Here is a 72,089-nt window from a genome sequence, read left to right on the forward strand (position 1 = left end):
GTAACATGCTGCAACCACAGGCAGCAGCTTCCTCCGATGTAAGAGCAGGGCTTTGAAACTCAGGCAGAGTCCTGGATCCAAATGAGGTTGCTACATTCTCGAAGCAATGCCGAGGGTATCTGTGCCGTGGATCTCCCCAGAAAACCGTCCTAGAGACCAAATTACAGGTAAAATGACAGGTAATCCTAACACAGGAAACAAGAAGACTGGCACAGTGGGTAAGTATCAGGCATAGCTAAATATGCCAGTTGCCAGGTCCAGCCCCACAAGTGTCCTGAAATGCCCTGGGGTGGCCTAAGACATACCCATGAGTGCCTCCTGAGCTAAGAAGGCGGCTAGGCCTTTCTGAAATAGGAGGAAAATAGCCCAGCTTCAAACCACTTTCACGGTCCTCTTAGCGTATCAGATGGTGAGTTCAAAAATAAAGACCATGGTCAAGGTTTAATGTACACAGTTTAGAATTTCTGCTTCGGAACATTAAGAGACTGTCTGGGTGAAGTTGTTTGAAATATCTGTTTTAAGTGTCTAAAGATCCAAAAGTCAGTTTTCAACAGGCACTGTAGAAAAGACCAAATATACAAGTATAGAGCTTCAGGGTTCCTAAAGCTTGCCAAAAGAACACACACACAATTAAGTTCTGCCTGCAGTTTGCATGTGGGCTGACAGTGCCCACCATCCAGATAGCATCACTCACTTTCTGTAGCTCATCTCAAGCCTTCTCAAATGATGATAACCAGTCTGGACAGGAAGAGGACAGGCAGCTTGGCCTCTTCCTACCCCTGTTGGTCTCATCTTTGGTTGAACAATCTTCATTCAGGCAAGCAAGGAGAAAGAGCCTAGGATGTCAGAGTGATCATTGACTTCAAAGTTGAATATTTTTTGTTCTACTCAGAAACCTTTAAAAATTAGTAAGCTGTGAGTATATTATAGAGTTTCTTATATTTTATTGTATAGATTGTATTTTTGAGTCTCTCATAAAGAATATTCTAGGCCAGTTGAGGCAGGTGAGTTATATAGTGAGATAAATAAATAAGTGCAAATAAGTGCCTGACTTGGAGTCAAGAGACCTAGGTACCAGTCCTAGGCACATGCCAGCCCAGCTAAGCGTCTTCAAACACAGCCTCACAGGATTGGACAAGGAAAGGATGCCACCTACATTCTAAGGGTGTGGTGTTCACCAGCAATAAACAAGAAAGCCACCTGGCACAGTGCCTGGCACATGTAAGCTCACAAAATTTACTGGAATCTGAATTACTCTTGCTCCCCCTTACAGTGCTGCTTTAATAAACTGTAGCCTATGTGCAGTGAGAAGTGGCATTTTAAAAAGAAAATATGGGGAATGGGCAGGGTTGGTCACAGTGAAAGAATTGACAGGCAGAGAGAAAGAAGGAAAGTAAATTGTTACAACCTCTCTGGAAGCCAAGAGAGGCAGATATGTTAAGATACATATTTGGCAACATGTGTAAAAGCTTTCAAAATGTTTATACCCATCGGACCAGTGAATACTTGTACAACTAGTAATTTATGCTGAAGAAAGATTAAGAGGGGCAAAGACTTCTGGGTACTGTTGAACATCCCAACTCCTCTTTCACTGGCGCTGTTCATAGTGCTATAAATACTCATTAATGGAGTGACTAAGTGACAGTATATTCCTATGATGGGATATTTAACAGTTGTAAAAACTGTTTTTTTCATTGAAAAAAATCAGGATACAAATATAGAGAAATTTTTCACTGGGGAAGGGGAGGAAATACAGTTGATTTGTGTAGAGAAAACTTGCAGAAAACTATACGAAAACGTTACTAGCACTTTTATCTAGATGGGATAAAGGGTGGTTTTAATTTTCATTATTACATTTTCCAGTTTTGCAAAATTTCTGTGATGTATATGCTCTGAAATCAGGAAAAAACATCAGTAGTTGGAAACTGGTCAAAATCTCTATGGGGTTTAATGTACCAATATGTAAACCCACATTTTTACAACATGAGTTTTGCTGTCTTTAAACTCTGCATTTCCCATGGAGGGAGCAAGCAGACGCCAATGGCCTTTCCCATCTTTGATCTCCCTCGCATATCAAGTCACATATTCATGGCATATCACAGCTGGAGGTCAGCGGACTACCCTGCAGATCAGGAAACTGAGGCCCAGGGTGCCTGGGTGACTCAGTCAGTTAAGCTTCTGCCTTTGGCTCAGGTCATGATCTTGGGGTCCTGGGATCGAGCCCCACATCGGGCTCCTTGCTAGGGGGAGAGCCTGCTTCTCCTTCTCCCTCTGCCTGCCGCTCCCCTGCTTGCGTGCTCTCTCTCTAATAAATAAAATCTTAAAAAAAAAAAAAAAAAGGAAAGGAAACTGAGGCCCAGAGAGCTTCGAAGAGGATGAAGATGTGTTGCTAGGTCTCCCTGAGAGATTTGAGCCCATTCTTCCCTCCCCGCTCTTGAACCACTCTCCTAGGTTTCCTTCTGCCACATTTGCTGTTTCCCCCCCCACACCACCACCCCTTCTTCACAAAACTGGGCACTGCACGCTCAGTCTTTGGAGCTCTTCTCTTGCACACTCCCCTGATCATCTCATCAAGTCTTGTGCTTTTAATACCATTTTTTTAAAAAATAGACGTTTTTTAGAGCAGTTTTAGGTTTACAGCAAAATTGAACAGAACATACAGAAGAGTTCCCATATGCTTCTTGCCCCCCAACATGCACAGCGCCCCCATACCCACCTCCCCCGCCAGAGGGGTATGTTTGTTACAACTGATGAACCTACGTGAAATGTCATAGTCACCCAAGCCCGTATGAAATCCCATCTTTATACCACAGAACTCCCACACTTCTCTCTTCAGCCTGGACTTGCCTGCTTGACATCTTCTCTTGGATGCCTAATGAGACCTCTCAAACTGAGTGTGTCCAGAATGGATCCTCCTCTTCTGGCCCACACCTGATCCACCTACAGCCTTCTCATCTCAATTAAGGGCAAATCTACCCTTCCCGTTGCTCAGACCAATTATCTGGGAGCCATCTCTGATCATTGTTTTTCTCACACCTCACATCTCATCCATCAAGTCATCCTGCAGGTTCGACCTCCCAAATGAACCCAGAAATCTATGCTTTCACCATTTCCATCTCCACTATAAGCACCATGTCCAAGGCACCACTCACTGCCTGGACTAGAGGCACGGCTTTCTACAGGTCTCCCTCCCTGCCTCTGCCTCGCAGCAGTCTGTTATAAACCCAGCACCTAGAGGGATCACTGAAACAAGGGAAGTCTCACCATATCAACCCTCTGCTCAGACTGTACTGGGGCCTCCCTGTTGCCCCGGGAGAAAGCCCAAGCCCCTTATAAAGACTGACAAGGCCCCATGTGACCAAGACTTCCATTCCCCTCTGACCTCCTTTCCAGGTCTTCCCTCTGCCCTCCAACTCATCTGCTCCCGCCCAACCTCCTTATCCCTCAAACACCTCCACACGCTCCCACCTCATGACCTTTGCACTGGCTATCCCCTCTGTCTGGAACACACCACACTGGGTGTGTGCATGGCACACTCCCTCAGTTGCTTCAGGTCTTCGGCCAGATGTTACCTCATCAGTGTTAAATGGCAACCCCACCTCCTGTACTTCATGCCTCCTTTCCTCCATCCCTGCCATGGGGCTCCGCATAGCACATAGCACCTTCTAGCATAGTGCATTTTACTTGTTATGTTTGCTGACTGTTTCTCCACATGGCCCCTACACCCCCCCCCCCGCCCCCACCTTCCATTCTCCCTGGAGTCCCAGCCCCTGGAGGAGGGCCTGTCACACAAGAAGCACTCAATAAAATGTGTTGATGACCCAAGACAGTCCTTATCTCTTCTCTCCCAAATCCCCAGTCAGATGACAGAGAAGCTGCTAAACACAAAGTATATTTTTATAGTAAGGTATAAATCCACCTGGACAAGGTGTATGGGAAAGGAGGCAATGACGGAAGAGAGATTTTAACCAATCTGAAAGCAGATGGGAATGCAGAAACTGTTAAGTCAGAAATTCTACTTCTTACATATCTACTCAAGAGAAATGAAAACAAATGTCCACACTAAAACTTGTACACAAATGTTCATAGCAACATTTTTTTTTTTTTTTTATTCAAGAGGAGAGATAGAGTGCACAGGGGGGAGAAGGGCAGAGGGAGAGGGAGAAGCAGGCTCCCCGAAGAGCAGGGAATCCAACTCGGGGCTCGATCCCAGGACCCTAAGATCATGACCTGAGCCGAAGGAAGACGCTCAACCGATTGAGCCACCCAGGCGCCCCCATAGCAACATGACTGATAATAGCCCCAAAGTGGAAACAACCCAAATGCACATCAACTGACAAATGGATAAACTGTGCCATATCCTTACAATAGAATATTATTTGTCAATAAAAAGGAATGAAGTCCTAATGCATGCTACAACACAGATGAACCTAAAAAAGTGTTGCACTGGGTAAAAAGAACCATCACAGAATAACATACATCATATAATCCCATTTATATAAAGTCCAAAATAGGCAAATTGGTAGCCACAGAAAGTTGATTAGTGGTTACCTAAACCCTAAGCAAGGAGAGAGTGGGCAGGGACTGTTGATAAGTACAAGCTTGCTTTGGGGGGATGATGAAAAAGTCCTAAAATTAGATTATGGTGATGGTTGCACAACTCTGTAAATATATCAAAAATCATTTAATTGTGTGTTCAAATAGGTGAATTCGATGGTATACAAATGGTATCTCAAAATTGTTTACTTTTTTTTTTAATTTACAAAGATCAAAAACAGATCACATACAAAGGTTCAGAACTCAAACTGTCATCGGACTCCTTGGAAAGGTACTGGAAGATACACTGCACCAAAAATGGGGGCACTTACTATGTGCTTGGCACATTCTAAATGCTGTTTGAAATACTCTTCTCATTTAACAACCCCTTACCGGGGGCTCAATTCTAGACCGCCTCTACAGACGACTAGATCACCAACTGCAGGTAAAATTGTGGCTCTTCATGGATTAAAAAGCACATTCACACATATTTTTATTCAATCTTCACTAACACGGTGATAGGGGAGTTTCTAGATGTAGAAACCATGTCCGAGAGGTCTGGAGAACAGCTCAATATCACAGGTATAGGTGGAAGAGGAGGGCTGGAGTTCAGGTCTCTTGGCTCCCGGTGCTCTTTGCACGACTGCCTCCCACCCAGGAAAGAAATCCCTGTTCCAGGTGTCCACTTTGTAACTCTGTACCCTGGTGTTATTTTTAAATGTTGAAGAATCCAAGATTCTTAGCCTGGACCTTCCTTCAAATCTAGATTCAAAAACGTCCTCTGAAAAGCAAACAACAGAAACAACAAAAAGTGCATGGGGCACACCTACACCTACACAGACGTATATAAGGTGTGGCCATTAACATACTACTGTTCTGGGGTTCCTGAACATCGCGCTACCAACACCCATGTCCCACGAAGTACTGCCCCATGCCGTGTAATCACAGACACCCCACAGAGGCGACTGGGGAGCCACCACTGCTGAGACCTTTTCAAAAACTTCTGCTTTGGGATGTCATATTCTCCTGGGTATTTCTCACAGTGAACGCTATCTTGTGGACCTATCCTGCGGTTTTGGGAAACCGCCAAGAGCTATTTGATAAAACCCGTGTACTGAGGTCCGTGAGATGGCAGGGAGGGTCTACAGCAGGGACAGAGGACACAGCTGTAAAATCCCTGAGCCAGCTGACCGGTGGGCCTTATAAACCAAGCCCCAAGTGACTTCAAAAGAACCAGCATTTGGGAAGAGAATTCCAGCTGACTCCTTTTAAAGACAAACACATATTTCACATCTTGGATATGTAAAATCTGGCATGGTTAAGAGAGATTCACTTTACAAAAGCAAAAAGTTACATTACTAAAGGTTATGGCCATCATATAATATACCCACAAGTGTTCCTTACGACTTAATAAAAACAATGGACACTTTGTGAACTAATCAGCCCCATAAGACAGAATTCAATCAAAAATTTTTTTTAAAAAATCATTTTTAACCCAAGCCTCATAGATATTAAAAAATGCAAAAGTTTTAATGATTTTTATTCAGTCTCTGGTTATTCATCTATGCTTATAATCTCTAAAACTCTTTAAAATGCTTTTTAAAATCCTAAAACCCAAGCAAGATACAGTTAGAAAGCAATCTTCAAAAGATAGATCACTTGTTAAACTATTCCCATTTATGATTTCCTAGTACCTTTTGCCCAGCCATCAAATTTCACCTAAAAGCTATTTGATAACTGCTTTACATGTGGTTGTAGAAAACATGTCAAAAAAGGTAGTAAACATATAAGAAAATCATCTGACAAAAACACAGGGACTGCAGATCATGTCATTCTCTCTTAAATTTTAGCCAGATGGAAACTTCCCTGAATCACTGCTTCCTAGAGATATGTTGACCAAGTTCTCAGGGAATGTTGACCATGTTCTCAGGCTCACAAGTTTGATATTTTTATCAGTGTTACAGAACATTACATGTAAATTTTTACACCGTGAAGAAAAAAAAGCTGAAATAATATACAAAGCCATAACTCAGATTTTTAATATACTTGGGGTGGAAAAATACATGTGTGTATATATAAATAGGTGTGTATACACATACGAACACATGTGTGCACATATATATATGCATATATACATATTTAAATGGGCGTGTAAGCAAGCTGAAAAGCAGTAAGGATTGTTGGCACAGTCACTAAATGCTGTTTTTTAAAGTTTATATTTTTTTTTAGCAATCTCTACACCCAAAGTGGGGCTTGAACTCATGACCCTGAGTTCAAGAATTTCATGCTCTTCCACCTGAGCCAGCCAGGCAACCAACAGCTAACTGCATTTTAGAGACAATCTGTACAGCTTACGTCTCTCAAGAGTAGGCATTAATTCCACCCAGAGATCTAGCATCATCAGATCCAAAGTTTAAGCCCAAAGATCTTTTCATAGGAAGGAGTTACCTGTATAGCGAGGCAAATACCACAAATTTCTGGTTATTAGTATCATTAGATGATCTCTATTGATAAAAGACAAGAGAACCCATTAACGGTACTTCGTTTTATATGCTTCCAGTCATAAATACCAAAACACTTTCTTTAATAATGGTAAATCCCACACATTTACATAATAGGCTATAAAGTGCCATTTTGGATCCAGTCCATATTTTGAAGGGATTTATAGATACAGGTAAAATTTGTTGCCAGGCACCATTTACAACTTCGAACAATCTTTTCCAGCTGAGGTCTTGGAAACCTCAACCTTTTTTAGTCATGGTCACCAGGGAGTTTTTTCACCTTTAACGTAAACAGCAGTAAATTCTCCAAGTGCAAACATACCATTTGTGACTTTATAGGCTAAACGGATACAGAGCAGTTGAAGAATAAAGACTGTCATCCGCTACATTTTGCAGGCATTTAGAACTTCCATGGTACTGGATCCACCTTCTTTCTTCAAGGTCTAATATTTTTATGCCATTAGATTAAAAAATGCCAGTAGATTAAAACCACCATAAAGCAAGTTAAGTCAAGAGGAAACCCACTAATAAGCTGGTGACTGAGATCTTAACTCTCCTAATGTCAAATAAAACGGACAAAAAGGCAAAGATGGGGGTGCCTGGGTGGCTCAGTCATTAAGCGTCTGCCTTCGGCTCAGGTGTTTCTCCCTCTCCCACTCCCTCTGCTCCACCCTCCCCCGCTGTGCTGTCTCTTTCTCTCTCGCTCGCTCCCACTCAAATAAAAAAAGGCAAAGATGTGTAAGAATAATGTTTCTCAAGAGGAAAAGTATCTAAGAAGAGTCATCTAACAAAAGGAAAGCTGAGTAAATTTGCACAGAGACCCAGATTTGGTGAGCAGGGGACGAAACTGAAAGGTAAGTAAGTAGCCCTGGGCAGGAGGGTTCTCCTGCTTATTACTTTTAAATGTGATCTATAAAATTTAGAAATCATATACTTTTACTGTGGTGAAAATACACAACATAAAATTTACCATCGTGGCCATTTTTAAGTATACAGTTCAGCATAATTGTATAGGCTGAACATCTCTCATGGTTGTGAAACAGATCTCCAGAACCTTTTCATCCTGCAAATCGGAAACTACACCCTCTTCCCTCTTCCCTTCAGCCCCTGGCAACCTCCATTCTATTATCTGTTTCTAGGAGTTTGACTACCTTAGAAACCTCGTGTAAGTGGTATCATTCAGCGTTCGTCTTTTTGTGACTGGCTTATTTCATTTAGCTAATGTCTTCAAGGTTCACCCAGGTTGTCGTGTGTGTTGGAAGTTCCTGCCATTCAAGGCTGAGTACTATCCCACTGTATAGATAGACATTCTGTGTCTCCATTCATCCACCGATGGACGTTTGAGTAACTTCTCCATCTTGGCTATTGTGAACAGTGCTGCTCTAAACACAGGTGTACAACTATCTCTTCGAAAATCTGCCCTTTTTTGGACATATACCCAGAACGCAGAATTGCTGGATCTTATGGTAATTCTGTTTAATTTTTTGACAACGTTCCATGCTACTTTCCTCAGTAGCTGCACCGTTGTTCGATCCCCTCCAACAGGGCACAAGTTTCTAATTTCTCTACAGCCTCGCCAACACCTGTTAGTTGGGGGGGGGGAGCTTCCCTTTAAAATAAAATACACATAGGGCGCCTGGGTGGCTCAGATGGTTAAGTGTCTGCCTTCGGCTCAGGTCATGGTCCCAGGGTCCTGGGATTGAGTCCTCCATCGGGCTCCCTGCTCCTTGGGAGCCTGCTTTTTTTTTTTGAAGATTTTATTTTTATTTATTTGACAGAGAGAGACACAGCAAGAGAAGGAACACAAGCAGCAGGGGTGGGAGAGGGAGAAGCAGGCTTCCCGCCAAGCAGGGAGCCCAATGCGGAGCTCGATCCCAGGACCCTGGGATCATGACCTGAGCCGAAGGCAGACGCTTAACAACTAAGCCACCCAGGCGCCCCTGGAAGCCTGCTTCTCCCTCTTCCTCTCTCTTTCTCTGTTTCTCATGAATAAATAAAATCTTTAAAAATAAAATAAAATACAATACACATATATATATACTTTTTACATCCATGGTAAAGTTTTCGGTTTAAGTTATTGAATGTGAAAAAACTTGGAAACAGTTGTCCAAAACGTTTCAAATATTTAAAAATGCACATCGCTAAGTCACTGTTCCCAGAACTTTTAAACATTTTAACTTCAAAATCTTTTTCTTAATTTTAGATTTCGCCGCCTTCTTTCTCTTGAACACACCTGCCTTATTCTAGTGCCCCGGGAAGATAAGGGCGGGCCCGTTGGACAGTAAGCACAGGATGGGCGGGGCAGCGGCAGAGCAGGGACGAGGCGGCGGGAGGGTCTTGCACCCACACTGGCTGCCCTCAGAGACGTCCTTTCCAGCCACTGCCACAAGCGCCGTCAGGAACACCAACGGGAGCTGTCAGGAAGAAGCGGACTTGCCCGCTCCCCAGAACAGCTAAGAACCGGGGCTCCCAGCACCAGCAGTAGCCCCGCTAGGCTGCCAGAGAAGGCTCTCAGTGGCCCCCTAGACTTTGGGAGATACCCAAGCAACACAGTGGGAGGCACAGGAACGGTCTTGGAAAATAGAACGGCCTGTACTGCTTCCTTTATTCTAAGCATCAGACTGCTACTCCAAATTTGTACACACGCATCTATTTCTCTCCTGTCCCAGTCCTACCTTATTACTTGCCATTAAGCCCTTTGTTATTAGTTTGCAAATTTACCTCCTATAAATCCATTTATTCACTCAATAACTATTCATTAAGCACATAGACACCATGAGTGGTAAATGAGACAAAATCCCTACTCCTGTGGAATTTATAATCTAGTAGAATATCATTAATCAAATAATCACATCAATCCATATCTAGAGTCTCAAGGATCATAAAAAATACAGGGATAATGAAAGCATAACTGAGGGATCCTTAAATTATGTGTAGAGCTGAGGCACAGTCAGACTTCTGAGAACAATGACAGGCTGATGTAAACAGCCAGGTAGGTGTTGTTAGAAGCAGCTTCTAGGTTAAGAAGGCATATGCAAGGGCCCTGAGGTGGGAGACCTCCATGAATAAAGTAAGTATATAGCACACACACACAATACTAAGATAGCCTGGGTGACTGGAGCTTGCTAACAGAGAGGAGGGTGGAGGGGTGGGGGAGGCTGGATGGGTAGGTAGGCACCTGGTCCTGCAGAGCTCTGAAGCCTGGAAAGCACTTGGGATTTCATGCTAAGTGCAATGGGAAGTTACTGAGGCATTTTCAAGTTACGTTAGTAGGTGTTTTAAAAAAATTAATGCAACTGTTATAATCTCTAAGATTTATTAAGTGAATAAAGAAAGGTGCAGAACAGTGTATACAAGATGCTATCATTTCTGGGGAAAGGGGAAAATAAACGTTGATATATAAATGGATATCTCTGGAAAAATACCAGAGACCGGTAACACTGGTGTCTCCTGAGATGGGAACTAGATGGTATGGCTAGGAGAGAGGAGTGGCAGGAACGGTTTTTACTGTATATCTTTTTTATCTTTTGAATTAGGTATCAGGTTTAATAATTACCTACATAACAGTAAGTTAATTAAAAATTAAAAAGTCACTCTGGCTGTGTCAAAAAGACTAGAAGGGTTAAAACTTAGGAAAGATACCAGAACAGTTAAAATGAAAAAGATATGGTACCTACTGTTGGCAACGTGGGGAGTAAGTGGAATTCTCATATGCTGCGTCCAAGTGCAAACCGATGCAACCATTTTGGGAGATTGTGGGGCATCATCTACCGAAACCCTTCAGACACACATGTAGAACCCCAAATTCCATCCCTACGTATATACTCAACAGAAATGAGTATGTTCCCCAAGACATTTATAAAAATTCATTACAGCACTGTATGTGAATCCCAAATGGAAAGCCCAGTGTTTAATGAAGAATAGAATGGGTAACTAGAGCACACACACACAATACTAACAGCACTGAGAACTTGGTGGCATGCAACAACACATAGCATTAAGTCAATCAGATACAGAAGGATATAAACTGCTTAATTCCGTATTTATAGAGTTTGAAAAAAAGCAAACTAATCTATGGTCACAGCAATCATCAGGCTACCAGTTATTCAGGGGAGGAGTGGAGCTAGCCAGAAGAGCAGGCAGGCTTCTGGGCGCTGGCAACATCCTTGCCTGGTCTCCTGCCACCTTGTGACTGTGTTCACCTTGTGCGAGTTTGGAGCTGTGCACATACGTGCACTCTTCTGTAGAATGCTCGGGCACTTATTATTATTTTAAGATTTTTATTTATTTATTTGAGAGAGAGAGACACAGCAAGAGAGGGAACACAAGCAGGGGGAGTGGGAGAGGGAGAAGCAGGCTCCCCGCAGAGCAGGGAGCCCGATGTGGGACTCGATCCCAGGACCCTGGGATCATGACCTGAGCCGAAGGCAGTCGCTTAACCGACTGAGCCACCCAGGCACCCTGCTCGGGCACTTACTAGGTCTACGTGGCAGGAGCTCTTGCAGGGGTGCAGATGGAGGACAGTAGTGGGACCGGGGGGGGGGGGGGGGGGGGCGGGTGGAGAACAGGGAGTGGGTGGGGACGGATCTATAAAGTGACAGGCTTTTGTTATTTCCGTTTTTGCATTTTGTCACCAGCCTAGTAAGTCTAACAAAACCATCAGCAAATTTAACGTCAAAACAGAGCATTTGCTTGAAAGAGGTAACAGATTGGAGTAAGGTTTTAAATACCTGTGAGTAAATGCAAGTAATTTCCAGGTATGAAAATTTAAAACCTTTCTCTTTGACAGCAGAGTTAGACTCAGGGCACATTTAAGACCCAACCAAACTAAGAATACAGAATAGAAGGTCTTCAATAAATACTTAACCTTCAGGATAGAAGGGCAAACCAAATTTTAAACAAGACACTATTTTAATTGGACACCGTGCCTTAAAGACCAACACCATTCAGATAACCTGTTTTCCAACACTGTACAAGTCTTTTATAAAAAAAAAAAGTTGTCTTCTCATCCTCACTTAAACAACTAAGAAACTGCCTTCTGCTCTAACCAATCAGTAAATACGCTGAAGCACAGACTTTAGATCTAGTCTATGTGCTATATATTTAATTGCCACTTTAAGAATCTCAACTGTGTTACTTCCCATGGCTATTTCCAGGTTGTCTGTTATACTCAGATGCTGCCTGTCCAGGAACCCAATTCCTGCCTTGCTGGTAGCCCCTCTTCCTAGAAAAGTAATCCTCCCTAAACATTCTGGCACCACCGCCCATTCTTGGAAGAGTGCTATGCAGGGGCAGCTATGGTTCCTACCTGGTGCACCCCAGTGCGTTACCAGAGGGGTACATCCATTCGAAAGATGCTTGACAAGCTCTAGTGGGTAGCAATCACGAAAACCACTTTTTTTCTGGAAAATGTGTGACCATGGCCAATAGGGTTTTCTTCCCTGGACAAGAGTTAGAAGAGGAAAAAAGGAATCCACACCAATTTATTTCAGGTTACCTTTATCCACAACTGTGGATCCTTAGAATCTGCCTTCTGACAAGCACCCAGTTGATTCTGGTCAACTTCTACTCCAGTAGAACACCAGGTGGTGTTCTGGTTTTAAGAGGGAGACTAAAATATGTTTATCTTCACTTCCTCCATCGTAGTCATGGCATTCAACATTTACTTAACATCTACCACGTGCCAAGCACTGTTCTGTAAGCCCTAGGGTTCAGGCAGTCACCAAGAAAATCCCTGCCCCCATGGAGCTTACATTCTAGTGGAGGGTGACTGACAGAACCAAAGATACAAAAATAGCAAAGCAATCTGGAAATGAGGTAGTCCATTATTAAAAATAAAAGATTCCTGGTTATAATAAACTAAATGTGGATTTTGAACCGTATCTTAATCCCATTTTAATGAAAATGCTCAAAGGCAGTATTGAGCACCGCAGCATCTGCCCAACATTCTACCGGAAGTGTAGATACATTAATAGATACATACGTTAAAGGAAACTGAAAAGAAATCAGGGTCAGTAAATAAGACAAGGGTGTTGGTAGTATTTTATTTTCAATGACCTGCTAAGTCTCCTAGTCTTCCTGGTAACATGTGCATGTGGTCTTAAACCAAATAACATGAAATATCAGCACTGAAGCCCTGATCACCAGGGTTTGCTACACCTGCCCGGGACCATCTGTTCTCATGTCAACACTCTTCCGAATCAAGGACCTCTGCCCCCTTCATTATCCTAGTCACCACTCCTTTCCCAGTCCAAATCCTCATTAAACAGATACCCAAGGCTGAGCGGGGCCATAGGCTAAAATATAACCTAGCCAAAGGAAACTAATTAACAATGTTTTTTACAAGTTTAGTTTTTTCCAAAAAGAAGCAAGCTAAGATTACTAAATGGGCATTCTCAATTTTGTTTAGCTATGTTACGATTTATGAATTAGCTTCACTTCTGTGAGCAAAAGTAATCACATAAACCACATACCAAACAATTCAACTCACAACTCTTAACCAGTAAAATGAACTATGAAAATCTAAAACATATACAATGTTAGTATCAACTCTCAGAACAGGCAGAGTTGCATATGGCCACGTACTTCATGCCCACTTTGTCCAGATGGTTTTGGACTTTTCTTCATTGGTATACCAAAACCCAAGGAAGAAAGATGGAAGAACAGGGAAAAAAAATCACAGTTGGGCAAGTTATGGTATCGACTGGTTGTTTATAGCAAAACCTGGTTTACCTCGAAAATGCAATTCTCCAGTATCACCTGGGAACTAGGCTCTTTGCAAATGCCCAATAGTTCCCCAGAACGGAGCAGAGTCAAAACAGGAGATCTGCAGGCGAGCTGAGTCCAGCTGCCAAGACCAACTGGACAGCTCCACCACGTGAGGTTCCTTTCCAACATGCCGCTAGCCTGCCTCTCCACTAGCAGCCAGCAGACAGCACTCCAGCTCCATTTGTCTGGCAGACCTTCCAAGCTGACTTCAAAATACTAGAATATGGGGATCATTTCCCAGAGGAACACTTCAGGGAAACAATGGTTAGTGAATCGCAAAAAACACAATTTGGAAAAGTCAAAATTTAGCATCTGTATTAGAACTGAGTTAGAACATTAAGGAAGTCATTTGACACATACCTTTTGTTAATTGTTACTCTCATTGACATTCTTGTTTAAAAACCAAACTGTGAATGCTATGTGGATTAAGCTCTCTCTTCCCTCAAATAAAATCCTAACTAGATCAAAAAGTCAATTACCATTAGTGCCCTGACTCTTTTGCCCAAGATTACAAAACCCACCCCCCAACTATATATACTTCCCTGCCCCTCCTCTATTTCCTAGATATAAACTGAACTTCCTTCACATTTAGGCCATTTAAAAACCAAAAGTCATTCTTGCCCCCAAAAGAGATATTTACACAAAGTACCTTGGGAATTAGTTTCCAGCCTCTGTACTAATTGTCAAAGTAGATCCATTTAAGTAGACTGGAGCCCACATTTCATATTAACCTGTACTAATTAACACATTTGTTTGAAGTTGTAATTATTCACATAATTTCGTTTCAAAATAGAATAGATGGCAATCTAATTCAATAGTAACCTACTTGGACATGGTAAGTAGGACACTTTATTCCTACACATAGAATTCGTATTTAACAAAACCTGCTCACTTGGACCACTTAACAGAAGGCTTACATAAACTAAAGTCTAAATCATTTTCGCATCTTTCCAATGCATACTAAAAATGCAATTTCGACGTTCAAAATGTATTAAGTAGGAGTCCAAATGCTGATCTTTAACAAACAGGAAGATTTAATTTGGGCATGCCGCCTAGAAAAGTGTCTATAGATAAATTCTTTTCCTGTTTTTTTTCTATTTTGTTGAGTGCAAACTTTACTCACAGATACTACCAAAGATCAACCTAGACATGGTAAAGCAATGGTTTCCATTACCCGGGGACTCTAAATTAATGAAATTTTACTATACTAATATTCAGTAGAGCATTCATTTTTAGAAGGATGAAAATTTCTACTGTTCCATCCAGAAATTAAATTTTAATTAAAAAAATTTTTTTAATTCAACAAAGCTAATGGACTTTTGATACTTACACAGAACATAGAAATAGACCCTGAATGTACACAGACCTTACTAATAAAATAAAATTGCTTATTTCATGGCAGCCTGGAAGGAATAATTAAGTAATAAACGACAATAAGAAAAAACCACTTATCAGATAGTCTAGTCTTTATTGAAAGACTTACTTCAACTGTGGTTTACAGCTTTGGCTTACGTTGGCCAGTCATTTCAGCCTCTCACTGCCAGCAGACATAAAAACCACGTGGGAATGGTATGGGGGAAATACTAGTAGAGAGATTATCAGAGCAAAGAAGATGGCAGTCAGAAACACATCACCAAAATAAATCTCAAAATAATTAAGAAATAAACATTTTCTCGCATGCCAAAGAATCTCTGCTGTTGTTTTTAATGAACATGGAAAAGGCAACGATTCTTAGGCTTAAATTGATCAAGATAGCACTGACTTCACTTTGTTATAAAATAGACTTGAGTCTGTGTTAGCTTGACAGTTGTATTTTAAAATGGTGCATTTTATTTGGATAATTAGCTCTGTATTTTAAAAACCATTTAATATGAAATAACTTCCATTAACTGAACTGATCATGAAATCTTTCTTTCAGATTGAGACGAAGGACACTTCAGTAATAGGTTTTCTATGGCGCTAGAACTAGTTTGGATCATTTTATGAAATCCTAGAAAAGACAACCAGGAAAACACTGCAGCTACAGTTACCTGCTACTGCAATAAGCTACTTAATTTACTAGCAGACCAAAAAAGGCAAACTGAAAATATTGATATATTAAAAAAAAAAAGTCTTTAGTTGTTCAAGTTTCACATATATTCAAGAAATTTTAAACTAGGAGGCATAATTGATATAATTTGAGTGTTCTCCTTATAAAATATAAAGTAACTTTTCCATAACATCCCCCAAGAACACTAGCCATAAACAAAGAAATAAGGATAACTTTTATACAGAAGAGGGTCACAGAGGACTCCTGTGGTTAAAACTAAAGTGCCGTAACAAATCTAACCCAAAGATGAATTTCAGACCCCGCAAATATTCATGTTTAATACATTTGACTGTTTTTCTAAATGGGGGAGGAAGAAAAATACCAGAATTATCGTAGTCGCCAATTTATAAAACCATCATTATTTTAAAGCTAATTGTAAGACCTTAAACGTTTAAAAAATAATACTTTGTGGGTATTAATTGCATCTTACTACTTAACTGGTAAGGGTTTTCTCATTTTGATGCCCAGACCTCAAAGCAACATTTTAAATACACTGCCTAAACATTTGCACCCTCTAGCTGTCAGAATTCGAATACATAGGACTTTTATCTTTTACATTCTTGTTAGAATAGAAATTTGAGGCAGGTTTTATCCACATAGCCTGAAAAATACCTCAGAAGCAAAATTCAGTCTTCTACACCTACCCAATTGGTTCATTTACAAACTCTGCACACATACAACTCAGCCTCTGATCAGGCTTGTCATCCCATGCACACTACCCACAAAGAAAAAAAGTTAAATAAAAATAAAAGCCACAACTCTGTGTACTACTTAAGCTGAATATCCAATTATAAATTGGTACATCAAACTGTCTAAATAAGATGTTTTAGCAATCTTGTTAAAAAAATTCTTGGGCAAAATATATCTAATTTTAAAAAACATCCCAAGATTTTTTTTAAAAACACTTGTACTATACAACTTATAGGAACCTTGGAATAGGTTTACAAGGTTTTAATCAAGGTATTTACATACCAAGTGATGTAAAGAAAGAAAAAAAAAAAAGAAATCTGATTTCCAATGACATTTTAAAATGTACTAATGCATCAAAGATTTGTATGAAATTAAAATTAAGGCTTTTTCTGTATAGTAATTCGTATAATTTTAATTTTACATAGTAGCCAACCTTGGAAGTGTCAGTCTTCAACATTCTTATCAATCCACTGCATTCAATGCAGTGGAGTGTGTTAAGTGTTACTTCAAATAATTACATTGCTGCTACTTCTATGTTGAAGCATGCTTTTTAAACACTGTAGTTATTCAATATTTACAATGTATATCATTTAAACTTCATGTAAAAGCACAAGTATGACTGTCTGACTTTAATACAAACACCATACTTGGAATTTCCCCCCAAAATGAAATGTAATTTACTACAGTTTTAATAATCAACACTTTTTAAAGTTTTAAAAACGTCTTAATGTGGACCACCAACATTCGCTCAAGTAACTCAGATAATGCTGTTCCTTATTTAGTTTGTAAAATTTCTTTATCAGTCTGGCTTCAGTTTCTTTAGGCATAAAGTAAGTATTTCCTCCAAAGCGACTCCAAAATCATGCAATTTCTTCTCAATATCACACTTTTTTCTGCTGACTTCGAATGTGGTCCACCTCAGGGGAGGGGAGGGGAGTATCAAGGTTCAGGATGAACTTATATGTGATTCCCAGTTTTCCACGATCCTCCCTTTTTTTGCTCTTTTAAAAACACAGTGAGTTAAAATACTGAACAGCAAGATAAAAATGGAATAGTATCTAAGAATCAAAATGTATTACCCATTTCTCCTATTATATCAAAATTTGTAGTCAGAATTGTCTTTATTGACTTTATTTTAGTTTTTGTACACAAAGAAAAATCATGTTCATATCCATCATGAACAAAAACTTAAAAAGGCAGAACTAGAAGACATGTGTCCTTCACCAAAGCAAAGCTGTGCTAAAGGTTCCAAACATTTCAATTTTTAAAATAAATATTTTCATTTTCCGATGTCTACTTTCATGTCTTCAGAGTGTCACAGGAAACTGAAGCTATCATGAATTACAATTTTGTTTAGAGTCCCAGCTCACTGTGTTTGGTAACTTGCCATACCATATCCAGCTTGGTTAGGAGGAGGTATTACAGGGGGAGGAGCTTGTCCTTGGGGAGGCTGAGCACCAAATCCACCCATCCAAGCAGCAGAAGGCGATTGACTTGGGGGAAAAAAAAAAAAAAAAAACAAAATCTTGAGCAAACACAAGGAAAAAACTGTCCATATATTTATCCAAAATCAAGCAGAGCCCCATCATAGAATAGATAAGAAATCAACACAGCCACAACAAAGAGCAAAGAAATAAATGACACATCCATACATGTATAGAATACATATCCAAACATTAGTCTTACATTTTTGTTAATATAATCACAACTTAGCACAATGACTTCTCTGAAGAACATCTCAAAACTGATTTTTAAAAAATGACGAATCACCTACCTATCATATATGGCACACATAGTACATCAATATAAGAAATTTAAAAATCACAAAATTCATGTTGGAAAGAGAAGGAAGAAGGAACCAGTAAAAATAAAGATCTGGGCTGGTCTGGGGGAAAAGGTGCAAAGGACCAACCCACTCTATTAACAAAGGAAAAAAAGCAAGCTACTTTGTACCACATAAATCTCTTAGACTTCTCACACGAGCCAACAGACACAAATCATTAAATTTCTAAGCATATCTAGACAAAGACCTTTTCCATGCAAAAATAAATGAGATAAGACAGATTAGAAATGTAAATGAAATTCTACCAACAGCTTACAGAGATAGAAGGACACACCAAATGTTACCCCAACCTCCCCTTTCACCTAGGTAATAAAGAGCAAATTTTTAGCACTATAAATCACTTTTCATAAGGTTTCTGTAACACTTAAAATGTCGAACAGCCTGATGAATTTACTTTAAATAGATTCTCCTAGAAAAACACACTCATAATTTCTTTTGTCACAACCGTATCGGTTTCTATACTGGAAAAACCCAAACAACTTACTCTACTCCAAATCCTTGTTGGTTCCACGGTTGCCCGTATACTCCATATGGCGGTACTTGCCACCCATTTGCCATGTACTGTCCGTACTGTTGTGGGTTTCCATAAACCTGGCTCCACTGCCCCCACTGACTATAGTCGACCTAGGAAAAAGCAAATCACCGTTTTAGGGAGTAAGTAAGAAACACAGTATTTGAAGAAAGTGGGAGACAAGGAAGAGAAAAACTAAGTAAGCACCCTTATGTGAATAGGACTCTGTTATTTATCATTGTCTAAGTTTATTGGGGTGGTGACACCTGTGGAAAGAAAGTATTAAGATTCAGTTAATACCGCAAAATAATCACTTTTGAAAAAGCATTAATAAAATAAACTGAAAGCAGCTATATGCTTTATTTTCTGTTTATTTTACAGAGTTTTTAAAGCTTCTATGTAGATATGTAAGATGGAAACCTTAAAAAGTGCTGTGAAAAATCGAATTACCTGTTGGAAGTTTTTAGTCATATCAGGAGATTCTTTACCCCAATAGCATTTAACAACATGTCCTTCAATTGTAGTGCCATTCACTGAAACAATGGCATGAGCAGCACTTTCGTGGGTTGAAAATCTAAAAGGGGAAGATAGGAGGATTTTGTCTTTTTTTTTTTTTTCTTTCAAAAGAACTTACACAGCAAATAACAGAAACTCAGTTTATAACTGTCAACTTGGTATTTTCCTAAAGTACATTATGTAGGTAGGTTAAAGTTCTATGTTGCAAAGAACTACTAAAATAACAAAGGCTGATACCTGAGGGGATCAAATAATGTAACTGACTGAAAGGAATGGGTCAAACAGAAGAGTAACCTGTAGGTCGAATTTTACCTGACAAATGAATAGCCTTTCTCTGGAAAAACTCTTATTTCCATAATTTGTCCAAATGGTGAGAAAGTCTGTCTCATAAGCTGATCTGAGAAACAAAAACACACAAAATACTTAAGGCTCATGACACTGACACGAAGAGTGATAAAGCTCCTCAGAGAAGGGGAGGAGAAAACCACACGTTGTACCTGTTAACCCAGAGGCAATTCCTCCACAGTACACAGTACAATTTTTTGGACTTGACTGGTTTACTACATCTTCAAATCTCAACTGTTTAGTGTTATCTATATGCAGAAAGAAAAGAAAAACGTTGATTAAACAGTAGTATAAAACAGATTACTATGTATGAAGATACACCTCATTGGGGGAGAAAATAGCATTTTTTTTCTTGATGCCATGATTTGATCTATAAAATCACTGGTTCACAACTCCAAATATACTAACTGTCAAAGCCCAAATTATTATTAGACAATTAAATTTCAAGATGAAATGAGTCTTACAATGCTAATAAAATTTAAATTTTAAGAAATTAAGATTACACTACTTGATCATTTTGTGACGTATCCATAATTTCAACATACACACTAGACGTATCTTACTTTCTTGTGTACTTTTAGGTGCAGGTGGTTTACGTGTGGCCCAGTTGGTTCTGATCTGACGACCACCCAACCACTGACCTCCCATATGCACAATTGCATTTTCTGCATCCTACAGAGAAAAAAGAGAAAGAAAGAGCAATTACAAACACAGAAAACTGTGGCATGTAAGACTCAGTAAAATGAAATAAAATGCTGGCACCGCTGGGATCCAATAAATCTTACCAGTACCGGGAATGAATTCACTAAGCATCCTAAATAAACAAAACTGAACTAATACCACCAAAAAATGATCTGAACTCCAGTGATATGTCAAAACTATTTTTCTTTAAGCACCAAGGGAAACTGATCATAATTCAAATATGCAAGAAAAAAATTATAACCCCACTCATTACCAAAAAGAGGGAAAGTAAGAATCCCACAAGTATCTTAATTTAATGGCTGATCTGAAATGTAACTTTTACTGAAGGATACACGGAAACTCCCAATACTATGGTCTAAATTACCTACCCCCAAAATCTACATTCCAGTAGCAATGGATCAGGATTGTGACACAAGATTAAGAATTCATTTTAAGACAGAAGACTTCTCTATTAGGATTTAGAATGCTACCAATAAAAATGAGTTTAATTATCACAACTAATGTGAATTTGCAATGAATCTAAGCAAAGAAAGAGTATAGCTCCAACCTTCATCTTGCCACTTCAATAAGATGTAGATAATTTAAGTCGCTAAAATTGGTCTAAAATGCTACTATCAAAGCCTACTTTATTATAATCTTATAGTTAATGCAAATGCTTAGACATTTTGGTACCTCTTTAAGAATACATGCAAAACTCATGATGAATTGTTTTAATTTTCATTTACATAATTTGGTGTAGTCATTAATATCCTAGCTATAAAAGTATGGATGATAATTTAAAAGTTAAAACTGAGATTTTCATGGTTCAGACTAAATATAATTTAACTTCCCTCCAAATTCTGAGATTAGTTCATATGTCCTAATCTTGAGTTTGACTTCCAAAACATCTTACCTCCACCAATGCATAAATGCAACCATGATACTTTCTTATAATCAGACTTTTTCCAGCAATTTATTTCCAAGAAAACAATTACACTCTACTATTAAAATACACAAAATTACATAAAAGCTGTTGTAGGCAACATCTAAGAATATTCAAGATTCTGATTAACAACTAAATTTTGTATTAAATTTACACTGAGTTGAAAAGAACATACCAGTTTGTTATAAAAAGATACAAAACCATAGCCTTTGGATTTTCCAGTTGCCATGTCTTTAACTACTCGGGCATCCCTGTGAAAAGAAGCACAGCTAAATGAGGGAAGTAAGAGTCATCCTCAAAATAAAAACTAAAAGGAACCACACACACTGTATTGTGAGCATTTTTTTAAATAAAATTCCAGTTAGCCCTAATTAACTACTGCCATTCCTGAACTCTCCCTAACGCTTCTTTACCTGTTAGAAAAAAGCAGTAGGACAAAAACATGTAATAAACATGCAACCTAATCAAATAGCCTGCACTTTCTAAACTAAATGCTCAAATTTGAAGATTAATAGGAACAATAGTTTCCTTTTCTAATATTCTATTGGCTAGTGTCCTCTAAGGTTTACTGGTTCTATAAATTACTGTAACAATGCTAACTACTTTACCATGCAATCTCTAAATAGTTAAATGTCTTCTGCCTAGTGATACAAAATATATGAAATATTAAAAAATTGAAAAAGAGGTAAAAATAGGAATTAAAAAGGCATACATGGCCTGTTAACAGATTTCTTTATTTTTCTTGGTCAATTCTCTACCATCATTTTGGAGTTTGGGCAGCTGTAAATTTTGAAAAATTGACATTTTCAGAAATTTAAGAAAGGAGAATAAAAAACTAACAACAATGCTAAGCACACCAGTACGAAAACAACAAATTTACACAGAAATTTTAGTGAGTAAGTTAAAATGATTGGAAATATAGAACTCCACTGAATATAGAATGTTAAAATGTAAATACTAAAATATGTATATATAAATAATGTATAATAAGAATAAATAGAAATGAGAAAAAAATCTACAACTGAGTTCCAGTGTGCACAGTTCCTTGCAGTTAGCCTTCAAGATCCTGTCCATTCTTATGAGCAATTCTGCAAAATAACCAGAATGCTATTACTTTTAATTGTGACTTGGACTTTAGAAAAACTGCAGGTCTCAGGTATAAATAAAGATTGAAAAACAGCAACCTGTATTATTTTTTATACTGATTTTTAAAACAGTACTACTTACCACATTTAAAGATTAAAAAGCAAAGCAAGTATCAAAATAGAAAATTAATAATTAAATCTTTCTTTCAAATAAATCTACAGAACAACAAATTATATACAGAAAAATGTTGTTCTTAGGTGAAACATATTCCTGTAAAGTAGTACTACAACGTTTCATTTAAATCTACAGGAAGTACATAAAATATACGGATTTTAATCAGAAAGATATATTGTGATAAACATTTTATAGAACTCATAAAACCACTTTTAATTTTCCAATATATTTGATCACAATAACATACAATGAGATTTGAGCATAAACTTTGTTAAAAATCAAACCACATTTAGGCCCTAACTAGCAGAATCAAATACCAGTAACAAAAAAACATCCACTAATTAATTCCACATTTATGGCTCAGACAACAAAACATTTTAGGATTATAATAGTACTACTTTTCAGCTAAAATATCAAAACACATTTATCATTATAATTAAACATGTACATTTCTAATTTAACCGCAATATACCCAAGGATTTACCTACTTTTCCCAACTTATAAACTCTTCCTATGAAAGTTTAATACACAGTATACATCACATTCACTTTTGGTTAACCACCAAATTTTGAAAACATTTGACAGAAAGTTGGATTTTTTTATAGGCTGTACCACCCAAACATATGCTTCAAAGATAACAAACGAATCACTTAAAAATTTTTCACATATTATACACAGGATTAGATGAAAACAAGACCCCAAAACATTGAAATGACATTAACATTTTCAACAACATCTACTAATCAAAAAACAAAACAAACCAACAAACAAACAAAAAATCACACTAACTAGGGAAAGAAAATCTTAATTCCAGTACAAGTTAATCATATCATACAATTTTGCCTATCACTACTGAGTACAGTATTGATTATGATACTTACGATATTTTACCAAAGGGGGCAAATGCTGATTTGATATCTTCTGTTGTAATTTCTGGACTCAAATCCCCAACAAACACATGGAAGTGATCTGAAATCAAAGCATTTGGTCATCAAATACTTAAAAAGCCAGCTACTAATAAGCCCTTTCAGGCAACACTAAGGGAAGAAAAACCCTATTTAAGCTCGTAGCGCTGCCAGGATAATTTCAGAACTCTTCCACAGTAAAATGCAGCAGGAGTACTTACTGGAAGTATCTTTTTTCTGGCTACTTGGTGTTGTTGCCCAGTTTACTTTGACCTCCTAAAAATAAAGATTATATTTAATACAATTATTAGGCATGTCATTATGAACCATAACACTTACCATTTATTAAATCATTTATCAAACAGGATAATTTTTGTAAAAACACTAGGCTGAATAAAGCGAAACCATCACTCAGCAGAGCTGAATATTTGTTTAAAAACTTGCTAAAAAGAATACAAGCTAAAAAAAAAAACCACACACAAGCTAATTCGACATGCAAAAATATATACTCATGAGGTGCCATCATTGTATTATCTTACCTTTCCCAAAATTTTTCTCCCATTCATAGCAGCTAATGCAGCAGCTGCATCTCTGTGTTCATAAAATTCCACAAAGCAATATGGGTCATTGCTTGTATGCTGCAAAACAGAAAATCCAACAGAAGAGTTGACCCTTCTGCTATCGGGTTGCTGAGAAGAAAATCCAGGAAAAAACATTACTGACAGCTAGGAATGTACAAGGTGAGATTGCATAAGCTTATGAAAGCCTAACACTTACAAAAATAAGATTTACAGCTACACCTGACTTTGCAGCTCAGAATACTGTTGTACTCAAATAGAACCATCACAGCAGTATAGAATCATGACTATCAGTATTAAAAGCAAAATAAAATACAGAATTCTGGTGAAATATGTTAAATATAAAACAGAAATTTATATTAGACCAAACAAAACCTTAAGGACCACTCCTTACCACTGCTCTTCACTCTCCCAACATTATTTTCAAAAGGATGAATTCTATTTATGCCTCATAACCCTTCATAAACTATATCCCATGACAAAAAAAAAATACAGAAATGAACCAACTTTACAAACTTTACTTATGATTGAAACTAGGATGAGTACTGCATAGGAGGAGACGAGATTATGTACTCCTTTTCTGGATAAGGAATGAGAATAAAAACAGAAAATTTTCAAATTTATAACCAGCTGTTGAAATGAACTCCCCATCTTTCAAGCTATCCTAATGAACAGGAGATTCTATATACTTTGAATTTAGTCTTCAAAGACCAGAAAAATATGCTAGAAATCAAGAAAAGAACATCTGAAAATATGTCTGAATAAAATATTCCAAAACAAAGCTACAATTTTATATCACAAAAAAACCAATATAAGAAATCTTTATTAAATATATTCTACAATACTATACTTGACAGGAGGTGGCAAATAGACATTTATAAAGACAATTAGAAAGTACGACCTAAGTTATAGCAACTTTATAATCTAACAACCAAAACGGAAATGAATTTTATAAAACTCCAACTTGCACTGAAGAGCTATGCAACCGTACAAATACATTTTTTGCATAAGGCTAAAAGCATTCATCACTGTTCAGTGTAAAATGCCCTAAAAAAAATAGTACTATTTTAAAATGTGGAATGCTAGTTGCACTTACAAGGGGTACAAAATACCAGATAAAATAAAGATCTTTTCAACAACCACTGTTTTTCATTCCAGGAAAGTTTTAGAAGAAAAATCCAAAATAAGACGTCTAAAACAATAGTGGCGAGGCAACCAGAAGGCATTTCCTTGAGGGAAAAAAAGTGTGATCATTAATACTGACAAGAAAACTATGGGCTCTCATACAAAATCCTACTGTAGCCATGTGAACTCTATTCTTAAGAGATATAGAAAGGAAATGGAGAAAAGATTCCAAAGAAAAACATGCACTTAAATTCCTCTTGTGAAAGAGTTAACATTTACCAATGATATTCATCTGTAGAAAGGATTTAAAGGTAAAGAGCAAGCTAAAACTATGCTAGTCAATTTTTCATTTTACTCCTATCTCTTCTGCCCTGATGGTCTGTACAGAAAACACTGGTAATTATAGCAAGACATACAGGGGTCCAATGGCAGATCCATGGTAACAATAGGCTTTAGTAAACTACCCTAACTCATGCAGACTGACTTCAAGTTTACCTAATAGTAAGAGGCCAACCCCATTCAATGTATGAACATATGTGCGCACACACACGCACACACACATTCATATCACACCGCATTTCATGTAAGACACCACTGATTTTTGTCACAACCCAACTGTCAGAGAATTTTTTAGCCTTAAAATCGGTAACATAACATAGTATACAGAGAAAGCTAGAATCTTTTTTTTTTTTTTTTTTTTTAAGATTTTATTTATTTATTTGAGAGAGAGAGAATGAGAGACAGAGAGCATGAGAGGGAGGAGGGTCAGAGGGAGAAGCAGACTCCCTGCTGAGCAGGGAGCCCGATGCGGGACTCGATCCCGGGGCTCCAGGATCATGACCTGAGCCGAAGGCAGTCGCTTAACCAACTGAGCCACCCAGGCGCCCCGAGAAAGCTAGAATCTAAGATAAACAATTATCTAAAGTAAAAAAATCACAAAACTAAGGGGAAAAAGCATTTTTTATATACTGAAATGGAATTTATGGAAAGGAAAATAAACACCTAGATATTCTGTACTAGAGTTCATACTCTTTGGAACCTTCCCATTTATGCCACCAAGAGACACTCTAAACATCAACCATGTGCTTAACCGTAATAATTATTGTTACCAATTTTTGTTGGGTGACATAAATGTCAAGACAGAGAAATATGAGATTTTACAGCTATATACAAGTTTGAATGTAGGAGTTGTAGAATATGGATATGTAGAATATGGATAAATTTTACAAATTCATTTCAAATCCTTCTCCCCACAAATGGCTGATTGTGCACACAAGTTTTAAAAAGAATACTATTAAAATAAATCTTTATCAAATGTTTCTCAAAAATTTTCTAGAGAACTCCCTCCACTTTCTCACATCCCATTCTCTCCTGAACCCACTCCAGTTGGCTGCCTGGTTGGGTAGGAACCCAACTTGAAACTTTGTGTTGAGCTCACCATTGACCCCTCTGCCACCTCTGTGATCTCTTTTCTGTCCTCACCTTGACTTTCAAGCAGAATTCAAAACAGCTAACGACTCCTCCCCTCCTTTAAATACTCCATTTTAGATTCCACACAGCCTCTTGGTTTTCTGGTTTTCTCAGTGGAGGATCTTTGAGAAGGCAGTTCTTCCCCCTTAATTCAAACTCTAAACGTCACCCTAAGTGTTGAGATGCTCCAGGGCTTAGACCTAGACCACTCTACTCCTCTCTATCAGCACTCTCTTTAGATCAAGGAACTAGACCTCATCTAGTCCCATAGGTTCAAATACCACTGCAAGCTGCTATCATCAGCACTCGTCTCTCAGTTTATCCAACTACTTACATATAATGTTCCTTTGGATGTCTAATGCACACCTTAACACTGCCAAAACAGAACTCCTAATTCCCAGCACTCCCCCCATCCATCCCACACCTCCCTTGGTCATGCCCATTTGAGCGAATAAATAGCATTACCATCTATACAACTACAAACAAGAATCTTTGCATCTTTCCTGATGTCTTTCTTTCCCTTATGTCCCCCAGCCAATCCAGTCCTATGGATTCCACCTCTAAATTATATCCCAAACTTACCTATTTCTATCTCTCCACCTACCAATCTAAAAAACAAGCCCCCATCATCTCTTACCTAGACTAGTAAAATAAACCCAGCTGCTTTCCTTCCTTCCATTCCTGCCCCCTACAATCCATTCTCCACAACAGTCTCCAAATAATCTCAAAAATGCAAATCAGAGAGTGCATTACTCTGCTTAAAACTCCCACCACAACCAGAGTAAAATCCAAACTGTGTGTCAGGACCCACACTTCCCTAGGTGGTTCTGAACCCTGCCTGCCTGCCTCTTTACACTCATTTTCCACCACTTCCCTCCTCTCCCCAGGCTCCAGCCATCCTGGTCTTTGGTTCCATGAACTCACCAAGCTCATTACCAACTCAACAGCCTTTGTATATGCCATTCCCTCTGCCTCCAACTCTTAACATAGATGGCGCCATCTTGTTATTCCTGTCTCAGATCAAAGAGGTGACATCTTCCCCTCAACACCCAACCTATATAAACACCAACCCTCCAATCCCCATCATAGAGCTGCTTTATTCTCTCCATAGCTCTTATCCCTATCTGCAATTATCTTGTCTGTTAACAATATTCTCAACAGTATGTAAACTCATGGGGAGTCTCCTCCCTTTCGCTCTCCACTATGTCCTCAGAGCTCTCAAGAGTGCCTAGCACAAAGTAAATTTTTGATGAATGAAAGAATGAATCAATGAATAATCAGAGAGGAAGGAAAGAAGAGGTACTGGAACAGAATAAGGACTCTTCTTAGTTAGAAAAGAAGATCAAAAGGCCAATTTGCTTTATGGGTTTTTCATGGTTCCCCTCGCAGGGTATAACACAAACTCCTTAGCACAGCTCCGGCCCCTGCCGGACACTGGTGCCTCCTATCCTGGCATCTTTTATGATTAATCCCATTCGGAACACCAACCGCACTATGGTCTCTAACTTCCCACTTCCTCTCATGGGCACTCCTGCTCACTCTGTCTACCAGACTGGATCAACATTCTTCTCTCTTCTGGGATCCCTTCTTCCTCAGATTCCACTACTCTCCTTCAGTTTCAGCCTAGACGCTGACTCCCGCAATAAAGCCTCCCCTGACCCGAGGCGGTCCTGGACCTCTGTGCTCCCATAGCACTTGACGCTGCCTGCTTCCACGGCACTTACCATCCTCTGTCATTTGTGCCTGTTAACCCCTCTGTCTCCCTCATTAGGCTGTAGAATTCTACGGTGCTAAGAACGGTCTTATTCAGCAGTGTATCTCTAGCACTTACAGGAACAGCTGGTACATAGTAAAGTCTAAGAAGTGCGTTGATGAATAAAGAAAAAGGAAGAAGAGAACGAACTGAAACAAATCTTTGGGCTTATATAGGAGAGTATAAAGGGGCATGCAAGGTTACACTGATTTCTTCTTTATAAAATGTTTGGAGAGTATAAAGAGAAAGTTTCCTTTGCAAAAAGGAAAATAAAATGATTGCCCTACCAATTTAAGTCCAGTCTATGTAGAGCTGCTGTTATTAGTATTTATTAGAGGTACACAAGGTGCATGGTGCTACACTATGCACGTAAGAACCTAATGTTCTTTTACTACACCAATTCCTAAACTTTAAATGTCTATCATCTGAATCAGGAACATTCTTATTAGAATTGTATGAAATATTATATAGTTTTTCAACACTCTGAGATAAGCGCTAACAATTTTTTACAAGCAGAATCACTTGAAGGTAACTATATCCTGAAGAATGACCATGTGAGAGTAACAGAACACAAACTTTGTCCTCTCAAATAAAACTCCGTTCCAAACCTAGTCTATCTGCCAAATCAGTAAGTCAACACAACAAACACGAATCTCTCCATCAGAATAACTTGAGGCATAAAATGATATTTTAAAATGATACTAATCAACTCATGTATCTCACAACATTAAACATCACGCTGTCAGCACATGGAACTGGGAAGACCTTACCTCTGTTATCATTTTACAGCTTTTACAGGGTCCAATCTGACTGAATAACTGAAGTATAAGGACTTCTGTCACATCTCTGGAGAGGTTACCTACGTATCTGTTCAAGAAGAAAAAGAATACATTATCAGCAATTTCCCTTCAGCTCTGGTTCTAATGTATTACCACTTAAGTACCTTTTATTTCATTTTAACTTCCTCTGTCTTCAATAAAATTTTTTCCAATTAAGCCTAATCCTATGCAAGTAAAATTAACCCTTATTTAGGAAAGCAGCAAGTGTTCTTAGGTACTAAATTAGGCCACTAAAGTAACACTTCAAACATCTGTGATAAAGAAGAAATCAATGTGACCTTGCATGCCCCAAAAGCATTATTATTATTCTGTATCCTACATATCATTGCCTCATCTTACTTATTAGAATAAAAATAATAAAATTTAAACCAACCTCCAGATAACTGTAATTTCTGGATATAAAACACAACTCAAAATAGTGTGTGTGTGACTCACACACGAATACCACCAAAAATACTGATTAATTATAACACCTGATCAATAAAGAGACATTAGACATAAGGCGAGTTTATCTTAGACCCCCAACAAAAACAGTTACATGAATAAAGAAGAGAATAAGAGTATAGTTAGCAAAACACACAGAGATTGGAAGCTTTTGTTTTGTCTTGCTAAACAAGATTTATTGATGATATATCTTCATTGTTTTGTTTTAGGAACGCAGGGCAAAATAATAAAATTTCCTAGTCTAAAATACATCAGAATCAACAAAATACATCATTATATAGATAAAAAAGCAAACACAAGGATGTCTTCAGAATTTCAGAGAAAACTTAAGACAAATCTAGGTATGCTTTTCACTATGCCTATTTAAAGATTTGGAATTATTTTTTTAAATTACATATTGACTATATATATTCTGTATTAAGAAATTCAGAATACTCAAAAGAGAAGAACACCACCGCCCAGAAATGACCACCTGGTTTCTCTTGTCCCATGGATTTATATTAATTTAGCTTAATAAACTGCCAAACTTTTAAGTCTTTCTGGTACTCAGTGTATAATTCCTAAAACTCACATTTGTTGTGAACAACCTCAAGAACCAAACAATATTTATAAAATTTAACATAGCTTCTCCTGGAAATTAAAAAGACGTAAGTTTTCTTTTCCTAATGATAACATATAACATCTGGAAACTGAGTACTGAGACCAAAATAAGCCTTGCATCTATGGTTACCATATTAAATACATAACTGCTTTAAGCTGGAACATTCTGAAAGGGAAAAATAAACCAAGAAAGGTAAAGTGTAAAAAAATTATCTGATGAAGAATGAGTAGCAATTTCCCAGTTCAGCTAAGAATTTCATTGCAATGGGTACTAATATCTACATAGTACTAAAACTGAACCCTAAGTCCAATGCTACTTAAATAGAAGACTAAACCAGTGACAAACAGTCCATCTTTTTCGTATAATTAAAGTAGAGCAGACCCATTGGTAGGCCACAGAATGACACACTTTTTCCAGCAGTAGCAAAAGGTTATAGGATTATAAGCTCGCCAGACAACTGCCTGTCCCTTTTTAACTCAGAGGGATTTGTGAGCCTGTATCCAGGGAAAAATTTCTTTTTGTACAAGGTAGAACTATCTATAAAGTAAATGAACAAGTGACCTTGGACTCCTAAATGTTATATTCATTTAGCCTAAAGTGCTAGTTAGCTCACCTCTAAGAGAACAGAAGAGGAATGGATAAACTGATTTTCACGTATTGACACTAATAACAAAGTCAAAATAGAACACCACTTCTATATAATAAAATTTAAATAAATAGTTTTAAATTTGCAATACTGTTTAAACATTGATTTGTTCAGAAAAAAAACTGCATGGGCATTAATTACCTTCCACATCTAACAGTTACAATTAAAGTTGTTACTGTTTAATAGGACCTTTATTCCAAGTCAACCTTTTTTGAGTGAGCTATACATTTTGGAGAATTTCTAGGGGCACATTTAAATAAAGTAATTTACATTTCAAGCACTGATGCCAAAGAGCAAAATGGTAATCTAAGTTTAGAATGTCATGAAATACAAAAATCCAGTTTTAAGGTTTCCTATTTTTCAAATATCTCCACTAAAAGTTCAGTGGTAAAGCAGCAAACTAAATTCCAAAGCTAATATAAAAAAGGCCTTCCATAACAACACACAGAGCTATCTTAATTTACCAGGATAAAAAGGATATAATTCACCATATAATTTCACCTAAATGTTACCCAAATCTGACTGCCTTTTCCTTTACTCGAGTTCAGTAATTCATTCACTTGCATGTGTCTCCATCCTTCATAATATTCAATAGAGAAACTTCTTATAGCTTTAAAAATACTGTACGGCACAGCTTAAGTACCTTACATTACCATAAAATTATGTCCCAAAATAAATACTAACAAAAATATTTAAGGAAGATGTTCAACACCTGACCTGGAAAGAACATCATCTCTTGGCAGTACCCTGAAGTGTATTTTCTCTTTCTAAATTATAGTGTCTATGCTTCACTCTTTCTCTTCTGAAGTAGTCAATATATTCTAAAGTTCCAAGTGCTTAAGTATAAAATTTCTACTTGAAGAACATACAAAATAGCAGAAAAAGACAAATAGCTTAAATTCTTGTATTAAGAGGTCAATTCAAAGAGTAAACACTTAGGAAATTCTAAAACAATTTTTTACTCGAGGAAAAAAAAGGCATACCTTAGGTCTATTTTGTCTTCTATGAACAGGAACTGTAGGAACTAAAGCATTAAAAACGGAAAATGATGCTTTTATCCCTAGCGTAAGGGTTAAAATCCAATTTGAGACTAGAAACTTGGCAGTTTCACAGTAGGCAAAAGTTCACATTGCCAAACTACTTCCTATGTCCAACTGGGCAGAATTTTAAGTTAGGAACATCATGCCTTTCGGAAGACTAATCAAGCTTTTTCAACACTGAATGTACTCTCACTCAAAAGAATAGCCCTACCAAGGTTGAAATTAATTACATGCACTTTTGCACAAGATACTTTGGCTAAATTTCCATTAAGTCACATTTTTGCTTTTGTTCTTGACGAGTTCCTATGTAAGAGGAGATTTTATAACAATATCCTTCAATGGGCCTCCAATGAACTGATCAATTTGTCAGTATTTCATTTTACGAAGGAGGCAAGGTGGAGGAAAGATACAGGGTGGGTATAAGTGAACTGACCACCTACATAAGGGATATCGACACACATACACACACATTTTAAAGAAACAGAGAATATGATTAAGTTGGCTGAGGTGCTTAATTACAGCCACAATATAGCCAAATCCATCATATAGCTAGTCAATTTTATAACGGGATCTAACAGTTTCTTCTGCTATTGCCCTCCGATGTTCAGATTATATTCTAAATCACTGCCTTATTTCCTCCTTTTGACAGCCTCCATCAGAAAGAAAGAACAGCCTTAAAGGATGGCACTGCATAACATGGTGTAATCCCAGATCCACAATTCCTACTCATTTTGAGGCATCAGATAAATTAAGAAAGTTAATTAAACTACAATAGAACACCACCATAATTTAATGTTGTATTATAGATTCAGATATACCATGGATCAAATCTCTGCTCTCAAAAGCTACCCACAAGTTTGAAATGTGGGTCCCACAAGGTCGGTGTCAGGCAGTTTAGTTCCAACACCAGATTACACAGCATGATCTCGTTTGTTTTTTTTAGATCACAAGTTATTGAATACATATTACCCCAAAATAAATGTCAAATAAGAACGAAGAACATCAGAAAACAGACCTTTAAAGGATAAATAAACTTTAGGCTCAACATCAAAGCAATTCTATACCACTTTAAATACCATCAAATAAATTAGTAATACTGTAGGTAATGAATATTTAAAGACCTACCTAGGCTATAAACACCATATTGTTTTCTGATGATAGAACCATATGTCTTAGCTTGTGTGTGTCTGCAGGAAAAAAACCTCACTAGTAACACACAGGCATTTTAAGGAAACAGTTTAAGATAAGCTTTGTTAAGAGTACATTCTTTTAAAACATACTAGCCACGTGAAAACCTAACCCACAGATCACAATGTAAAATAAAAGGATCTCCATAAACAAAATAAAACCCTACTAGATGTCAACCTCTAAAGTCATGTTCAAAGTTTTTGTCATGTTACTTATACCTAAAAGAACCCTTTGAGGGGAATTATGTAAAATGAACGCTTAGAAAAAACTATACTATGCATTATTTTAATTAAAATCTGACCAAGAAATCCCAATTCTGAAACATTTGCTTTTATCTCAAAATTCCACATTCGAAGGTTTTAAAAAAATATATAAAAATCAACAGACCACACCATGTATGACAGTCATGTCTGCTCATAATTTTACATTAATCAGGACTTAAAAAAAACAAACTTAATACTAATTCAATGAAAAGAAGTATAATCATTGTAAAATATTTGAGTACCTCTTGTCTTCCAGGCAGTGAACTAAGTGCTGCAGGGGTAAGACCTAGGAAGATGTAGCAGTCCTTGTCTAAAAAAAAACCCTTCCCATAGAGAAGAGTGGGAGAAGGAAAAAGGAAGACAGAATAGTAAACATGTACTGACATACAGGTACAACTAAGCTCAAGATGTTTCTTTACTCACATGTACACATGTCACATTCTTAGACAACTGTAAACGTAGACAACTTAAGTGTATTTCAGAGAAAGAACAGGAAATTGGAGAAAGTAGAGGTTAAGAAGTAAGTGACAAAGTTAGCTCATTAGTCTACTGGAGAAGGGTCCAAGGTCTGATGGAGATAAAGATAAGGCAAATGCAAAGATAGTTATATGAATTAAAGGTAGTGAAATGGCGTATTATTTAGCCCGACAAAACCAGTAATTCCTCTTCTTAAGGAACAAATACAATTAATGAGAAAGGTACCATGAGAATTTACCAATTATTCAGTAGCTTTTATGATGCAATGATGACATTTCAGATGTTTAGATACAATGTAACTTTTATCTTTGTTAAATACATGCTAGCTAGGCACTAAATTCAACTTTCCCAGATGCTTCCATCAAAGCACACATGGCTAACTATCAAGCCTTGGCTTCAACAGATCTTAAAGGGCAAATTTCAAATTGTCCCAATTCTCTCTTTTTGGGGAAAAAAAAGTTAGTAATGGGAGACAGCACAAAATATAAAAATTCTACAAAACAGACTTTTCCCTGAGACATTTGATGTGCTTAAGTTGGCCTCAAATTCTCAAAACAGGATGGCAAATACTTTAGTGAGACATTAGAAAAATAGGGATACAACGAGTGCAAGCCCACCCCCCACCCTCCCCAAAACGAAACAAAAAAACCAAACCTGTATCAATATTGTAAATAGGTATCTATCTTCTTTACTGAGCGGACTTTCTTTGGTAGAAGAGATGAGAAGCTAGTCCAACTTCCTGAGTACCCATCCACCTTCATCTATTCCCCAAAAAGTAATTTCCAACAGATAGCAGAGCCAAGTGGCCTATGATCATATCAATACCAGGCAGAGGCAAGAGAAAACAAAGCAGCGATCTGACTCCCCGTACTCGAGGTAGGTGTGCTGAGCTTCCAAAGGCTAGGAAAACCGAAGGGGGCCAACTTAAACATTTAATGAGAAGTTACTCAGACTTTTTTTAAAAATGCAGGAAAAAGAAAGGAGTGCCACACTATCTGGAAAGGAATGCAAATGCTGAGTCATCACTCTTCATTAGGAAAGAAAGGAAAACTCGAATAAGCGGTTGGAAGATGGAAATTCATTCATTAGATCGGGCTTCAGGTAAAAAGCAACAGCAAGATGGAAGAAAAGGTGCTCAGAAGACACACATCGAATAGTGAACGGACATCACTTTATCCAATTCTGAAGGTCTCAAAGCACAAACAGATTAGGAGGAGGTAACACCCAAAGAGCAAAAGCAGTTTAACAACTGGTTGTCAGTTTAGCGTAGGTAGCGCTCAAAGTAAACTTCCAAGAGGGGAAAGATGCTCCGGCGGCAAGAGGCATCCCTTTTGCACTTCAAAAGTAGCGGGCGCTTGGCGAGTGTCTCTGACAGCGTGGGCGGGGGCACGTGGGACAGAAAGAGAGAAGGGGCTTGAGTGGAGGAAGAGCGTCCAGTTTCCTCGGAGAGCTTAGCTTGGGAGAAGAGCTGGGAGCGATGGAGCTGGGGACTTGCAGAGCGAGAGCGCTAATTCCTCGGGGCCCGCGGGGCACGAGGCTGCGGTCCCACCCCCAGTCCCACCCCCACCCAGGCCCTGCCCCCGTGGGGACCGGCAGCTCCCGGCCCAGCCCAGGGCCCCCACAGCAGAGGGGGAGCAGGAGCTCTCCCGGGCCTGACAGCCCCAGCCGTGCAGAAAGCCGGCCTAGGGAGGGTGTGCAAAGAAGGGCGCGAGAGGAAAAGGTCGACACAAACCCCAGACCCCAGGAAGTGACTGTGTTTGGGGGAAGGGAGGGCTTCCTTCCCAAGGAAAAGGGGACAGAAGAGAAATGCACTCCGCGTCCGCCACCCCGGCCAGGGAGCCGCCGTAAGTCCCAGCTTCGGCCCCGCTCTCCTGCTCCCTCCCTCAGCGTCCCGCCGTGCCCGGGCCTCTCGGCGCCTGGCAACCCCCGTCTCGGGTACTCACAGAGTCCGGGGCTGCCCGTCGTCTTCCATCATGGTGGGTGCGACGGAGCGATCCCGGGACAAGGGGGAGGGCAGGGCTGGGGAGGGGAGGGGGTGGGGAGGAAGGGGAGGGGGGCTCCGGGCACCAGCTGGGGACAGAGGAAAAGCCACCGAACCCTGCTCTCGGGCTCTCTCCCCCCAGCCCGCTCCGGACACTGCGCTCCAACCAGGAGGAGCAGGAGGAGGAGGAGGATGAACAAAATGGCCACCGCCACCAGCCAGGCAGGAAACGGGGCAGAGCGCAGGCGCGGCCCGCCAGGTCACCGCTCAGGCCAGCCGCGACGGCCTGTAAAGGGAATAACTGAGTGGGGAGAAAAACAGGCCGCTAAGGAAACCCTGTGCCCAGTCCCGACGAATCACGTCGTCGCTGAGTGCCTGCTGGTCGGCTGAAGCCCAGCCAGTTCAAGAAGAGATCGAGTGAAAAGGGAACCGCCGTGAAGCTGAAGGTTCTGGGAATTGTGGTCCTGGAAATGAGAGAGGGAAGCACTTCTCCAGAGGACTTCTGGGAACTGTAGTCCACAGGAGACGGCCGGCGCCCGCGACGCGCCGGGTCGCGAAGAAGAGACTTCTGGGTAGTGTAGTCATACGTGAGGACGTGCGGCCACCAGGAAGTCGGCGTGCTGGAAGGAGAAGCAGAGAATAAAAGCGACGTTGAAAGGCGGGGAGACGGGACGGAAAAAACGCTGACCGGGAAATAAACTACAAGTCCCAGAGTGCCTCGCGCTGGGGGCTGTCCTAGGACTGCTCGGAGCATGTTAAGGCTCTTCAGTTGGCTCAGCTTGTGCTACCGCTCCGCCTCCGTCCAGCCTGAGAGCGGTTTCTTTAATTGCGTCTGAATCCCTGCTTTGGCTCCGCGTGGTGTCGGAGTCAGCGGGCGTTTCGAGCCGTCCCCTATTCATCCAAACAGCCGACCCGTGGTCATCAACCGCCGACCCGCGCGACGGGCTGGAGGGGCTGTGGTGGACGTCGGGTCCGGGCTGAGCTGGGAGCTGCGCTCGCTGGGTCCCGGCGGGCTTCCTAAGGTCCGGCCTTGTCTCTTGGGCGTGTTTTCCCGCAAATAGGTGTTGCTGGCCTAGGTTGGCCGTTTGTAGATTGCTTTGTAAGTTTCAAAGGTTCCCCCGTCCGTTATCTCGTCGGATAAGATGGTAAGTAGAGCAGTCCTCCATTAAAATGACTCATCGAGTCAGTGTAAGGTGCAGTGATAATGCCCTCCAACCCCTTATTTAATTCTTGGAGTGGAAAAAATCTTTGGGCCGAGACGTGCAGACTTAAGCTTGTGTTTGCAGATATCCATCCTGTAGACGGGAAATGAAGTCTTGCTTGAGAATGGAGGGAGCCGTTTTCAAACTGCTTCTGTAACCCTGTAGAATTCCCCCCCCACACACAACAGTTCATGGTGCGCTTACGTCCCCTCCCCCCAGCATCTTGAGTTTGTACCCCCTCCTGGTGAAGGGTGGTGATAAAGATCTTTCAGCCTGTTGCCCGACCTTAAAGGTCCCAGTTAAACAGTGCCTTAAGAGTTGGCTCTGCCAACATGTACTGAGGGGGAGGGGGATTTGAACCTGGAAAGCTTCATAGACTCCATGGCAAGGAAGTTGAACCCCGTAAGAGTCCGTGGGAGTAGCAAAAGGGCGCAGAGACCAGGATCCAGGGTTAAGTATATAGTTATTTGGGGAGGGAGGAGAGGGGAAGGCATGGCGAAGGGGTCTTGAGAGTTGAGAGAGGTGGGCTTAAAGAATTGTATTGTGAAGGACTTGAGGAGTTGAGCTTTGTCTTTGAAGCAGTGAGGAGTTTCTCAAGGGTGTTTGCTTTTATTGGACTTAGGTATAGAACTGGGTTTGTCATAATCCAATCAGTCATTGATCCACGCCTAGCCCACTGTATTAGTTTCCTATTACTGCTGTAACAAGCTTAGTGCCTTAAAATAGTAGGAATTTATTATCTTACAATTCTGGAGGTCAGAAGTCAAAAATCAGTTTCACTAGGCCAACATCAAGGTATTGGCAGGCTGGTTCTTGCTGAAGTCCAGGGGAGGAATGGGTTCCTTGCCTTTTCCAGCTTCTAGAGGCTGCCAGCATTCCTTGACTTTTGGCCTTACCCACCATCTTCAGAAACAGCGTAGCAACTTCTTCCCTCTCTGACCTCTGCTTCTATCCTGACCCCCCTTTCTGACTGGTCTTCCTGCCTCCCTCTCACCTACAAGGACCCTTTGTGTTTACACTGGGCCAAGGATAATCTCCCCAACTCAACACCTTTAATCACATCAGCAAAGTCCCTTCCCCCCCGTAACACATTTACTGATTCTGGGGATTAGGACATGGACATCTTTGCTAGGCCATTATTCAGCCAACCACGCACAACCCACCTTTATTAATTTAGTTGCTTTCAATGTAATAATAGCTGTGAACTCTCTACCCTAAAAAAAAGTTATAATGACAATTTACAACCAAATGTATGGTTTGCCTCCCCCAGCCCCATACTAAGTGATCGTCTTGCCTCCCCTCACATGGGGTGAATATAATCACAAATCTTCACCAATTCTTGTTCTCCTTTTTATGAATTTTTATTCCATATACGTATTTATACAGAATACAACTACATATATATATATATATGAAGTGTGTATGCAACGTATTTTTAATTGTTTTTAATATAGTAAAAAAGTATGCTCCCCCTAAAAGAAAGAGAATATGCCCACTACACACCTGTTAGAATGGCTAAACTCCAGAACACTGACACCCCAAATGCGGGCAAGGATGTAAGGCTACAGGCACTCTCATTCATTGCTAGTGGGGGTGCAAAATGGTACAACCACCTTGGAATACATTTTGGTAGTTTTTTACAAAGCTAAACCTAGCTCCTAGGTATTTACCCAAATAAGTTGAAAACTTAAGTCCACACAAAAACCTGCACATGAATATTTACAGCAGTTTTCTTCATAATTGCAAAAAATTGGAAGCAACTAAGATGTCTTCCAATAAGTGAATGGATAAACTGTGATACATTCAGATAATGGAATATTATTCAGTGAAAAAAAAAAAAGCTATCAAGCCAAAAAAGCCCATGGAAGAATCTTAAATGCATATTCCTAAGTGAAAGAAACCAGTCTGAAAGGGCCACATACTGTGATTCCAACTATGTGCCATTCTGGAAAATGTGTAATGGTGGAGACTAAAAAGATGTATGGTTGCCAGGGGCAGTGGAGGGAAGAGGAACGGGTAGAGCACAGAGCATTTTTACTGTGGTGTAACTATTCTGTATGATACTGTTTTGTGGATCCCATAGAACTGTACAGCTCAAAGAGTGAATCCTAATGTAAACTGTGGGGACTTTAGTAAATAATAATGTATCAATATTGGTTCATCAGTTGCAACAAACATACCACATAAATGCAAGACAGTAATATTACGGAAACTGTATGCTGTGGTGGGGGAGAGGGTGTACTGGAACTTTGTACTTTAGGCACAGTTTTTCTGTAAACCTAAAACTGCTCTAAAAAAAATAAAGTCTGGGGGCGCCTGGGTGGCTCAGTCGATTAAGCGTCTGCCTTAGGCTCAGGTCCTGATCTTGGAGTCCCGGGATCGAGCCCAGCATCGGGCTCCCTGCTCAGCAGGGAGTCTGCTTCTCCCTCTCCCTCTGCCTCTCCCCCCGCTTGTGCTCTCTCTGTCTCTCAAATAAATCAAATCTTGAAAAAAAATAAAGTCTGTTACAAAGGAAAAAATGTGCTTTTGTATCCTTGTGAGATTTTTTTCGCCTAATGTAAGATTCAGCCATATTTTATGTGTTTGGCTTATTCATGTTCACTATTGTATGATTTCCAGTATGTGAATATACCACACTTTGATTTCTCATTGATGGACATTTGGGTTACTTCTGGGTTTTTACTATTATGAACAGTGCTACTATGAACATACTTGTGCGTGTCTCCTATAATATAGATAGCTTTCTTTGGTCTGTTTGGGTTTATACCTAAAGTAGAATTGTTGGGTTACAGGGAATGTGAATATTCAATTTTAAAAGATAATGTCAAATATTTTTTCCAAAGTAGGTACACTGATTTACACTCCCAGTAGCATTCTGTAGGAGGTCTTATGACTGGATCCATGTCTTCTTCAACACTTGCTTTTGTCAGACTTTTTACATTTCTTTCAATCTAAGTGTGAGCTCAGTGTGGTCTTAATTTGCATTTACCTAATCACTTAAGACTGAACATCTCTCCATATTTTATTAGCCATATGTGTTTCCTCTTCTGAATAATGCCTGTTGATATCTTTTGCCTGTTTTTCTATGAGGTTATATGTGCTTTTCTCCTTGACTTTTATGAATTCTCATGCTAATTTTTTCTCACTTACTGATATTGCAACTATCTTCTCCCAGTTTGTAAATTGTTTTTTTCTCTTTATAAATGCCTTTAAAATGGTCAAATCTATCGTGTGTATGTGTGTGTCTTATTTAAGAAATATTTCCCCACCTTAAGCCTAAATTATAGACTTCAGAGAAGCTCATCCATGGAGTCTACTAAAATTTTTTAAACTTCGTATTTGACATTTAAGTCATTAATCCACCTGGAATTTTATATACATGTAGAGTAGGGATCCAATTTCACGTTTTTCCATATGGATAACCATTATTTTTTTTTTAAGATTTTATTTATTAGCACAAGTGGGGGGAGGGGCAGAGGGAGAAGCAGACTCCCTGCCGAGCAGGGAGCCTGACGACATGGGGCTCCATCCCAGGACCCTGAGATCATGACCTGAGCAGAAGGCAGACGCTTAACCAACCGAGCCACCCGGGCACCCAGATAACAATTATTTTTCAACTCCAATTACTGAATAGCTCTCCCCTGCCCCCAGTTAATGGGACATGCTCCCTCTGTGTAGTTTGGGTCCTCTAAGGAGACACCAAAATGGGATTAGATATGCAAGAGATGCACCGAGGGAAACTTGTGACGAATGGAAGGAGGAGAGAACTGGAATAGGCCAGGACTCCCACAACAGAGGTTGGACACTTGTCAAAGGAGAGAAGGAAGGAAGGATTGGCTAGCAATTGCCTCAGACATTGTATGACTCAAAGAAAGTCTTGGCTAGGCAAGCAGGACGTCCCAGGGTGAAGAGTGACCCTTAGAAAATACTGTTCCGAGCAGAAATGGCCCAGCTCCAAGAATTCCGCCATCTCAGTGACAGGCTGAAAGCAGCCCTGGGAGACAGCATGGCGTCTGCGTGAATGCCGCACTGGACGTGAAGTTGCTGTCTTCTGTCCTGGAGAAGACCTGGAAGCTATGCACTAACCACACTCCTTGCAGCAGCTTCTCTTGCAGGGAGGTCTGAGCCGGGCACCTTCTTGGCCACCAGAGGTTCCTGTTTGCACGGCTTCGTTCCTGGGCTCTGTTATTCCACTGGCCAACTTCTCTATGCCTGTGCCATTTACAAAGAGAGATCCTCCGAATACGTTCTAATGCTGGTGGGCTTAGTCACTTCTTTAGAACTGTCCTTGTTGCTCTTGATCCTTTACTCCTTCATATGTATTCAGAGCTTTTAAGCAGAAGAGTCAGATCTGTGCCGCAGCAGAAGAACTCAAGCAGATGTGTGGGTTATTATAGGGATGAGAGATTTCAGGCTAAGAGAGCTCCTGGGATGTAATTTCCATAGTCCAGGCAAGAGATAAGACGGTATAGATGAGTGGATTTAGACAGCAACAATGAGAAAAGACAGAAGGTTATGGATACAAGATAATAGGGAGGCAGAAGGGTGGGAGGCAGGGAAAACTGAGATAATCCCCATGTTAATGCCTTGGCTGTCTGCCCAGATTGTGGAGCCCTTCACTGAGTCAGGAAATACAGGAGGAAGAACAGGTTTCAGGGAAAGTTAGTTTGGTTTTGCATCTGCTCATGGAGCACGTATTTAAAGCTGCTCAATGTACACATGGATATAGACATCTGGAGCTCATGCAGAGGCCCAGACTGGCTTTGGGAGGAATCAGTCTGCAAGTGTCATTGTCATCTCATCGTCTGGGGAGGGTGGAGAAGATAAGAGGGCTGAGAGCATGGGAAGACACTAACTCATCAAGAGAAGTCAGAGGAGGAGGAACTATCTAAAAAAAAAAAAATTGATAAAGAATCATCAAAAGGAAAAGCTTCTATCTGAAACCCCTTAGGATGGTTACTATCAGAAAACAAAAATAGAAAATAACAAGAACTGACAGCAATGTAGAGAAGAACCCCTGTGCACTGTTGATGGGAATGTTGAGCAGTGCAAGTGCTATTGTGTAAAAAGTATGGCGGTTCTTCAAAATTAAAACTAGAACTGCCATATGATCCAGCAAATCCACTTTTGAATACATATCCGAAGGAATTGAAATCAGGGTCTTGGAGAGATAGTTGCACACCCATGTTCATAGCATTAATCACGATAGCCAAAAGGTGAAAGCAAATGTCCATTGATGGATGGATGGATGGATGGATAAACTAAATGTGGTATCTGCATACAATGGAACGTTATTTGGCCTTAAAAAGGAATTTCTTTTTCTTTGTCCTTTTTTTTAAAGATTTTATTTATTTTTTTGAAAGAGAGAGAGAGAGCAAGCTGAGGGGGAGGAGCAGAGGGAGAGGGAGGAGCAGACTCCCCATCGAGCAGGGAGCCCGATGTAGGGCTTGATCCTGGGACTCTGGGATCATGACCTGAGCTGAAGGCAGACGCCCAACCAACTGAGCCACCCAGGCACCCCAAAAAGGAAGGAATTTCTCACACATGCTACAATGTGGAGGAACCTTGAAGACATCATCCTAAGTAGAATAAGCCAGTCACAAAGAACAAATATTGTATGATTCCATTTACATTCAGAGAGACAGAAAGTAAAATGGTGGTTGCCAGGGTGGGGAGGAGGGGAATGGGAGTTGCCGTTTAATGGGATGATGAAAAAGCTCTGGGGACAGAGGGCAATGATGGTTGCACCATGACGTGACTGCATTTCATGCCACTAAACGGTATACTTAAAAATGGTTCAAATGGTGAATTTTATGTTGTGTATTTTACCACAATCTTTTAAAAGGCTCTGAGAGAGATTTCTTCGAGAGGATGAAATGTAATGAACACCTAATTTGTTTGATCTTATTGAAAGGAGAGCAAACAACTGAGGGAGTATTTTGGGATATGTTAATAATAAGTACACAGAAAACCCAGTGAACAGAAGATAAGACATTTACCAACTTCTTAAAAAGAAAGTTGTATAGGGGCGCCTGGGTGGCTCAGTCAGTTGAACGTCTGCCTTCGGTTCAGGTCATGATCCTGGGGTCCTGGGATCAAGCCCTACATCGGGCTCCCTGCTCAGTGGGGAGCCTGCTTCTCCCTCTCCCTCTGCCTGCCGCTCCCCCTGCTTGTGCTCTCTCTCTATCAAATAAATAAATAAAATCTTTAAAAAAAAATAAAAGTAGAGCCCATAGCGATCTCAGCCACCACTGTTATCAGAGGCTGCAGTGTGTAAAATCATCTAGAATCAATTTAGAGAAATGACAAGCCTCTGATCTACATGAAAAGGAAGACGTCCTCAAATCTGTGGTCTGACTTTGACGACCAGGAATCTATTAAGTCCTCCAGAGGTCTGGATGTGCTCCCCTGCATCATGCTTGGACTCCCTGGTCTCAGAGTCAGTGAGACCAGGGTCCTACTCAACACAGTCATCAGTCAGGACACTGCCTTAATTCCTCACCCCTTTGTCCTTCACCCCAAATTCCTAACCTTAGATTCTTCTACTTGCTCCTTTTCACTGGCTGTCAAGGATTGCCAGAGAAAAAGTGGATAACCTTGCGAATGGACGCCATTACAAATTTAATGTTTCTGATCTCCCCTGGGCCCTTAAATCCGCTCAGTGTTCCTTTGGTACCTCCATTTCTCCTCTGTCAAATATGTATAAAATAGCACCACAGGATTGCTGTAAAATGTCAATGGAATAATGCATGTAAAACATTTGGCCCAGGGTCTGAGACAGGGCGCTGAATAAAAAATAATTTTTATATACAAATTATTCCCAAGTCTTTCTCTCTCCATTTCCTGAGCTCTCTACTTGAATTCTGAATAATCTCTTCACCCCCCTCAAAATTCCGCTCTTGCATCTGCTATCTTGATGAATGACATCATTCCTGCAAGCCAGAAACATCAACCATGTACTTTACCATCTCTCTTACTCCCTATATTCCTTTGATCCCAGAGTCCCTGTCCATTCCATTTCCCCTCTAACTAATCATTTAAATCTACCCCCCCAACTTTGGTCTATAATTTCCACTGATTATAGGAATACCTTGCCTTCCTGGTCCTTCATGCCATTACTCTCTCCCACTTCTAATACACTACCCATTTTGCCACTAGTCTTTCTTTTCCTTTTTTTTTTTTTTTAATGAGACTTCAAGTGTACAGAATTGGATTTATCACAATCCTTGGTTTTCTTTTTTTTTTTTATTTTTTTTATTGTTATGTTAATCCCCATACATTACATCATTAGTTTTAGATGAAGTGTTCCATGATTCATTGTTTGTGCATAACACCCAGTGCTCCATGCAGAATGTGCCCTCCTCAATACCCACCACCAGGCTAACCCATCCTCCCACCCCCCTCCCCTCTAGAACCCTCAGTTTGTTTTTCAGAGTCCATTGTCTCTCATGGTTCGTCTACCCCTCTGATTTCCCCCCCTTCATTCTTTCCCTCCTGCTATCTTCTTCTTTTTTTTTTTCTTAACATATATTGCATTATTTGTTTCAGAGGTACAGATCTGAGATTCAACAGTCTTGCACAATTCACAGCGCTTACCAGAGCACATACCCTCCCCAGTGTCTATCACCCAGTCACCCCATCCCTCCCACCCCATCCCCCACTCCAACAACCCTCAGTTTGATTCCTGCGATTAAGAATTCCTCATATCAGTGAGATCATATGATACATGTCTTTCTCTGTTTGACTTATTTCACTCAACATAATACCCTCCAGTTCCATCCACGTCGTTGCAAATGGCAAGATCTCATTCCTTTTGATGGCTGCATAATATTCCATTGTATATATATATATACCACATCTTCTTTATCCATTCATCTGTCGATGGACATCTTGGCTCTTTCCACAGTTTGGCTATTGTGGAGATTGCTGCTATAAACATCGGGGTGCACGTACCCTTTCGGATCCCTACTTTTATATCTTTGGGGTAAATGCCCAGTAGTGCAATTGCTGGATCATATGGTAGCTCTATTTTCAACTTTTTGAGGAACCTCCATACTGTTTCCCAGAGTGGCTGCACCAGCTTGCATTCCCACCAACAGTGTGGGAGGGTTCCCCTTTCTCCACATCCCCGCCAACATCTGTCATTTCCTGACTTGTTAATTTTAGCCATTCTGACTGGTGTGAGGTGGTATCTCATTGAAGTTTTGATTTGGATTTCCCTGATGCTGAGTGATGTTGAGCACTTTTTCATGTGTCTGTTGGCCATTTGGATGTCTTCTTTGGAAAATGTCTGTTCATGTCTTCTGCCCATTTCTTGATTGGATTCTTTGTTCTTTGGGTGTTGAGTTTGATAAGTTCTTTATAGATTTTGGATACTAGCCCTTTATCTGATATGTCATTTGCAAATATCTTCTCCCATTCCGTTGGTTGTCTTTTGGTTTTGTTGACTGTTTCCTTTGCTTTGCAGAAGCTTTTTATCTTGATGAAGTCCCAATAGTTCATTTTTGCCCTTGCTTCCCTTGCCTTTGGCGATGTTTCTAGGAAGAAGTTGCTGCGGCTGAGGTCGAAGAGGTTGCTGCCTGTATTCTCCTTTAGGATTTTGATGGACTCCTGTCTCACATTGAGGTCTTTCAACCATTTGGAGTCTATTTTTGTGTGTGGTGTAAGGAAATGGTCCAGTTTCATTCTTCTGCATGTGGCTATCCAATTTTCCCAACACCATTTGTTGAAGAGATTGTCTTTTTTCCATTGGACATTCTTTCCTGCTTTGTCGAAGATTAGTTGACCATAGAGTTGAGGGTCCATTTCTGGGCTCTCTATTCTGTTCCATTGATCTATGTGTCTGTTTTTGTGCCAGTACCATACTGTCTTGATGATGACAGCTTTGTAATAGAGCTGGAAGTCCAGAATTGTGATGCCGCCAGCTTTGCTTTTCTTTTTCAACATTCTTCTGGCTATTCGGGGTCTTTCCTGGTTCCATACAAATTTTAGGATTATTTGTTCTATTTCTTTGAAAAAAGTGGATGGTATTTTGATGGGGATTGCATTGAATGTGTCGATTGCTCTAGGTAGCATTGACATCTTCACCATATTTGTTCTTCCAATCCATGAGCATGGAACGTTTTTCCATTTCTTTGTGTCTTCCTCAATTTCTTTCATGAGTATTTTATAGTTTTCTGAGTACAGATCCTTTGCCTCTTTGGTTAGATTTATGCCTAGGTATCTTATGGTTTTGGGTGCAATTGTAAATGGGATCGACTCCTTAATTTCTCTTTCTTCTGTCTTGTTGTTGGTGTATAGGAATGCCACTGACTTCTGTGCATTGATTTTATATCCTGCCACTTTACTGAATTCCTGTATGAGTTCTAGCAGTTTTGGGGTGGAGTCTTTGGGGTTTTCCACATAAAGTATCATATCATCTGCAAAGAGTGAGAGTTTGATTTCTTCTTTGCCGATTTGGATGCCTTTTATTTCCTTTTGTTGTCTGATTGCTGTGGCTAGGACTTCTAATACTATGTTGAATAGCAGTGGTGATAGTGGACATCCCTGCCACGTTCCTGACCTTAGGGGGAAAGCTCTCAGTTTTTCCCCATTGAGAATGATACTCGCTGTAGGTTTTTCATAGATGGCTTTTATGATATTGAGGTATGTACCCTCTATGCCTATACTCTGAAGAGTTTTGATCAAGAAAGGATGCTGTACTTTGTCAAATGCTTTTTCTGCATCTATTGAGAGGGTCATATGATTCTTGTTCTTTCTTTTGTTAATGTATTGTATCACGTTGATTGATTTGTGGATGTTGAACCAACCTTGCAGCCCAGGGATAAATCCCATTTGGTCGTGGTGAATAATCCTTTTAATGTACTGTTGGATCCTATTGGCTAGTATTTTGGTGAGAATTTTTGCATCCATGTTCATCAGGGATATTGGTCTGTAGTTCTCCTTTTTAATGGGGTCTTTGTCTGGTTTTGGGATCAAGGTAATGGTGACCTCATAAAATGAGTTTGGAAGTTTTCCTTCCATTTCTATTTTTTGGAACAGTTTCAGAAGAATAGGTATTAATTCTTCTTTAAATGTTTGGTGGAATTCCCCTGGGAAGAGATCTGGCCCTGGGCTTTTGTTTGTTGGGAGATTTTTGATGACTGCTTCAATTTCCCTAGTGGTTATAGGTCTGTTCAGGTTTTCTATTTCTTCCTGGTTCAGTTTTGGTAGTTGATACATCTCTAGGAATGCATCCATTTCTTCCAGGTTATCTAATTTGCTGGCATAGAGTTGCTCATAATATGTTCTTATAATTGTTTGTATTTCTTTGGTGTTGGTTGTGATCTCTCCTCTTTCATTCATGATTTTGTTGATTTGGGTCATTTCTCTTTTTGATAAGTCTGGCCAGGGGTTTGTCAATCTTGTTAATACAATCCTTGGTTTTCAACACACTGTCATCATTGGTCCATGTGTGGCCCTTTTTAAATTTATTCATGTTTTAATGAAATAATGAACAACTGGGGCGCCTAGGTGGCTCAGTCAGTGAAGCGTCTGACTCTTGATTTCGACTCAGGTCATGATCTCAGGGTCATGAGATCCACGTGGCATGGATCCTGCTTCAGATTCTCTCTCTCCCTCTCCCTCTGCCCCTCCTTCCACCCCTGCTTGGGTGCAGGCGTGCTCTCTCTCTCTCTCTCTCTCTCTGTCTCTGAATAAAGAAATAATGAACAACCATGATCTCATCAGCTGGGAACCATTACACTGATAATAACATAAGCACTTATAGGGTTCTTTTATTTCTCATTCTTCTACCTTCTCCCCACAGACGTTAAGTCCTATCCTTAAGTTGGAGTTTACCATTATTTTACTTTCTAAATTAGAATTGTAATGCATGTATATGTGTGTTTATATATCATTTGGTTTTCCTTCTTATAACTATGGACAAGTATGTAAGGCTATATGCACTCTTGCTTTTTTCACTCCTTCATACTTTTTACCTTGGCTAAAATTTTAAAAAAGATCTGACAATTCCAAGTGGGCAGCTAGCTCGTATGTTGCTGGTGGAAATGCAAAATGGTATAACCACTTTGGAAAACAGTTTGGTAGTTACTTATACAATTAAACATATACTTACTCTATGATCTACCTATCCTACTCCAAGTTAGTTACCCAATTGAAAAGAAAACTTATCCACACAAAACCCATACAGGAGTGTTTACAGCAGCTTTATTCGCGTTCACCAAAAACGAGCAATATCTTGTAATAGTTAATTTTACGTGTCAATTTGACTAGACTATGGTAACCAGCTGTCTGGTCAAACATTAGCCCAGGTGTTGCTGTGGGGGTATTTGGCAGTTGTGATTAACATTTACAGTCAGTTGGCTTTAAGTAATGGTTACCCTCAGTAATGTGGGTGAGCCTCATCAAATTAGTTGAAGGTCTTAAGAGCAAAAACTGAGGTTTCCTAAAGAAGCACTTCTGCCTTGAAGCTGTAACCTAGAACTCCTGCCTGAGTCCCCAGCCTGCTGGCCAACTCTACAGATTTTGGACTTCCCAGCATTCCTCCCCCTCTAATCACGTGAGCTAATTCCTTAAAATGAATTCTTTCTCTTGATAGATAGATAAAGGTATTGATACAGGTGTTAGAGATATAGAAAGATATAGATGTATGTATGCTTGTATATGTATATATGTGTATATATATATCCCACAGAATTTATTGCTCTGGAAAGCCCTGACAGATACGCATCCCAAATGTCCTTAAACTTCTGAATGGATACACAAAACTGGTACATCATCCATGCAAAGGAATAATGCTTAGCAAGGAAGAAGAATTAGCTAGGCAGGCAACAACAGGAATGAACCTCATGCATCACGCTAAATGAAATACACCGAGTTCAAAAGGCTACGTCCTGTACGACTCCATTTGTATGAAATTCTGAAAAAGGCAAAGCTGTAGGAATGGAAAGCGGTTGCCAGAGGCCAAGAAGAGCTGGTGGAGGAGTTGACTACAAAAGGATATAGGGAGATTCTGGGTGTGATTCATTTGTTCTATAGCTGGAGTTTGTGCCAATTACATGACTAAATTACACCTTCATAAAAATGTGCTAAAAAATGAAACTTCTATGACCTTTCATGTAAAGAAAATTTTTCTACTGAAAAGAAACTATATGGCAACACAAAATTGCCAACTTAAATATATTAAAGATCCATAGAGATTGAGAATAATTCTGTAATAATCCTGCAATAATTCTGCTATCTTTTATTTACTAAGTTTAAATTTTAATTCTAGTATAGTTAGCATACCGTGTTATATTAGCTGTGGGTGTACAAAAGTAGTTATCTTAAAAAATACTGTCATAAAAAAATGATATGTCCACTAAACTTAAAATATGTACCCTACATAAAGTAAATATGCTTTAGTTTTTAATTTAAATATTGTTATTTAAGAAATTTATACAAAAAAACACCAATAAACTGAGACTGATAAAAACAATAAAAAAACCCATGTCGTGTGGCTGCAGTTGATTTTTCACTGCTGTATAATATTCCCATGTGCACTCATTGCAATTCATTCACTCTTCTTGTAATGTGCATTTTATGCTCTCATGTACGGTGTTGCTATGGATATTAAATAAAGAATGATTTAATAGAATATTTGTCCTTTTCCTGAAAATCTTTAGTTACTTCCATTGCCTACAGGATAAAACCTACGGGGATCTTTGGGGCTATATCAGTAGGATGTCCTGGGCTCTGGCTTCTGTCTGGGTTTAGCCAAAGGGGAGTACCGGCTAGGCTTGCCAGATAAAATACAGGACACCCCATTAAATTTGAATTTCAGATAAGCAACAATAATTTTTTTAGCAGAAGTATTTCTCATGTAATCTGGCAACCCTTGTACTGGCAGGAAAGGGAAAAGAGAAAAGATTGCAGCTATTCCCCAAACTTCCCACCTGCTGGGCCACTGCAATGGGCTGGCTATGCCCCCAAATCGTAATTTGTCTGGCAGTCCTCAACACACAGCTCATCAGGTTCTAGGAATTGGTCCTTCCTCTTGTTCCATCAGGCCTAAAAGTGGTAGTTACTAGCTCCCAGCTATTATTAGTACCAGGATCCTGTACCAACTTCTTGTTGCTGTTACTAAGTCCTGCCCACACTTTTGTAAATAGATCCTGATTCAATTCTTTCCAACTCTCTACTTTGAGTGTGTGTCTGTGCCCTCTTGGATATAGATAAGCCTATGCCTTGCTCTTTGAGACAAAATACACAGATCTTTCCCCTCTTTTTTGGCACTCCCACAGCAATTTAAGTATACCTTTATAAGTCCTGGAAGGAACCAGAGTATGGGACTCTCTCTCAGGCCCAACGCGCCAGATCCAGTTAAGCCCCTCAGACTTTTTCTGCTAGTTGGTCACTATTCTCTCCTTTGGGGTGGGATCTCCTACCTTGCTTTCCTCTCTGCACCTTTGGTATGAGTTCTGTACTCTGAGCTCTCTGGGCCCCAGGTCTCTGAGACCTCAAGAAACCTTTTCTCTCTGAACAATCTTGCTATGGAAAGGTGAGGCTTTCAAGGCCACTGTCTTAGTTAAATATTTGAAAAATCTGCTCAGAGGCCCTATGAACTTCTATGACCTTCTAGGCCTTCTGTGCCAGACCCTGACACATTCTCCCCATGAGATGAGAAATGTTACTGTCTTAATGGATGAGGGCCACGGGGCAGTAAGACAATGTCAGGATGGAATAAAGCCTCAGTTACCTCCAAACGTTTTGCCATGGCGAGGTACCTAGTAAGTGAGAGTTCAGTGCCATCGTGCTTGAGAAAGATTTAAAAAGAGTTAATAACAGGGCTGTCTGGTTGGCTCAGTCAGTGGAACGTGTGACTCTTGATCTCGGGGTTGTGGGTTTGAGCCCCATGTTGGGTGTAAAGATTACTTAAAATCTTAAAAAAAAAAGTCAATCATACAAGTAGTTATCCTTTATTGAACGTTTCCCCTGGGCTGAGCACTGTGCACACACAACCAGTCTTCAACACGCCTGCAAGACAGTGAAGTGTCCCATCTGAGTTTCAGCTCCCACCGTCCTACCCTGCGGTCTGGGATGCCAGGCTGGGAGTCTGCAAGCTACATTTCTCCTTTGTCAGAAGGAGTTTGGAAGGTGAAGGAAGAGAGACTTGTTCCTTCCTAAATCTATTTGCTGATTCCCCTGGAGCAGCAGATGGTTCCAGTTTCCGACTTCTTTCCGCATTCCTGGCACAGACAGGGGGCATGAGGGGGGCAGCATGGGGTGGGGGGGCAGGGGAAGGCCTATGGGAAGACTGCAACATGAACGAGTCTAGGGAAGACCAGCGAAAGAACGGCTTAACCAACCCCGAGAGCTTGTGAGAGCTTGTCTCTAAGCTCTGGGGAGGTTTGTTGAGCAGCAATAGGTGCCTGAAGCAGTTCTGGTAATCCCAGCCTCTTCCCTCCACCAAAGGGAAGGTGGTTGCTTCCTATGGCTATTCTCTGTGACCTCAAAATACCCGTTTTGTTCTCTCAGCCCTCCAACTCAGTTTCACAATTTCCCCATGTTCTCTCTGTGAACTCAACTAGCGTAATTTCTGTTTTCCTGACTGGACCTCAACTGACACAAGTGCTATTATGTCCATTTTACAGATGAGAAAACTGAGGTTCGGAGAAATTAAGAACTATGCCAAAGGTCACTGCTAATAAGGGCCCCAGGCTGATTCCTATACTTCACAGTAACATTATTAATCTACAGCAATAGATAATTGTACTGTATAATAAACAGATTGTTCTAGATTATTAGGATGACAATTATTTGAAGTGGATGTCACCGCAGGAAGGGCTCTGTTCAAGATCCAGAAGGCTCCAGCTCCGGAGCCAGCAGAGGGAGCTCCGTCCCTAAGGACCCAGCCAGAGGCTGGCTGACCAGAGGGGGATAAAGATGACAATTCCCGTCATGGTCACAAGATATGGAGCAGTACCTCACCGTAGGAGACTGTAGGCTCCTTGAGGGAAAGGGAAAACAAGCAATGGGACGGTTGTTAGACCCCAAGAACTGTCTCCATTTAAACTATTAAAATATGAAACTGGGGCTGCCCCATGGGAAGAAGAGTGTCCTCCTGGAGACGGAGTTCAGAGTCCCTTCCTGTCCTCCTCCCACCTTGTGCCCGATTCCACTCCAAGGTTAAAAGGAGCTTCTCTGGGGTCTGCCACGTTTGCCAGTGACAGAGGAACTGAGTGAAAGGGACCTTGTCCCCATCCCCGTGTGGCTCTTGCCTGAGTCCTTTCCTGTACAATTGTAACAGGAGGAGAAAAGGACAGGACTGCTCCCGCCTGGGAGAGCTTCTGGCTCCCAGACCTGCACCAACTCTGCTCCCCCGGCTCCCAGACCTGCACCAGCTCCACACCTGCTCTAGGGGTCTACTCACTCCTGCTCTCTGGGAACACTCTCGCTGATGATGATGGGTCTCTGTGAAGCCTGCTCTTCCTCCCATCACAGTGGCAAAACCTGAAACTCAAGTCTGAGCTCCAGGGTGGTAGATACTAGACCTCAGAGCCTGTAAGCAGATCTCACAGACCAACCGAGGTGGGGGGAAGGGGAGGGCAGCAGGGGGCCGGCCCCGCTTACCTCCTTTCCCTGTACCTGGGCTTACAGCGAGCAGCCACGGATCCCTTGGCCTCCCAGCTGCCTGTCGTGGCCTCCGGTTTGGGAACTAGGTCTAGGTAGAAGTAATAAGCCAAAGATCGAATTTGGGCATTCTTGACCTCTCCTAGCCAAAATGCCGTTTTAAAACATGATGTAATAGGTAACACATACTAAAGAAATTTATCCTCTCATAATTCTGGAGGCTAGAAGTCCAAGACCAAGGTATTGGCAGGATTGGTTTCTTCTGAACCTCTCTCATTGGCTTGCAGATAGCTTCTCCCTGTGTTTCCACATAGTCTTTCCCTGTGTGTACCTGTGTGCTAATCTCCTCTCTCCTAAGGATTTCACGGCCCACCCTAATGACCTTATATAACTTAATTACTTCTTTAAAAATCCTCTCTTCAAAGCCAGTCGCATTCTAAGGTACTGGGGCTGAGGACTTCAACCATGTTCTTTGTGGGAGGGATGCAATTTAGCCCTTAACAATCGGAACGACAATATACACCACGTATGACAAATAAAAGGAAATCCACATCCCAACACAATGTAGTGAAATTGCTAACTGTCAAAGACAAGGAGAAGGTCTTAAAGGCAACCAGAGAGAAAAGCCACACCTCACTAAACTGTAGGATGGCTCCCCATCAGGCATCCCCAGATCCAGCTTCCAATCGAGCTCAGCCCCTGGCCTGTCTCTCAAGAGGTCTTGCCCTGAGGTTTGCCTTCTCTGAATTTATACAGCATTCCAAGCCTGTAACGTGGCCTTTCTGTTCACCCGCAGCCGAGGGGGGCTGGCAAGGTCCCCAGACCTTAAATCTGTCTCCCACACACCCCCAAAATTAAGAAGCCATTTGGGTTACAGCACCGCTTTAAAATCAGACATGTGTAGGGGTAGCTAAAGTGGGCAAATGGGGTCTGGATAGTTGTCAGGGTGGGAGATGGGGTCAGTCGGTATTCCTCGCCAGAAAAAAGAAAGGTGGCATAGACAGGGTATAGTTCACGTTTTTGCCAAAGGTCCTGAAGGCAGGTGTCAGTGGTGTGGGCAAAATCTTCCCTGCCACCCCTGTCTCGAGTGCTCATGGTCACCAGTGCCTGAGGCCTGGCATCTTACAATTTAATTTGTCATGGGGGGTTTTGGGGTCTACCTAGTGAGACAGCACTGGTCTTAACCCCGATTGTACCAAATATTTGTCTGGTGCTAGGCAAGATCTCGAGAGATGATTGGTGAGCCAACTGATGGGAACCCCTGGAGAATCTTTGTGAACTCAACTGTTCCTGCAGCGGACTCTGACCAGCTGGGGGCTGGGGATTTAGAACTGAGCTGCACACCCACTGCTGTAGCCGCTGCCCCCATCACCGTCCCCTCCTGCGTAGCAAGTGGCCTCCCCTTCCTCCACTGACCTCCATTTCAGTGCATTCTCCACATCTCAGTCAAATGGTCTTTTTGAAAAGATAGGAATCAGCAATTTGCTGCTTTCACTTAATAATCTTGGGCATGCTTCAACATGTTTTGCTTAAAGTCTTCTGTGGCATAGCATTGGGAATGAAATCTAAACTCTGGGCTATGGTCTGTGAGATCCTGCAAGATAATGGGCCGCCCTGGTAGAGTTTCTTCTCTTTCTCATCCTCACTCTGATCCAACCATCGGACTTTTCTCAGTTCATCAAACATAGCCAGCTCTTTCCCACCCCAGGGCCTTTGCCCTTATTCTTCCTCTTTCCCAGCTCTCCTGGGGCCAGGCCCTTGTCATCTATCAAATCCCAGCTCATATATCCCCTCCCTCACCTCTAATGGGAAGTGGATTCCCTTAGTTACTCTATTTCATCCCTGTTTATTTCCTTCTTGGTGCCCATCATAAGCTCTATTTGTTTTGTTTGCTTGCTTATTTATGTCGGTCTCTCTATCTAGCATCTACTAGGACAAGGACCCACCTCATCCTGGGGCCCATTGCATCTCTAGCCCCCAGCACAGTGCTGGTGCATTCAGTAGACTTCACACGCTGGGTGCTGTCCAGCTGAGGTGCTGGACCCTGTAGCAGAATTCTTACACTGCAAGGGAACCCAAAGCCCAACAGAATCACAAGAGCTGCACCTCTGGCCCAGTCCAGCTCAGTTCCCAACCATCCAGGCTACTCTCAAAATGTAAATTGACCCCAGGAGCCAAAAGTAGTTGAAATGCAGAGCTAGCCACAATTTACCTCCATAAATTCGACTCCCTGTTGCTCATGGTATTAACTCTGGTTTCAGGCACTTCCATTTCAATTAAGACTTGGCACACTTCGAAATACCTCTGAACAACAGGACACATTGAATTTGAGGTGCCAGGAAGCCAAATGGAAAAATAATAGTAAAACCACTGGTCCTTTTACCATTGTAGTTAAAAGCTTGAACAAACAACTATTACACCTCCTTTAATGTTGTATTCTGTTCCAAATTAATCTGGAATAAGTAGCGTAACTTGCACTGTTTTTAACCTGCTTCTTTAGGCATGTCCAGTCTGGTCCACAGTGCTCTAAATTTGAGGCTCTATTTTGTCACTCAGCAGCACTGCTGATACGCAAAGTGGGTCAAGTTTATAAAACCTGTAAATGTTGAAAAGAAGGTTTAATTATTCAAATGGTTTTCTGCATGTATTTTCAAATAAAACTTCTAAACAAATACGTAATTCTATAATTGAAATGTTCCTCCTTCGGTCATATAAATAATGGTACACACATTCAGGGAAACACTGCCCGGTTGATTAAAAAGGATGTGGGGGATGCCTGGGTGGCTCAGTCGGTTAAGCGACTGCCTTCGGCTCAGGTCATGATCCTGGAGTCCCGGGATCGAGTCCCACGTCGGGCTCCCTGCTCGGCAGGGGGTCTGCTTCTCCCTCTGCCCTCTTCCCTCTCGTGCTCTCTGTCTCTCATTCTCTCTCTCTCAAATAAATAAATAAAATCTTTAAAAAAAAAAAAGGATGTGGGAAATCTATACGCATTCATATGGAAGCATGCCCAAGGTTATTAAGTGAAAGCAGCAAATTGCAGAACAATAAGTATAACATCTCTCTGTGTGCATGAGTATGTAAATATATTTTCTTGCAAGCATAGAATACTTCCAGAAGGAGATCCTAAGGCATCGCTGGAAGTAGAATAGTGATGGATAATAGTCGCTAACATATATCAGGTGAAGCTCGAAGCCAGCCATTGCACCAAGCATTTTCCAAATGCCTACATTTAATCTCCACAATGACCCTGAAAAAGGGACTTACTATTATCCCTCATTTACAGATGAGGAACTGGGCCAGTGAAAATTCTCAGTCCCAACAAGTTCTATTACACCAGCATAATACATAAAATACCATAATAAATAAAAACCCAGATTGTGTCGCTTCTAGCTCGTGCCCTTTTTCTGGCACCCTTGTAGGGAGAAGTCTGCATATGACTTATGCTGGAGTCATAAGCAGAGTTCTGCAGAAGCAGGAGCCCAGGAATGAGGAAAGGCAGGGGGAGGCCCTTCTGATTCTGGATGAGCTGACCCCACTGCTCACCATGGTGACATTAAGGGAGGCCTCCAGACTGAAGGGTAGCACTGTCCCCAAAGTAGCCTAAACAATTCAAGATTAGCCACCAGCTGCAACCTTTTATCCAGCACCACCTGGATAAAACCCATTATTATTAAACACCCACTACGGTGCCTCCCACTAACACTTCCTTCATTCGACACCCACGACAACCCAGAGCTCCGTTATCCCCACTTTAACAGCAAAGAATCTGGCACTTCCTGAAATTCAGTAATTTAAGTCCCACAGGAAACTGCAAGGTTGGGACTTGAAGGTAGGTCTGTCTGACTCCCTGTCCCACACTGGGTTCCCATGGGGGAACTGATGGTGGCCAGTTCTCATATGTTCAGCTCTCCTTCCTAAGCACCTTCACCCAAATTGTGTAGGATACAAAAAAAATTGAAAAAGTGCAAGGCTCCTGCCTCATGAGCCAGTCTGTCTGCTCCTGAGTCCCCCACACTGGAGGAATGTGGCTAAAGTAGCATCAGCTCTCAGATCTCCCTACTGTCACCTGCCTGACAACCTCCCAAATTGCCCTGTTCTGCCACCCACCAAACCCTAATTCCAATACTCCGCCCCACCGCATTCTGAAGATGATGCTCAGAAACTCCAGTGTCTGGCCTCTACAAGATTCTCAAAGGGCCCATCATGCTCTGAATCTCACACTCTAGAAATCTGATATCTTGAAGACAAGATCCTGGGGCGGGTCCTAAAGGACTTACTAAGTTAAAAATGATGGTGGTGGGCAAAGGTAGACCTGGCCAGCGTCCTGCCACTTGAATACGGGGCTGCCTGGGGTCGCACGCACACACGCGCACACACACACCCCGTTTCATTGTTTTATTTTTTTAAAAAGATTTTATTTATTTGGCAGAGAGAGAGAGAGAGCACAAGCAGGGGGAGCGGCAGGCAGAGGGAGAAGCAGGCTCTCCAGTGAGCAAGGAGCCCGATGCAGGACTCAATCCCAGAACCCTGGGATCACAACCTGAGCGGAAGGCAGACGCTTAACGACTGAGCCACCCAGGCGTCCCCATACCCCCTGGTCGACCTGTGGGTCTTGGCTTGCTCTTCTACCTGCCTGAAAAGCCCTGGCCACCTGCCTTCACACGACTGACAGGACATTCAGCTTGGATAGCATATCCTCTACCTCAAGCTGGGCTAATGCTTCCCCAATGCTTCCCCAACTGACATTGAAATGTGGCTCCCACTTTGGACTGCAAGTCTCAAGCTGGGGCCCAGGTTGCTCAGAGTCTTGCCTGATGCCCGGCATGCCACGGGCGCTCAGAACAGGTATGGTGCTCTATCCAGTGGTGGTGCTCCCAGCCTCCAGGTGGCCTCTCTGCGGTATCAAGGTTCCCGCTGGGCAGACTCATTACATAATGCCAGGGCTTGTAAGTTTGCCGCTTATCCAAGGTACATCTGCAAGAAGCTGTAATTCAAATAGCTTCCAGGATGGAAAAATCACTTCTAGAATTTAATTTCCAAGCTTGCGGCCTGGATCGTTCAAGCTGATTACAGGAAATGGTTGGAGTGCTAATGTTCCTTGTGCTGAATCCAGATGGGTGTGTTTACTAGGCTGAGAAATGTTAATCCTGTCTTTGGCCCCAGAAATGTCTGGCATTCACTTTGGAGGAGAAGAGAAAAATAAGGTAGTACAGCCAGCTAGCCTCCATTATATTTCTCTTAAAGAATGTTTATTCAATGGCACCTGGGTGGCTCAGTCGTTGAGCGTCTGCCTTGGGCTCAGGTCATGATCCCGGGGTCCTGGGATGGAGCCTCGCATCGGTCTCCCTGCTCAGCGGGGAGCCTGCTTCTCCCTCTCCCACTCCCCTCTGCTTGTGTTCCCTCTCTCACTGTGTCTCTCTGCCAAATAAATAAAATCTTAAAAAAAAAAAAAAGAATGTTTATTCAAAACAAAGCGAGGAGGGAGTGGTCTGCCAATTTGAACCTGTTGCTGCTGAGGGACGTTTGCTGTTCGGGGCTTAGTGTGTGGCTGGTACTGATTTTCAAAGTGCAGAAAAAGAATTTTGAATAGTTGGTCTTTAGCACCATCGAAAGGCTGGCCAATGTTGAGAGGGCTGAATGTTGACAGAAGGAGCGTGCCGGGAGAATGGAGCAGAGATCTGAATCTGCTCTCCACTGAGGGGTATCAGTAAAACTGTGCATGTGGTCAAAGGATGACATGACAAATACTAGCTCCACGTTGACTGAGCCCTGGCTTCTTTGCCAGGCATTATGCTAAAAACTTCACATTCCTTCTGTCATGTGACCCAACAACTCCTTGAGACAGATACCAATTTTATCCCCATTTACAGTTGAGGAAACCGAGTTTCAGAGGGTGATTTGTCCAAAGTGGTGCTTGGCAAACACTTTCACAACTTGAAACAATTTTTAAAACCCCCTCTGACCGCGCAGCTAGCCCCGCCTCAGGCTGGCCACCCCTCCCCTGTGTAGTAAGAATTCAGCTTCCTCCAGCTGGAGGATTAGCAGGTGCTCCCCAGGCAATGGGGCAGCAGGTGGCCTGTTGGCCCCCAGCAAACATTCTTCCACACAGCGCTCAAGACAATGTAGACGACAGATTCATTAACGAAATGAGTGACCAGCCACCTGCCTGCCCGGTCCAAGCCCCCTGAGATTCTGCCTTGGGTTATAAATGCAGCAAGCAACGAGGGAGAGGAGTAGAGCTTTATGAAGCCCCGTGGGTCACCCTGGCCTGGAGGGATTTCTGGGCCTCCCAGGCACCTTCCCGTGAAGGCTAAGGAGACAGCAAGGAGGGGAGGAGTCCCTCTTTGTCAGTCGGGAATGCCTCCTGATGCTGGCGCCAGAGAGAGCGTTGAACCCCCCTGTGGCCCCTGAGCTCAGCCCTGTGACTCATCCCCACAGCCCCTGCCTTGCATAGGCTGCTTATTTATGTACACACTGTACTTAGTTAATGAACTATCTGAATGATATTTCTCTAGTCATTCAACCAGCCTCAGGGTGGTAATTGTATTTGAGGTTATTTAAAAACACTGTTGTATCCAAATAGAGTTTACATCAGCCGACAGCGTGATTAGTAATCCTGCTCTCCCTGGAGTATCTAAATGGTGCTATAAACTGACTGGTGAGTCGGGCAAACATAGCTGCACCTAGGAGCCCCTCTCCCCCACCCCAGCGGGGCTTGGCTGCCAGAAACTACCGACCGGCTGTCTGAGAGGGGAGGTAGCAAACGCAACCTGTGGCCAGAATCCAATTACCCTTGTTTTAGAAAAGACTGTTTGCAGAGATGTCTCCACTAATTTGATCCTCGTCTTTAGACATGAACCAACTCTTCCTTATCTTTACAAGAAAATATTCAGGCACGGATCTTGGTCTGCCTTCCTTTACCACCTTCTTTGGAAATATGAGTGATACAGTTTAAAGCATGCGCGTGGCTTGCTAAGCATCTCCAAGCCTCCATTTCTTGGTCTGTAAAATGGCGATCATCGCAGTCATGAGAGTTGACATTTTCGTGCTTATTGTGTGTCAGGCATGGGTCCCAGTGTTCTGCATGAAATTATTTCATGTGGTCCTCAGGATAACTCTGTGAGATATTATTGGGTACTGTAACTAAGTACTATTCTTAGCCTCACTTTTCATGGCAGGAAACCGAGTCACGGAGAACTTTAACTTCTCTAAGATCACTTCCCTGCAACTAATGGAGCCAGGATTCAAATGCAGGAGACTTATCCTAGAACCTATGCGGTAACTACTCTGCTACTCTGCCTTTTTTTTTTTTTAAACAAGACTGTGAGGATTCAGTGAGATTCGCTAAAGATGTACTGTGTGCCAAGTACTATTCTAGGTATGAGACTTAAAGATAAACTCCTGCCCTCAGGGATCTCACATCCTAGTAGGGAAAGATTCTCCATGTAAAAGTTTAGTGCAACACCCAGGACAAAGCCAGTGCTCAGTTCCAGCTGTTAGGGCTTTAGAAGTTTCTGCGCATTTTAGTTATTTATGTACACATTTTAATGCTCAAAAATGCTGGTGTCAGGGCTTTTACAAAGTAAAAAATATTAGATTATAAATTCCCTGAAGGCAAATTAATTTCTATTTTTTTTAAAGATTTTATTTTTTATTTATTTATTTGAGACAGAGAGAATGAGAGAGAGAGCATATGAGAGGGGGGAGGGTCAGAGGGAGAAGCAGACTCCCTGCCGAGCAGGGAGCCCGATGCGGGACTCGATCCCGGGACTCCAGGATCATGACCTGAGCCGAAGGCAGTCGCTCAACCAACTGAGTCACCCAGGCGCCCAAGGCAAATTAATTTCTGCTTCTTTTCTATATATCTTCCAACTCCTACTCCTTACACATAGTAGGAAGTCAGCAAACATTTATTGAATAAGCAAATCTATTGATCCTATACATACGTGAAAGAATTGCAAAAAGTGCTTTCTCCATGTATTACTGCGAAAGTTCTCAATGTAAAGTCAATCTGTAAGCTGTAAGTACATCTGCGATGTAGTATTGCATATCCATGTCAGTTGCTAAGAGGTTCAAATGAGATGTGTATGAAAAGCTCTTTCAAAACTGTAACACACCAAAAATCGGTAATGTGTTATTGGTATATGTAATACAGAGAGGGAGAGAAAGAGAAAGAGAGAGAGCCAGAGAGAGACAGAGACAGAGAGATACAGACTTCTAAGCTTCCAGTGGAGCAGATGCTAATCCCAGGGCATAAACTGCTCCTCATATGTGGATGGGAACCCACCAACCACACAAGGCAGCAGTGAGTAAATAAATAGTTAAGTATTTGCACACAAGCCAACACAAGGACATTTTCTTGTAAAGAAACAACAAGGTATATTAGTTGTCTATGGTTGCATATTACCCCAAAATTTAATGCCTCAAAACAACAGCAAACATTTATTATTTCACACAGTTTCTGTGCATTAGGAATTTGGGAACAATTTAGCCGGATGGTTTTGGCTCAGTGTTTCATGCTGTCAAGACGTCAGCCAGGTCTGCAGTCATTGGAAGGCTTGGCTGGGGCGAGAGGAGCCACTTCCCAGGTGACTGACTCACAAGTCGGTGCCGGTCCTGGGTGGGCGGCCTCGGCTGCTCCCCATATGAGCCTCTCTATGAGGCTGTTCGAGTGCCTTTAAACACGGCAACTGGTTTCCCCCAGCGGGAGTGATTGAAGAGACCAAGGCAGAATCTACCATGTCTTTTATGTTCTGTCTTGGAAGTCACACACCCTCTCTTCTGTAGTATCCTACTGGTCACGCGAATCAGCCTCATGCAATGTGGGAGGGGACTATATATTGGGCGGACGAGGAAGCACTGACGAGGGGGCCATCTTGGAGGCCTGGGGCTCCGAAATCAAGAAGAGTGGCCACAGCTGGGCCCCTTAGAGGTAAGAGCTGGAGGGCATCCTGGAGTCAAGCCAGTTTGGGGCACTTGAGTGGCAGACATCCCTGTCTTCTTGTTTTCCCCACTTCTTGTCACCCCGCTACACCCCTCCTGTATTCTGCCAGTTCTTTCCATGTTTCTCACTCTCCATTCCTAAAAGGAGAGCCTGATGGCTCCGTTCCTCTTTTTTGCTCATCATTGCGGGTTACCTGACAGCCTGAGAGTTAGCTTCTGGATATCCATCCTAGCCCAGATGTTTGGGGGAGTCAAGGTTCACATGGTCCAAAACATGGACACCTTAGCACAGTGGTCAGGAGAGTCGCACTAAGATGACCTAGTGGGGGGTTGGGGGGGATGGGACAGAGGTCAGCAAGTATAGTCTGCTCAACATGGCTATTGCTCAGCAGGCACAGTGCCAGACAGAGGGGCCACAGCGGGGGAGAAGGAAGAAAAATGCGGACAAACAAGTTGATCCCTCACCTCTCTGTTTAAAGAGGAAAATGCCCATAGCCAAATAATTGTAATATGTTTATAATAAGACTATACTAGAAGTTCCCTGGGGCAGGCAGGGGGAAGACTTCTTCTTCTTTTTTAAGATATTTATTTATTTTAGAGAGAAAGAAAAAAGCCCAAGTGGGGGTAGGGGCAGAGGAAGAGAATCCCAAGCAGACTCCCCTCGGAGCGCAGAGCCTGAGGTGGGGCTCGATTTCATGACCCTGAGATCATGACCTGAGCTGAAGCCAAGAGTCTGATGCTTAACCGACTGAGCCACCCCGGCGCCCCTTGGGTAAGACTTCTTGAAAAGACTCCTGCTAGGGTCTTGAAGGATGAGATGGAGAGGATCCAGATGAAGAGAAGTGAAGATGGCATTTCCAGCAGGAAGGAACCGCAGAAATGATTTGGGCGAAGGTAGGACTCTGTAGTGGGACTAGAAGGCAGGGTGGATGGGAGAAAAGCTGGCGAGGTCAGTGACACTGGGATGGAATGAGGACTGCGGGTGGCTTGGAGCTCCGCCCCCACCCCCAACAACAACCCTAGAGGGGAGGCCAGGTCCAAGGCCTCCTATGAAGATTTGTAGAAACATGTGAGCATCCTCCCCTTCAGGTTCTAGTTCACATAGGGCTGTGTAGGATTTGAGGCGAGTTGTAGTCTCCATTAAAAAAGATCCCCATGGGCGCGCCCGGGTGGCTCAGTTAGTTGTTCAGCGTCTGCCTTTGGCTCGGGTATGGTCCCAGGGTCCTGGGGTCAAGCCCTGCATCGGGCTCCCTGCTCTGTGGGAAGCCTGCTTTTCCCTCTCCCACTCCCCCTGCTTGTGTTCCCTCTCTAGCTATCTCTCTCTGTCAAATAAATAAATAAAATCCTTAAAAATAAATAAATAAATAAATAAATAAATAAATAAATAAATAAATAAGACACCCCCCCCCATGCTTATGAAGAGCTAATGGCTTCTCCCCCTAATGATGAGTTCCTTTTAATAGCAATCCCTCCAAATAGAATTCCGCAGGCATCCAAATTAAGCAAGGCTTTATTTAGCATCAAGAAGGCCACATCTGCATAATGGAAACAACTTCATCAGAAGCCCGAGAAGTCTCCCAGTGGGCTCCTCATCAAATAACTCCTCATCCTCCTACAAACAACCTCCCAACCAATTCAGAAACTAATGTCTGGAGAATAAACCCCGTGGGGCAGTTCAGATCCTGCCAATGTGCGGCTTACAGCAGACTCAGGATTCCTACACAAGTGAGTAACCCGCAGGTATGTGAGTTTCAGGTTTTACTATTTAAATGTCCTCGGGCCGATTTAATGTCATACGGACCACGTTTACAGTGTGACTTCAGAGATAAAAGCGAGCTCATAGACTTTCACTCAGAGAAATGCGTGGCATTGGTGAAGCCGGACCTTGGGTCGGGGGACCATTCTGTTACAGAAGTTCCTGGAAACTGCACGGCTTGTGGTTAAGCCCCTGCCCTCCGCAGCCAGCCTGCCTGGGTTTATATCCTAGCTCTGACACTTTCTACTGTGTGACCTTGGCTAAGTCACTTGAGCTCTCTGCACCTCTGTTTCTCACTTGTGAAATACGGATTGTCTTAGTCTGTTCAAGCTGCTGTAACAAAATAGCACACTGGGTGGCTTATTATAAACAGAAATTTATTGCTCATAGTTCCGGAGGCCAGAAGTCCAAGATCAAGGTGCCAACGTGGTCTCATTCTGGTGGAAGCCCTCTTCCCGGTTCACAGCCAGTGTCTTCTAGCTGGAAGAGGGCTGGGGATCTCTCTGGAGCCTCTTTCATAAGGCACCCTCATGAATTAATCACATCCCAAAGGCCCCATCTACTATTACCATCACCTTTGGGGGTTAGGATCTCAACATAGGAATTTTGGGGGGACATAAGCATTCAGACAGCCCGTAGCAGGGATGATAACACTAACACCTCCTTTTCAGGGTTCTTGTGAGGATTAAGTGAATTATCCTCATAGAAGTTTGGGAGCACCCGGCACATAGAAAGCTCCATGTGTTTGCCATTATTATTATTTTAGTGCAAATTAATTCACCTGCAACTCTTCTCGCATTAAGCTGTAGCTATAACAAAGTCATTTGCAGTTAGCTGTTCTAGCCATAATAAATGGCACCAGTCATCTAGCTATGATCATGGAAGAAAGCTTCCAATCACCAAGCTCTGCTGCTCATTACTCCTAAGTACACTTTGCATCTATCCACTTTTCTCCAGTATAGATGGTAAACTGTACAGCAAGCTCCGGACCCAGAGTGCCCAGGTTGAAATCCTGGCTCTCCACTCACCAGCTGGGTGAACTTAGGCAAGTTTCTTAACCTTTCTGAGCCTTAGTGTTATCTATAAAATAATAATAATGATACCTACTTGACAGGGGTTTGCGAGGATTGAATGAGATCATGCAGGTGCCTGGCGCTTAATTATACATTCAACCAAACCTAATTTTCATTACCATTATCCCCATTCTATACCACCTCTCACTTAAAAGTCCATTAGCCTCTCCACTAGTCTCCCGGCCTCCAATCTTGCCTTCCTGCAAGGCATTCTCCACACAGCAGCCCAGTGATTTCCTAAAAACACCAATCTGATCATGTCACTGCTTTGCTAAAATCCTGCAGATGATTCCCATTGCCTGTGGAATAAGGTCGTGCAGCCTGAGAGAGGCCTCCCTGGCCCTTGATGACCTGGCCCAGCCTCCTTCATCAGCCAGAGCCCCGCTCCACCCTGCTGCTACCACATTGGTCTTGTGTCACATCCTGAAGTTTCCCCAGCGCCGGCCTTCACACACGGGGCTCCTCCACACCCTCTGGCAGCTCGGCTAACTCACTCCTGCTCATCCAAGCAGGGTCAGCTCCCGGGTGACTTCCTCAGAGACGCCTTCCCCAACTTCTGGACAAGGAGGGCTGTTCCTTCTTGGTGTTAACTCTTATGATAAAATTATTCATACAGTTTTCATGCCTGTGTAGGAACTTGGTCTGGAGTCTGTGTGGTTCACGAAACATCCCCAGAGCTTGATGTAATGCCCCGCCTACAGTAGCCACTCAATAAATATTTAAAGAATTGTGAATGATTGGATAAATTAAACAGATGTGGCGGTCCCTCCTCAGGACCTAGTCCTCTTCTGCAGATGCCACTCGGCAGAGCCCTGCTGCACTTTGCCCTCTCCCTTGCTCTGTGGGGCAGGGGCAATGGGACATGCTGTGGAGAACCCAGCAGGCTGAGGACAGGCTGCAAATCAGAGCAGGAAGGCCCTTTTAGAGGCTGGTCATCCTCTGCACCTCCCCACCCCCGCCCCGTTAATACTTTTGGTGACCAGGAGCTCACTCCTAATTGTTAGCAACTTCTTCCCCATTTCAACCTTAATTCTGTCTCCTGAAAAGTTCCCACCCATTCGTGAGATTTTTTTTTTTTTTGAGAGAGAGAGAGTGCGTGAGTGTGAGGAGGGGTGGGAGGGGCGGAGGGAGAGGGAGAGAGAGAATCCCAAACAGATTCCACAATGAGGGCAGAGCCCAATGTGGGATCCGATCCCATGACTCTGAGATCATGACCTGAGCCGAAATCAAGAGTTGGAAGCTTAACTGACTGAGCCTCCCAGGTGCCCCCATTTGTGAGATTTTTATTTTCTTCTATGACTTCTGTATTTTCTGACTTTTATAGAGTGTATATAAATTGCTTTTGTAATTAGAGAGAAAACAATACATTTTTTAAATGTTTGAACACAAAACCTAGTTCTTCCCTATATATATAGAGATATCTATATATATCTCTTGCCCTTTGTATTAACAAGAAACCTACTCGCTGGCCTCCTCTCCCACATTAGATTGGTGACTGAACCCAGCACACACATAGTCTGGTTTCCCTTGCCCTAGGACCTGCCTGCTATTTGCTCCGTGGCTGCCATTAACTAGCGAATGCTTTTCTCAGCTTTCAAAGGCACCTTTACCAGCCAAGAGCTATGGGCCTGCAATACTGTATGGACTCCCAGGGGCCACCAGGCCTGTCCCAGAGGGTCTTCCTCACCAGTTCACAAGTCTATCTTGGCTTCTAATGGCCAATCAACTGTATGGAATAGCTTCATGGGTAATCCATAGGATTTGAATAAAATTAATCCAGGACACAGAGGGATTCTGGCAAATCAAAACAGGTTTTTCCCAGGTGCAAGTGGGTTAACCTCTGGTCTATGCCCTATAAGAACAACCCTAAGAACGCAAAGAAAGGCCAGGTTAAGGCTTGTTGGGTGCAACGCTTCATTTACACAAGACTTTAAAATTTAAAACATGTTTCCAAACAAGGATATATAAATACATGTACTTAAAGATGACTCACATTAAAAAAAATTCAAACATTAAAGGGAATAGGGCTAATTATTCCTCTCTGTTTCCCGAGAATAGGACTTCTTTTTGTTAGTGAAAAGTGATAAAACTAAACCCATTTGGCCTGTCAGGGCAAACAGCTGCTGCCCGGTACAAGAATGGGATCTTTAAACACAAATAACAACAGCTTCCCCCCCCTAAAAAATTCGTTAATCTAAGGAAGCTGGGCCTCCAGAGGGATCTAAGGAAAGAAATAAAAAGGGCCCTTCCAAAAAAAAAAAAAAAAAAAAAGGGCCCTTCCAGTTTCGTAACTCATTTTCTAGAAAATGGAGGTGGCTTCACAGAAATGCTTTCAGAGGTTTGTTCACCACAGCCTTGGAAAGGGAAAGAAAAACATGTGTTCAAGCACAGCATCAACCAAAGAGCTTGTGCCCAGCAGCCAAGAGGTGGCACAGAAACACCAAAGCCCGGAAAAGCTAGACAACTTTCTCTGATCAGCCAGACACTCGGAGAAGGCAGGAAGACCTGTGTCTGATTACATTACCCTCATATTTCAGCCCCTAACACGTAATAGTAGGTGGTCAATTAATAGGACGGTCCTGGTTCAAGAGCAAGGAAAGATCTGATAAGGGGACAGTGATGATAAGGTGTCACATTTTACAGTAAGCGGTGTTATTTAATGTTATTTCCTCCACATCTCGTCTCTGTGCCCAAGACTACGGATGTCCCATTTTCTGGTGTGCGGCATTGTCTGAATTGTTTATGAGTATGTGTTTTGAAATGGAAAGAAACAAAATGATTTCTACATTGGGAAAAAAGTGATTCTTATAACCGTCGTTGCCAATTTCTTGACCCCTTTTGGAACAAGGTAGGAAATTAATTCTGCCATCGATTATAATTCAATAGGAGTATAAAGTGAATGCATTCATTCCACAGGTATTTCCTTGGCATTGGCTTGCGTTAACGGATTTAGGTGGGCATGGGGAAACACAGATTTATGGCCTAAGAGGGAGACAGCCATGAAACACACATCCCACTAACAAGAACCCAGTTACCACTGTGACAGCTGCCATGGGGAAAGCTCCTGCTGCTGGGAGCACCTGCGTCTCCAGGACTGGGTCCTAGGTCCACACATTTGTTCTTGCTATTTCCCCTCCTACAGGCCCTTCCTCCTTTTTCCACCTATTCAAACTTGACCTCGCTTTAGAATCCTGCTCACATCTCCAGTTCCTGCTCAAGGCCTCCCTGACTGCAGGGGCTCTCACTTCCTCCCTCCCTCCAGCAACTCTCCCAACCCATGCTAAATCACATACCCCCTTGAGGATAATGTAGCTCAGTACTTGCTGTATTAGTCACAGTTCTCCTGAGAAACAGACCAGCAATGTGTGTGTAGAAGTATGTGCGTATGAATATGCATGTGTGTGTATACATGCCTGGACACATATATATACATGCGCATGTGTGTTGAGAGATTTACTCTAAAGAATTGGTTCACATGACTGTGGAGGTGCGAGTCCAAAATCTACAGGGTACCCCAGCAGTCTGGGGATGCAGGGAAGAGTTGCAGGCCCAGTCCAAAGACAATCTGCTGGCAGAATTCCTTGCTTGGGGGCCATCAGCCTTTGTTCTCTTAAGGCCTTCAACTGATTGGACGAGGCCCACCCACATTGTAGAGGGTAATCTGCTTTACTCAAGTTCACTGATTAAACCTTAATCTCATCTGGAAAACATCTTTACAGAAACACCTAGAATAATATTTGACCAAATACCTGGGCACAATGGCCAAGGTGACACATAAAATTAGCCATCACAGTAGTGTTATTTCCCTAACTAGAGTCTACCCTCTTGGAAGGCACAGGTTAGCTCTTACCTGTCTGAATCCTCCCACAGGGCCTACTTCAGAGGTGATTGTCAGGGAGCGTTCCATAAATCCCCAAAGAGTGGAAGAACAGTGAGACTTGACAGACATTCTGGAAGCAACCTCATGCATCTTCTGAGAACAACAGAGGATGTGTAGCCAACATCTGCTTAATCCCCAGAGTGCAAACCACAGGGCCGTAGAGATCCCAAAGGCACAACCCTGATCCCTTCTCTGCCCTGAAAATGACTCTTCATACTCCATCACACTTTCCAAGACAATAATAGGTTTAGATAGAAATGTCCATTCATTTGGGTTTGAACTCAGCACAGCCCTAGCTAGTGAAGGAAAGACAAAGGAAAAACACAAAAGTGTGTTGTGGCCTAGGGAGAAATTTCCAACCCTGGTCTCCAACCATCTTTTTATGATGTACGTACCTGTTTCAAGCTTCCTCTTTCTCCCAACCCTATTATTAAATCTATGTAACAAGCTCCACCTCTTACCTGTTCCCCCCCACCCCAAACCAAGCTTAGATCACCACCCCCCCTTGAGATTAAGCAGCTCAGAGGAGGGGCTACTGCTTTCCCAGTTCAGCTCAATTTTTTTTTAAAGATTTATTTATTATTTGAGAGAGAGCACGTGCATGCGTGCACGAGTGGGGAGAGAGGGAGAAGGAGACAAGCACACTCCCTGCTGAGTGGGGAGCCCGACATGGGGCTCGATCTCACAACCCTGAGATCATGACCTGAGCCAAAACCAAGAGTAGGCCGTTCAACTGACTGAGCCACCCAAGCACCTCTCAAACTCAAATTTTTAATTCTAAACCCAGAATTTAATTTCCAGACTTCCCCTTGGTTCCCAAGCAGGCTGCTACTTAGACTGAAAGACGAGGGAGGCCTGGGCCAGACATTTCAAGCAACTGGGGAGGGGGTGGGTCCTCAAGCCATTTTTAAATGCCAGCCCCCATCTTCATGTACTTGCAATAATCTGGTGCCCATTTAAAATTCCTTCGGCATCTGTAAAAATCCTCCGCATTCCTCCTCAGTCCCACTAGAAAAATGGGCAAAAGATAGGTACAGACTGTTCAAAGAAAAGAAATTCCCAATGTCTCTTAGACACAGGAGAAGATGCTCAATTATACTCACAATAATAGAAATGCAAATTAAAAGTACAAGGAGAATATAACAGACTGGCGAAGATCAGAATGTTAGGTAATGCAGTCTGGTAAGATTGTGGGGCTGGCGCAAAGCTAACCTTCTCTGACCTCCTTGGAGAGCAATTTGGCAAAACATCTCAAATTTTAAAATGCCTTGGTTTGATGACCAAGCACTTCCACATCCAGGTATTAATAGATTTTGTACCTTCATGCAAAATGACGTGTGCCCAAGAATATACATTGTGGCATTGTTTGTAATAGAATACTGGGGGGACTATCTAAATGTCTATTAATAGGGGACCAGTTAAATAAATTGACCACTATACAGCCACTTAAAGGAATAGGAAGGTCCGTATTGACTGATATGGAAAATTTTGCAGGGTTAATATTAAGTGAAAAGAGTAACAGGGATGCCAGTGCATGGGGTGAGCTTGTGAGTGGGAACACATGTGCTCATATATGTTGGTAAATGCATGGAGGACCCCTGAAAGAATGTCCAGTAACATGGGAACACTGGTTGCTTCCAGAGCAGGGCGCTGGGAGGCATGGAAACATCAGAAGGAAGGAGGCTTGTTTTTTTTCACTGAGTACCTGTGATGGATTGAATTGTGACCCATAAAATTCCTATGCCAAAGTCCTAACCCTCAGTATCTCAAAATTTCCTTATTTGGAAATAAGAGCATTGCTGATGAAATTAGTTAAATTGAGGGTGCCTGGGTGGCTCAGTTGGTTAAGCAACTGCCTTCGGCTCAGGTCATGATGCTGGAGTCTCGGGACCGAGTCCCACATCGGGCTCCCTGCTCAGCACAGAGTCTGCTTCTCCCTCTGACCCTCCTCCCTCTCACGCTCTCTGTCTCTCATTCTCTCTCTCGCAAATAAATAAAATCTTAAAAAAATAAAAATAAAAAAAAGAAATTAAATTGAGGTCATATAGGAGTAGTGTGGGTCTGTAATCCAATACGACATGTATCTTTATACAAAGGGGAAATTTGGACACATACAGGTGCACAGGGAGGACACTGCGAGGGCAGAGATTGAAGTGATTCTCAGCAAACCACTAGAAGCCAGGAGAGAAGCATGAACAGGTGTTTTCCTTGCAGTCCTTAGAAGGTACAAACCCTGCAAATACCCTGATCTTGGATTTCTGATTTCCACAACTATGAGACAACAGATTTCCATTGTTCTAAACTACCCCATTTATGGTATTTTGTTTCGAAGACGTAGCAAATGAATACAGTGTCCTTTGGTGCCTTTTATGTTCTGTATCATGCACGTATATTACCAATTTAAAAAACATTTTTTTTTTTCAACACAAATGTTTGTTCCTCCCTGAAACCTTCTCAGATTCATGGGGCTGGGTCAATTGCTCCATTGTTTGGGCTCCAAGGATATCTTATCTCTGCAACATTTACCATGTTGTAATTAATTTAGCTGTTCAAAGGGTTATCCCATCCACAAAAGGAGCCAAGCCTACCTTTTATTCATCATTATATTCTTAAATACTGGTCCTCAAATGTTTGCTGGAGTGGATGACTAAATAGATAACTAGATATTTTCCACTGCCTTCCTACAGTTCCATCACTATTTATTGATTTTTGGCTTGATAAGTTATACGTTTACGTATACATTTATACGTTGTCAGGGGGACATGGCTGAAGCCTGACCCTAAAATTTGGAGGGTTTTGATTGGTGGAAGGAAAACACATCATTTAAAGACACGTATAAGCTTCTGCACAGCAAAGGAAACAAGAAACAAAATTAAAAGACAACCTATGGAATGGGAGAAGATATTTGTAAATCACATATCCGATAAAAGGTTAGTATCGAAAATACATAAAGAACTTATCTCAACAGCAAAAAACAAAACAAAACAAAAAAAACACAAAAAACCCACCTAATTAGGGCCCGCCTAATCCAATATGACCAATAACCAAGTGATCCATTTTAAAAATGGGAAGAATACAAAAACAGATATTTCTCCAAAGAAGACATATAGATGGCCAACAGACACATGAAAAGATGCTCGACATTACTCATCATCAGGGAAATGCAAATCAAAACCACAATGAGATAGCACCTCACACCTATCAGGATGACTAAAATCAAAGACACAAGAAACAACAAATGTTGGCAAGGATGTAGAGAAAAAGGAACCCTCGTGCACTGTTGGAGGGAATGCAAACTGGTGCAGCCACTGTGGAAAACAGTATGGAGTTTCCTCAAAAAATTAAAAATAGGACTACAATATGATCCAGTAATTCTACTATGGGATATTTATTCAAAGAATGTGAAAACACAAATTTGAAAAGACATATGCACCCCTATGTTTATTGCAGCATTATTTACAATAGCCAAATTGTGGAAGTGGACCAAGTGTCCATTGGTAGACGAATGGATGAAGAAAATGGGGTATATATACACGATGGAATATTAGTCAGCCATTCAGCCATAAAAAAGGATGAAATCTTGCCATTTACAATGACATGGATGGATCTAGAGGGTATAATGCTAAGTGA

At 41.6% G+C, this 72,089-nt stretch overlaps 1 protein-coding gene and 1 long non-coding RNA gene across 9 annotated transcripts; one reads left to right on the top strand and one right to left on the bottom strand.

Annotated features, from left to right (window-relative positions):
• Positions 1–15,253: 15,253 nt before the first annotated feature.
• Positions 15,254–36,142, bottom strand: TIAL1 (TIA1 cytotoxic granule associated RNA binding protein like 1). 8 transcript variants are annotated; one of them, XM_035030196.1, is made up of 15 exons: positions 33,778–33,856; positions 33,210–33,271; positions 29,285–29,381; positions 24,128–24,277; positions 23,810–23,864; positions 23,565–23,652; positions 22,443–22,511; positions 22,136–22,203; positions 21,599–21,674; positions 20,363–20,471; positions 19,952–20,047; positions 19,767–19,851; positions 19,389–19,512; positions 18,912–19,051; positions 15,254–18,077 (listed from the first exon to the last, which is right to left on the bottom strand). In XM_035030196.1, coding segments are annotated over exons 8-15 (759 nt in total). In that variant the 5' UTR covers positions 22,138–22,203; positions 22,443–22,511; positions 23,565–23,652; positions 23,810–23,864; positions 24,128–24,277; positions 29,285–29,381; positions 33,210–33,271; positions 33,778–33,856; the 3' UTR covers positions 15,254–17,950. The 8 variants fall into 8 exon arrangements, with proteins under 8 accessions (XP_034886087.1, XP_034886105.1, XP_034886097.1 ...); XM_035030214.1 differs by lacking the exons at positions 33,210–33,271; positions 33,778–33,856 and adding an exon at positions 35,956–36,142 and having other exon boundaries at positions 24,128–24,226; XM_035030206.1 differs by lacking the exons at positions 33,210–33,271; positions 33,778–33,856 and adding an exon at positions 35,956–36,142.
• LOC118027069 lies at positions 35,666–37,222 on the top strand. Its single transcript, XR_004683747.1, has 2 exons — positions 35,666–35,856; positions 36,136–37,222. It is a non-coding gene; the product is annotated as an uncharacterized LOC118027069 (long non-coding RNA).
• The last annotated feature ends 34,867 nt before the right edge of the window (positions 37,223–72,089 follow it).

The sequence above is a fragment of the Mirounga leonina genome, unplaced genomic scaffold (assembly GCF_011800145.1).
Source record: "Mirounga leonina isolate KUSES-001 unplaced genomic scaffold, KU_Mleo_1.0 Mir_114, whole genome shotgun sequence".
Classification (NCBI taxonomy): domain Eukaryota; kingdom Metazoa; phylum Chordata; class Mammalia; order Carnivora; family Phocidae; genus Mirounga; species Mirounga leonina.

Bases quoted from the DNA above. Each gene is read 5' to 3' on its own strand.
- TIAL1 (XM_035030163.1), bottom strand. From the start codon at position 35,987: ATGATGGAAGACGACGGGCAGCCCCGGACTCT. The intron at 24,278-29,284 runs GTAAGGTCTTCC...TTTTCTTCTCAG, and splicing joins GCTGTAAAATGATAACAGAG to CAACCCGATAGCAGAAGGGT. The intron at 21,675-23,564 runs GTAAGTATCATA...TTCTTTTCACAG, and splicing joins GCCCCCTTTGGTAAAATATC to GGATGCCCGAGTAGTTAAAG.